Genomic DNA, 72,089 nt, shown 5'->3' with positions numbered 1-72,089 from the left:
TTAATGGAGTACTTTGTATATTAATGGAGAAACTTGTAAAATTTTAATTGATTCAGGGGCTACCTTTTCTGTGATAAATTCCATTTGTCTAAAAAAGCCCCTTCCTCAGAGTAAAAAGACTTCAGTTATAGTAGAAGTTACAAATAAAGAACAAACACTATTTCATTCTTGACTTGTACCATTTTCTCTTGGCACTATGGAAGATTTTCATCTGTTTCCTTCAGAGCCCTGAAACACCTATTAATTTATTAAGAACAGATATTTTACCTAAAGAGAATTGCCATCTACAATTTAATTAAAAGAAGGAAATATTATTAATCTTGCCTGATAATCAAAACTCAGGAATAGGTGACGCTCAAAAGGAAGAGGTTATTTGCCATATGCAAGCCCTTGCAATGCCTCTTCAAAATTCTATTCCAATAGATCCTCTTCTCCCCTGAAGTTATTTCTCAAATCCCTGAAATTTGTGGGCTGTAAATCATATGGATGTTAGTAAAGTTTTATCTGCTGAATTTATTAAAATCCATGTGGACACATCTAAGCCTTTGCTTGAGATCCCACAATACCAGCTTACACAGGAAGCGAAGGAAGGGATAACTCCTATTATTCAAGAATTTCTTTCTAAAGGACTATTTGTCCCCTGCACTAGCCCTTGCAGCACCCCATCCTTCCAGTTAAGAAATGTCATAAAAGGAGTTGGAGATTTGTTCAAGACCTACATACAATAAACCACATTGTCATCCCTAAGTACTCTGTTGTCCCCAATCCACACCTGCTACTTTCTAATGTTCCCTCCAAAGCACTGTGCTTTACCGTTATAGACCTTCATAGAGCATTTTTCAACATTACTGAACCCAAAAGTAGATATATATTTACCTTTTCTTGGGAAAATCAACAACTAACTCGGAATGTTGTGCCCCAGGGTTATAGAAGCTCCCAGTTATTTTTCTCAAATTTTGCATGTAGACTTGCAGTCTTTGCAATTTCCAAATAAATCTACTCTGTTAAGATAGTATTGAATTGTTAAAACATTTATCCCTTGGTGAGCATAAAGTTTCAAAGGAAAAATTGCAATTAGTTCAGTGTTCTGTTATTTAATTAGTGTAGAAGCCATTTCTATTGACCCTAAAAGAGGCTATTGCTGCTTTTCCCTTGCCTAAGACAAAGAACCAATTGAGGGAATTTCTAGGTATTTGTGGTTATTCTCAAGCTTAGATGCTGATTATTCTTTAATACCACAAATGTTATATAAATGTTTAAGAGCCTCTAAACCTGATCCATTCTATCTTATCCTGAAGGATTAAGAGATGACAACTAAAAAGAAGCTTTGATTATAACACCTGCTTTAAGATTTCCTAACTATCTGTTAGACTTCACACTGCTTGTGCATGAAGTTTCTGGTAATGCATTAAGTACTCTTACTCAGAAACACAGGGGGCAAGGTAAACCTGTGGGTTACTATAGCCTACAGCTGGATCCTGTACCCAGAGCCTACGCCCTATGTCTTAGGGCAGTGGCCACTACAGCAAAATTAGCAGAAAACACTGTGGATATAGTCTTGAAAAAACTTTTAAATGTCTATGCACCACGTGCTGTATTTCCATTGCTTCATTCTGCTTTAACCCAACATATACCTGCCAGCAGACTCACTTATGAAGTGCTTCTTCTAGCAGCTGCTAATATTAGGTTACATACAGTAGATACTTTAAAACTGTCTACCTTTCTCCCTATAGCTGATAAAGATGAGTGTCTTTCCCATAATACAACTGTCTGACTTGACTGAGCAGCTTCTGACTCAATGGAGTAATTAAAATGAACAAACAAACAAAAAATCCTGTTTTGGCAAACCCTGATATGACATTATTTGTAGATGGTTCCTATTTGAAACCAACACTTGGTTCTCATTATCAAACTGGCTATGTTGTTGCAACTTCTACCAAAGTCCTTAAAAGCCAGCCACCCTCCAAAATTACTTCAGCTCAAGGAACTGTACTTACTGCTCTTACCCAAGCATGTAAATTAACTAAAGAGAAATCTTTAACGATTTTTACAAATTCAAATTATGAATATAACATTATGCATAATTTTGAAATGTTATGAAAACAAAGAGATTTTTTAACTTACTTTACTAAAATTATTAAAATAAGGCATTAGTAGCAGACCTATTAGATGTCTTACTGTTTACTTCTGAAAATGCAGTAGTTAAAATACAAGCACACCAGCCAAAAGGAGTACCCCAAATTGAGAAAATTAGAGAAAACAATTTAGCAGATACAGCTGCAAAAAACCGCTTCCAAAATCATTGTTGCCCCTGTTTTAGGAAAAGAGGATACAGGGGGGCTTTGGAAACAATCAATAGAGAGCTGTTCATGTGAAACCACTGAGACATTCACAACCACCAAGAACAGCTTTTAAAGCATCAGCAATTGGCTCAGTCTAAAGAAGATGAAACAAAAAAAGCCAGATTGTTACCAAGATTCTGACGCTAAGCTTTGGTTAGGACCCAACACCAAAATCCTTCTTCTTAAATTTCCCATGTCCCTATGATGAGGACTCTAAAACCATAAACCAAACCAGTTGCCGTCGAGTCAATTCTGACTCATAGCAATCCTATAGGAGAGAGTAACCGCCCCATAGAGTTTCCAAGGGGCGCCTGGTGGATTTGTACTGCCGACCTTTTGGTTAGTAGCCGTAGCACTTAACCACTACACCACCAGGGTTTCCAATGAGGACTGTACATGAGAATATTCATCTAAAGAGAGACAAAATGATTGATGTTTTAAGGAAATACCAATGGGGAAAGTTTTCCAAAGTAGCCGAACACGTGACTGCTCACTGTTCTATTTGTCCTCCTTATAACCCAGGGAACATTTTAAGACTTCCACTGAACAATATCCTTTGCCTACTGGGCCAATGTTCCAAAAGCGTTTGGACTTTATCCACCTTCCACTTTTGAGTGGTTATAAATACATCTTAGTGATGATTTGTAGATTTTCACACTGGGTAGAAGCTTTTATTTGCCTACAGTCTACTGCCTCTTTTATGGCAAAAAACCTTCTTGAAAACATAATACCCACTTGGGGAACACCCAAGATTCATTGCAGTGATCAGGAACTCATTTTACTGGACAAATTATTCATGAATTGTGCCTAGTTTTCCCATATACCAGAGATTGCATGCCCTTAACCTCCCACAGTCCTCTGGTCTTGTGGAAAGAACTAATGGTGTAAAGAAAACTCAACTCGTTAATCTTTCTGAATCCTTAGGGTTGCCCTGGACTGAAGTTCTTCCTTGAGTCCTTCTAAATTTAAGAAGCACTCCTTTTGGATCTCATAAGCTTACCCCTTATGAAATAATTACTGAAAGGCCATGATCACTCCCTGCATTGCCTCCACTGATCCTAATTTAGCACAACCTGAATTATTAAGATATGGTCAATCTTTAATACAGTGCTCTAAGAAATATCTCTCATAAGCTATGGAGGCATTTGAGGATCAGAAATCTGACCATCCTCCATTAGTTAATATTAACCCAGGAAATTATGTTTACTGGGAAAGATGTCAGCTAAAAGATTCATTTGAACCTTGTTAGAGGAGACACCCTATCTTGTCCCTTTAACTAATCCTTGTACAACTAAACAAGAAGAAATTAACTCTTAGATTCATTTATCACAGTTAAAGGAAGCCAAAGTAACCACGTGGATTTGGCAGCCCGTCAGAGATTTGAAATTCAGACTGAAACAACTTTTCAGCAATTGAAAACAAACCAGATCAAAGCCCGCCACTGATGCTAAAGCCACAGCAGGAGATCACGTGTGAACTGCTGAAAATCTATGAATTCTCGTTCTTAACTGCTGCTATTTTAGTAGTCTTGATTATCTTCACTCATAGAATTATTATATATTTTTTGGTCTAGGAATCTTTCAACATCTTTATGCCTAAAAGTTTTCTAAACCTTTTATTTTAAACTTTTTGTTTTTTATGACAATCATTGAAATAGTTTAATACTTATAACCTTTTTGAAATAGTTTTTTACCTACTTGCACTCATTTTTGGTGAATTACTAGAAAAGAAAATGTGTGTTATACTCACCAAATTCCTTTCATTTTATTATATTCTTTAAAGAGCTTTTTATTATAGAGTTTATAATAAAGTTTTTTAAGTTTTTGTTTTAACCACCATAGATGCCCAGAAAAAAAAAGCAAATGCTTTTATCAGGTTGGCTCAATCAGAATGTTGGGTTTGTCACTCTTCCCCATGATTCACAAAGGTCAACGCTGATTGGCTCTCTATGCCAGTTTTAGAGTGTAAGCACACACCTAATTTTACTATTGATTATAAGAAACCATTTAAATGAACCATCCACGTTAAACTGTGACTACCTCCAGAATTATCTACTTATCCATCAACTCCCTGTTTCAGTCTTTCTCATGTATTGGTAGATGTTCTACTCTGGTCACAAGATATGAAGTTTTGGTTAATAATGTTTGATATTATCCCTTAATAATTGATGACTATATTGAATTTAATGCAAATACCCATATTTGTGCTTGCCTCTGGAAACCCCTAAATTTTGGAGAATTGTCTATGTATGATGACTCATTAACTACACCTAGCTTAAAAGAGCCAATCAGTCCATTCTATTCCCTGATATCCTAAAGAGAAAAAGCATGTTATGTACCACAAGTGGATTTGTCTCTTATACAGAGGATCAACTTATGCAGCAAAAAAGTCCAATAATTCATCATATACTTGGGCTTTGCCATGTTTAGATAGCTGGAGTATGCTAGACCAATGTACTTTAGGAGTATTAGGAGTTCCCATGAGTGCCCATTCATACACTGACAACTTACTACGGAACAGTGATTCAGAAATTAATTTCCAGATAGAAAAGAGACCTTGTCTGTATAAGCAACCGCATAGCTAATTACTCAGGAAACTCAGGAAATGAATAGCCTTTCTTATGTGCTACTACACCATGGTTTGCAATCGTGCAATTAGAAATGTCCGTTAGTAATCTATCTGCCACTATGGCCTAAATTGCTGATAGTGTTGCTAATGGAATAACTGCAAAACAAGAATCTTTAGAGTCCTTAGCAAAGGTGGTATTGGCAACCCAAGTGCATTAGAATTTATTTTAGCACAGCAAAGAAGGATTTGTTGTGTCTCCGATATTTATAACAACTTTCTCTAGTGTCCTTTCCATATTCCTGATTACCTGACCTCATAAGCCCCTACCCTGACTGGTGAACCATAGTGGTTTTTGGGTTCTCAGTAATTAGTGTCAGTATATAACCAGGGTGGAGTAATACCTCAAAGTCTGATTATTTTCTTTTCTCAAATGCACAGTGTGATGGTTTATGCCTTAACATGGCTAGACTACAGTGTCCAATTGTTTGGCCAAACATGGTTGTTGTTGTTAGGTGCCAGTAAGTCAGTTCTGACTCGTAGCAACCCTGTATACAACAGAAGGAAAAACTGTCAGCCATGCACCATCCTCACAATTGTTGTTATGCTTGAGCCCATTGTTGCAGAAACTGTGTTGATCCATCTTGTTGAGGGTGTTCCTCTTTTTCATTGGCTCTCCAATTTATCAAGTATGATGTCTTTCTCCAGGGACTTATCCTCTGGATAACATATCCTAAGTATGTGAGGCATAGTTTCACCATCTTTGATTCTAAGGAGCATTCTGGTTGTGCTTCTTCCAAGACAGATTTGTTCATTATTTTGGCAGTTCATGGTATATTCAATATTCTTCCTCACAAACACCACAATTAAAAGGCATCAATTCTTCTGTTTTCCTTATTCATTGTTCAGCTTTTGCATGCATATGAGGTGATTGAAAACACCATGGCTTGGGTCAGGCACACCTTAGTCTTCAAGTTGACATCTTTGCTTATCAACACTTTAAAGAGATCTTTCTTAGCAGATATGCCCAATACAATGTATGCTTTGATTTCTTGACTGCTGCTTCCATGGGCATTGATTGTGGATTCAAGTAAAATGAAATTCTTGACAACTTCAATTTTTTCTTCATTTATCATGATGTTGCTTATTGGTCCAGTTGTGAGGATTTTTGTTTTCTTTTTTTTTTTTTAGGTTGAGTAATCCATACTGAAGGCGGTGGTGTTTGAGCTTCATCAGTAAATGCATCAAGTCCTCTTCACTTTCAATAAGCAAAGTTGTGTCATCCACACATCAAAGGTTATTGAGTCTTCCTCTAAACCTGATGTCCCGTTCTTCGTACAGTCCAGCTTCTCAGATGATTTGTTCAGCATACAGATGGAATAAGTATGGTGAAAGGATACAACTCTTACACACACCTGCCCTGACTTTAAACCACTCAGCATCTCCTTGTTCTGTTCGAACGACTGCCTCTTGATCTATGTACAGGTTCCTCTTGAGCACAATTCAGAGCTCTGGAATTCTTATTCTTTGCAATATTATCCATAATTTGATATGATCCACACACTCAAATGCCTTTGCACAGTCAATAAAATACAGGTAAACATCTTTTTGGTATACTCTGCTTTCACCCAGGATCCATCTGACATTGGCAATGGTATCCCTGGTTCCACAACCTCTTTTGAATCCAGCTTGAATTTCTGAAAAATCTCTGTCAATGTACTACAGCAGCCACTTTGACTGATCTTCTACAAAATTTTACTTCCCTGGATATTAATATTGTTCAATAATTACCACATTCGGTTGGATAGCCTTTCTTTGGTATAGGCATAAGTATGGATCTCTTCTAGTCAGTTGGCCAGGTACCTGTCTTCCAAATTTCTTGGCATAGATGAGTGAGCACTTCCAGTACTGCATCTGTTTGTGGAAACATCTCAATGGGTATTCCGTCAATTTCTGGGGCTTTGTTTTTCACCAATCCCTCCAGTGCAGCTTAGACTTCTTCCTTCAGTACCACTGGTTCCTAATATATGCTACCTCCTTAAATGTTTGAAAGTCAACCAATTCTTTTTGGTGTAGTGACTCTGTATATTCTTTCCATCTTCTTCTTTTATTTATTTATTTTAATAATTTTTATTGTGCTTTAAGTGAAAGTCTACAAATCAAGTCAGTCTCTCACACAAAACCCATATACACCTTGCTACACACTCCCAATTACTCTCCCCCTAATGAGACAAAAAAAAAAAAAATTATTATTTTTTTTTTAACGAGACAGCCCGCTCTCTCCTTCCACTCTGTCTTTTCGTGTCCATTTCGCCAGCTTCCAACCCCCTCCACCCTTTCATCTCCCCTCCAGGCAGGAGATGCCAACATAGTCTCAAGTGTCCACCTGATCCAAGAAGCTCACTCCTCACCAGCATCCCTCTCCAAACCATTGTCCAGTCCAATCCATGTCTGAAGAGTTGGCTTCAGAAATGGCTCCTGTCCTGGGCCAACAGAAGGTCTGGGGGCCATGACCACCGGGGTCCTTCTAGTCTCAGTCAGACCATTAAGTCTGGTCTTATGAGAATGTGGGGTCTGCATCCCACTGCTCTCCTGCTCCCTCAAGGGTTCTCTGTTGTGTTCCCTGTCAGGGCAGTCATCAGTTGAAGCTGGGCACCATCTAGTTCTTCTTGTATCGGGATGATGTAGATGCTGGTTCATGTGGCCCTTTCTGTCTCTTGGGCTCGTAATCGCCTTGTGTCCTCGGTGTTCTTCATTCTTCTTTGATCCAGGTGGGTTGAGACCAATTGATGCATCTTAGATGGCTGCTTGCTAGCGTTTAAGACCCCAGACGCCACTCTTCAAAGTGGGATGCAGAATGTATTCTTAATGGATTTTATTATGCCAATTGACTTAGATGTCCCCTGAAACCATGGTCCCCAGAACCGTGCCCCTGGTACGCTGGCCTTCGAAGCATTGAGTTTATTCAGGAAACTTCTTTTCTTTTGGTTTAGTCCAATTGTGCTGACCTCCCCTGTACTGTGTGCTGTCTTTCCCTTCACCTAAAGCAGTTCTTATCTACTAGCTAATTAGTGGATACCCCTCTCCCGCCCTCCCTTCCCCCCCGCCTCGTAACCACAAAAGAATTCTTCTGTTTAAACTATTTCCAAGTTCTTATAATAGTGGTCTTATACAATATTTGTCCTTTTGCAACAGACTACTTTCACTCAGCATAATGCCTTCCAGGTTCCTCCATGTTATGAAATGTTTCACAGATTCCTCACTGTCCTTTATTGATGTGTAGTATTCCATTATGTGAATATACCATAATTTATTTATCCATTCATCTGTTGATGGGCACCTTGGTTGCTTCCATATTTTTGCTATTGTATGGGTGTGCATATATCTGTTCATGTAAAGGCTCTTATTTCTCTAGGATATATTGCAAGGAGTGGGATTGCTGGATCCTATGGTAGTTCTATTTCTAGCTTAAGGAAGCGCCAAGTCGATTTCCAGTGGTTGTACCATTTGCCATTCCCACCAGCAGTGTAGAAGAGTTCCAATCTCTCCACAGCCTCTCCAACATTTATTATTTTGTGTTTTTTGGATTAATGCCAGCCTTGTTGGAGTGAGATGGAATCTCATTGTAGTTTTGATCTGCATTTCTCTAATGGCTAATGATCGTGAACATTTCCTCATATATTTGTTAGCTACCTGAATGTCTTCTTTAGTGAAGTGTCTATTCATATCTTTTGCCCATTTTTTAATTGGGTTATTTGTCTTTTTGCAGTTGAGTTTTTGCAGTATCATGTAGATTTTAGAGATCAGGAGCTGATCAGAAATGTCATAGCTAAAAACTTTTTCCCAGTCTGTAGGTAGTCTTTTCACTCTTTTGGTGAAGCCTTTGGATGAGCATAGGTGCTTGATTTTCAGGAGTTCCTGGTCATCTAGTTTTTCTTCTACATTCTTTATAATGTTTTGTATACTGTTTATGCCATATATTAGGGCTCCTAACATTGTCCTTATTTTTCCTTCCATGATCTTTATTGTTTTAGATTTTATATTTAGGTCTTTGATCCATTTTGAGTTAGTTTTTGTGCATGGAGTGAGGTATGGGTCTTGTTTCATTTTTTTGGAGATGGATATCCAGTTATGCCAGCACCATTTGTTAAAAAGACTGTCTTTTCCCCCATTTAACTGTTTTTGGGCCTTTGTCAAATATCAACTGCTCATATGTGGATGGATTTATGTCTGGATTCTCAATTCTGTTCCATTGGTCCATGTATCTGTTGTTGTACCAGTATCAGGCTGTTTTGACTACTGTGGCGGTATAATAGGTTCTAAAATCAGGTAAAGTAAGGCCTCCCACTTTGTTCTTCTTTTTCAATAATGCCTTATTTATCCGGGGCCTCTTTCCCTTCCATATGAAGTTGATGATTTGTTTCTCCATCTCATTAAAGAATGTCATTGGGATTTGGATTGGAATTGCATTAAATGTATAGATCGCTTTTGGTAGAATAGATATTTTTATAATGTTAACTCTTCCTATCCATGAACAAGGCATGTTCTTCCACTTATTTAATTCTCTTCTGGTTTCTTGCAGAAATATACTGTAGTTTTCTTTGTATAAGTCTTTTACATCTCTGGTAAGATTTATTCCTCAGTATTTTATCTTCTTGGAGGCTACTGTAAATGGCATTGATTTGTTGATTTCCACTTTATCGTTCTTTTTGTTGGTGTAGAGGAATCCAACTGATTTTTGTATGTTTACCTTGTATCCCGATACTCTGCTGAACTCTCCTATTAGTTTCAGTAGTTTTCTTGAGGATTCCTTAGGGTTTTCTGTGTATAAGATCATGTCATCTGCAAATAGAGATACTTTGACTTCCTCCTTGCCAACCTGGATGCCCTTTATTTCTTTATCTAGCCTAATTGCTCTGGCTAGGACTTCAAGCACAGTGTTGAATAAGAGTGGTGATAAAGGGTATCCTTGTCTGTTTCCAAATCTCAGTGGGAATGTTTTCAGGCTCTCTCCATTTAGGGTGATGTTGGCTGTTGGCTTTCTATAAATGCCCTTTATTATGTTGAGGAATTTTCCTTCTATTCCTATTTTGCTGAGAGTTTTTATCATAAATGAGTGTTGAACTTTGTCAAATGCCTTTCTACATCAATTGATAAAATATGTGATTCTTGTCTTTTGTTTTATTTATGTGGTGGATTACATTAATTGTTTTTCAAATGTTAAGCCATCCCTGCATACCTGGTATGAATCCCACTTGGTCATGATGAATTATTTTTTTGAAATGTTGAATTCTGTTGGCTAGAATTTTGTTGAGGATTTTTGCATCTATATTCATGAGGGATATAGGTCTATACTTTTCTTTTCTTGTGTTGTCTTTACCTGGTTTCGGTATCATGGATATATGGTGGCTTCATAGAATGAGTTTGGTAGTATTCCGTCTTTTCTATGTTCTGAAATACCTTTAGTAGTAGTGGTGTTAATTCTTCTCTGAAAGTTTGGTGGAACTCTGCAGTGAAGCTGTCCGGACCAGGGCTTTTTTTGTTGGGAGTTTTTTGGTTTCTTTTTCAATCTCTTCATTTGTTATGGGTCTATTTAATTGTTCTCCCTCTGTTTGTGTTTGTTTAGGTAGGTAGTGTGTTTCTTGGAATTCATCCATTTTTCTAGGTTTTCAAATTTGAGTATAGTTTTATATAGTAATCTGATAAAAAAAATTTTTTTTTTTTCAAGATTCTTTTAATTTCACTTGGGTCCGTTGTAATATCACCCATTTCATTTCTTATTTGGGTTATTTGCTTCCTGTCTTGTTTTTCTTTTGTCACTTTGGCCAGTGGTTTATCAATTCTGTTGATTTTTTTTAAAAATCAGCTTTTGGTCTTGTTAATTCTTTCAATTGTTTTTCTCTTTCATTTAGTTCAGTTCTAATTTTTATTATTTGTTTTCTTCTGGTGCCTGTGGGTTTCTTCTGTTGCTCTCTTTCTATTTGTTCAAGTTGCAGGGATAATTCTTTGATTTTGTCCCTTTCTTCTTTTTGGATGTGTGCATTTATTGATGTAAATTGGCCGCTGAGCACCGCTTTTGCTGTGTCCCAAAGGTTCTGATAGGAAGTGTTTTCATTCTCATTGGATTCTCTGAATTTCTTTATTCCATCCTTAATGTCTTCTATAGTCCAGTCTTTTTTCAGCAGGGTATTGTTCAGTTTCCAAGTGTTTGATTTCTTTTCCCTGCTTTTCCTGTCATTGATTTCCACTTTTATGGCCTTACGGCCAGAGAAGATGCTTTGTAATATTTCAATGTTTTGGATTCTGCTAATGCTTGCTTTATGACCTAATATGTGGTCTATTCAAGAGAATGTTCCATGTACACTAGAAAAGAAACTATACTTGGTTTCTGTTGGGTAGAGTGTTCTGTATATGTCTACGAGGTCAAGTTGGTTGATTGTGACATTTAGATCTTCCATGTCTTTATTGAGCTTCCTTCTGAATGTCCTGTCCTTCACCGAAAGTGGTGTGTTGAAGTCTCCTACTATTATTGTGGAGTTGTCTATCTCACTTTTCAGTGCTGACAGAGTTTGCTTTATGTATCTTGCAGCCCTGTCATTGGGTGCATAAATATTTAATATGGTTATATCTTCTTGGTGTATTGTCCCTTTAATCATTATATAGTGTCCTTCCTTATACTTTATGGTGGATTTAACTTCAAAGTCTATTGTGTCAGAAATTAATATTGCCACTCCCACTCTTTTTTTATTGTTGTTTGCTTGATATATTTTTTTCCATCCTTTGAGTTTTAGTCTGTTTGTGTCTCTAAGTTTAAGGTGCATCCCTTGTAGGCAGCATATAGGCAGATCTTGGTTTTTAATCCATTCTGCCACTCTCTGTCTCTTTATTGGTGCATTTAGTCCATTTACATTTGTGGTAATTATGGATAGATATGAATTTAGTGCTATCATTTTTATTTTTTTGTGCGTGTTCACAGTTTCTTTTTCCCACTTGATTTTATGTGCTTAGTAGATTTTCTTTATATATTGTCCTTTCCTCATATTTGTTGCTGTGGATTTTGTTTTTGCTGAGTCTGTATTTTTCCCTTGTATTTTATTTTGATGAGTAGGATAGTTTGTCTCCTTTGTGGTTACCTTATTATTTACCCTTAGTATTCTACATTTAAAACTAACTTTTATTTCTTTGTATCGCTGTATCTTCCTCTCTGTGTGGAAGGTGTATGAATACGTTTCTTAGTCCCTCTTTATTATTTTACTGTTATCTTTTATATAATAACATCGCTGTAACCCTGTTTTGGGATTTTTTTTCCATGATATTGCTTTGTTTTTTTTGGATTTCCCTGCCTGGGTTGACTTCTGGTTGCTCTGCCCAGTGTTCTAGTCTTGGGTTGATAGCTGATATTATTGATTTTCTAACCAAAGAACTCCCTTTAGTATTTCTTGTAGTTTTGGCTTGGTTTTTATGAATTCTCTCAACTTGTGTTTATCTGGAAATGTCTAAATTTCCCCTTCATATTTAAGAGACTGTTTGGATGGATATATGATTCTTGGCAGGGAATTTTTTCCTTCAGTTTTTAAAATATGTCATCCCATTGCCTTCTTGCCTGCATGGTTTCTGCCGAGTAGTCTAAGCTTATTCTTTTTAACTCTCCTTTGTAGGTGACTTTTCTTTTATCCCTTGCTGCTCTTATAATTCTCTCTTTATCTTTGGTTTTGGCAAGTTTGATTATAATATGTCTTGGTGACTTTCTTTTAACATCTACCTTATTTGGAGTTCAATGAGCATCTTGGATAGATATCTTCTCATCTTTCACCATATCAGGGAAGTTTTTTGCCAACAAATCTTCAACAATTTTCCCTGTATTTTCTGTTATCCCTCCCTGTTCTGGTTCTCCAATTACTTGTGGGTTATTTCTCTCAATAGAGTCCCACATGATTCTTAAGGTTTCTTCATTTTTTTAAATTCTTTTATCTGATTTTTCTTCAAAAGTATTAGTGCCAAGTTATTTATCTTCGAGTTCAGAAATTCTAGCTTCTACTTGCTCAATTCTGCTCCTCTGACTTTCTATTGAGTTATCCAATTCTGTAATTTTCTTGTTAATCTTCTGAATTTCTGATTGCTGTCTGTGTATGGATTTTTCCAGCTTATTAAACTTTTCATTATGTTCATGAATAATCTTTCTGATTTCTTCAGTTGCTTTATCTGTGTGTTCCTTGGCTTGTTCTGCATATTGCCTCATTTCTTTCCTGATGTCTTGAAGGGTTCTGTATATTAAACTTTTGTATTCTGCATCCGGTAATTCCAGGAAAGCACTTTCATCTAAAAGAGCCCTGGATTCTTTGTTTTGAGAGCTGGTTGAGGTGATCATGGTCTGTTTCTTTATGTGAGTTGATATTGACTGTTGTCTCCAAGCCATCTATAAGTTATTGTATTAGTTTATGCTTGCTTACTGTGTCATAGCTGCTTGCTTTGTTTTGTTTTGGTATACCCCTATGGGTTGGTTGAGTGAGCTAGCTTATTTTTGCCTTTGGAGCTCTGGTGTTCTGTCCCCAGCTTGCTAGAGCTGTTATCAGGTATATCAGTCTAGGAGTCCATTTGGTTTTCTTGTATGAATTCAGCTCAGGTTTCCAGGTAGCTGATATCAAGTGTGTGGTACAGGCTCTGTCCTACAGTCTTAGAGGGGCAGGGGTGATTAGCATATATACTGGTATCTGATTGCAGCAGGGGGTCACGCTCTGAACAAGGCAGGGTGCTGAGAACCAACCCCCAAGTGTCTTTGAGGAAAATGCATCTCTGTTCCCTGGAGTGTGCTGGTGGGTGGGTTCTGCAGAGGGACCATGAGCACCCAAAGCTTTTAGTTGTAAGGACTGGGAGGTACCAATTATCTTTGGACCCCTGTCATGGTTGACTGGGTGACCTGAGTGAAGCTACCAGTCCTTGGGTCCCTGATGTGGGGAGGTGAGGACCTTGTTTAATAGGCAAAGCAATGTCAAACGTCAAACACCCATCTTTCCACCGCACAGCTGAAATGGTTGGAGTTTGCCAATGAGGGCCTATTCTCCCGAAATAGGCTCACACAGGTCCATGCAGAAAGGAAAGGTGCTCAAGGTTCACGGACGGTTTACGCCTGGACAGGAGCTGCTTCTGTCCTGAGCTCCCCCAGTTAATGGAGGAAGCAAATTATCTTTTCCACCAGTTGCAAATTTTTTCCTTCCCCAAGGCTGGGAGGATGGCTGTACGTGCTCACCAGGGTCTATCTCAGGCCCAGGGATTCAGCCGCTGAAGCTGGCTTGGGGTGGGGGGGTGCTGTAAAATATACTCGAGTGCTTAGCTTTTTCCGAGAGTGCCGTTCTCCTCAGGTTCCGGAGACATGACTAGGCTGTGTGGCTGGCTGCTTCTCCCTGAGGAAACTGCAGCCAAACGCTAGGTAGCAGCCCGCCTCTGTCACCACCGCTGCTCCAGGAATGGTGCCTGAGGGCTCCCTGCTATTCAGGTCTGGTAACTCCTCTGCACTTCTGAGCAGCCTCTTTCTCCCCCTGCCCCTCAGTTTGTTTTCTGAGCTTGCCTTTGATGCTCAGGGCTCCCAGCTTGTCACAAATATACCCATTTCACTTGTTTTTTCAGGTCTTTGTTGTAAAGAGGGCTCGATGGAAGCATCTGTCTATTCCGCCATCATCTGAATTCCCATTTTTAATTTGCCTCCATCTTTTTTTTTTATTAACTTTTATTGAGCTTCAAGTGAATGTTTACAATTCAAGTCAGTCTGTCACATATAAGTTTACATACATCGTACTCCGTACTCCCACTTGCTCTCCCCCTAATGAGTCAGCCCTTCCAGTCTCTCTTTTCGTGACAATTTTGCCAGCTTCCCACTCTCTCTATCCTCCCATCCCCCCTCCAGACAGGAGATGCCAACACAGTCTCAAGTGTCCAACTGATATTATTAGCTCACTCTTCATCAGCATCTCTCTCCCACCCACTGTCCAGTCCCTTTCATGTCTGATGAATTGTCTTTTGGGATGGTTCCCGTCCTGTGCCAACAGAAGGTTTGGGGACCATGGCCGCCGGGATTCCTCTAGTCTCAGTCAGACCATTAAGTATGGTCTTTTTATGAGAATTTGGGGTCTGCATCCCACTTATCTCCTGCTCCCTCAGGGGTTCTCTGTTGTGCTCCCTGTCAGGGCAGTCATCGATTGTGGCCGGGCACCAACTAGTTCTTCTGGTCTCAGGATGATGTAGGTCTCTGGTTCATGTGGCCCTTTCTGTCTCTTGGGCTCTTAGTTGTCGTGTGACCTTGGAGTTCTTCATTCTCCTTTGATCCAGGCGGGTTGAGACCAATTGATGCATCTTAGATGGCCACTTGTTAGCATTTAAGACCCCAGATGCCACATTTCAAAGTGGGATGCAGAATGTTTTCATAATAGAATTATTTTGCCAATTGACTTAGAAGTCCTCTTAAACCATGGTCCCCAAACCCCCGCCATTGCTCCGCTGTCCTTTGAAGCATTCATTTTATCCCGGAAACTTCTTTGTTTTTGGTCCAGTCCAATTGAGCTGACCTTCCATGTATTGAGTGTTGTCCTTCCCTTCACCTAAAGCAGTTCTTATCTACTAATTAATCAATAAAAAAACCTCTCCCTCCCTCCCTCCCCCCCTCGTAACCACAAAAGTATGTGTTCTTCTCAGTTTTTACTATTTCTCAAGATCTTATAATAGTGGTCTTATACAATATTTGTCCTATTGCCTTGGACTAATTTCGCTCAGCATAATGCCTTCCAGGTTCCTCCATGTTATGAAATGTTTCACAGATTCGTCACTGTTCTTTATCGATGCGTAGTATTCCATTGTGTGAATATACACAATTTATTTACCCATTCATCCGTAGATGGACACCTTGGTTGCTTCCAGCTTTTTGCTACTGTAAACAGAGCTGCAATAAACATGGGTGTGCATATATCTGTTTGTGTGAAGGCTCTTGTTTCTCTAGGGTATATTCCGAGGATTGGGATTTCTGGGTTGTATGGTAGTTCTATTTCTAACTGTTTAAGATAATGCCAGATAGATTTCCAAAGTGGTTGTACCATTTTACATTCCCACCAGCAGTGTATAAGAGTTCCGATCTCTCCGCAGCCTCTCCAACATTTATTATTTTGTGTTTTTTGGATTAATGCCAGCCTCGTTGGAGTGAGATGGAATCTCATCGTCGTTTTAATCTGCATTTCTTTAATGGCTGATGACCGAGAGCATTTTCTCATGTATCTGTTAGCTGCCTGAATATCTTCTTTAGTAAAGTGTGTGTTCATCTCCTTTGCCCACTTCTTGATTGGTTTGTTTGTCTTTTTGTGGTTGAGTTTTGACAGAATCACGTAGATTTTAGAGATCAGGCGCTGGTCGGAGATGTCATAGCTGAAAATTCTTTCCCAGTCTGTAGGTGCTCTTTTTACTCTTTTGGTGAAGTCTTTAGATGAGCACAGGTGTTTGATTTTTAGGAGCTCCCAGTTATCTGGTTTCTCTTCATCATTTTTGGTAATGTTTTGTATTCTGTTTATGCCTTGTATTAGGGCTCCTAGGGTTGTCCCTATTTTTTCTTCCATGATCTTTATCGTTTTAGTCTTTATGTTTAGGTCTTTGATCCACTTGGAGTTAGTTTTTGTGCATGGTGTGAGGTATGGGTCCTTTTTCATTTTTTTGCAAATGGATATCCAGTTATGCCAGTACCATTTGTGAAAAAGACTGTCTTTTCTCCAAGTTACTGGCACTGGGCCTTTGTCAAATATCAGCTGCTCATACGTGGATGGATTTATATCTGGGTTCTCAATTCTGTTCCATTGGTCTATGTGCCTGTTATTGTACCAGTACCAGGCTGTTTTGACTACTGTGGCTGTATAATAGGTTCTGAAATCAGGTAGAGTGAGGCCTCCCACTTTCTTCTTCTTTTTCAGTAATGCTTTGCTTATCTGAGGCTTCTTTCCCTTCCATGTGAAATTGGTGATTTGTTTCTCTCTCACCTTAAAAAATGACATTGGAATTTGGATCGGAAGTGCATTGTATGTATAGATGGCTTTTGGTAGAATAGACATTTTTACTATGTTAAGTCTTCCTATCCATGAGCAAGGTATGTTTTTCCACTTAAGTAAGTCCTTTTGAATGTCTTGTAGTAGAGCTTTGTAGTTTTCTTTGTGTAGGTCTTTTACATCCTTGGTAAGATTTATTCCTAAGTATTTTATCTTCTTGGGGGCTACTGTGAATGGTATTGATTTGGTTATTTCCTCTTCGATGTTCTTTCTGTTGATGTAGGGGAATTCAAGTGATTTTTGTATGTTTATTTTATAACCTGAGACTCTGCCAAACTCTTCTATTAGTTTCAGTAGTTTTCTGGAGGATTCCTTAGGGTTTTCTGTGTATAAGATCATGTCATCTGCAAATAGAGATAATTTTACTTCCTCCTTGCCAATCCGGTTGCCTTTTATTTCTTTGTCTAGCCCAATTGCCCTGGCTAGGACTTCTAGCACGATGTTGAATAAGAGTGGTGATAAAGGGCATCCTTGTCTGGTTCCCGTTCTCAAGGGAAATGCTTTCAGGCTCTCTCCATTTACAGTGATGTTGGCTGTTGGCTTTCCATAGATGCCCTTTATTATGTTGAGGAATTTTCCTTCAATTCCTATTCTGGTGAGAGTTTTTATCATAAATGGGTGTTGGACTTTGTCAAATGCCTTTTCTGCATCAGTTGATAAGATCATGTGGTTTTTATCTTTTGTTTTATTTATGTGATGGATTACATTAATGGTTTTTCTAATATTAAACCAGCCTTGCGTACCTGGTATAAATCCCACTTGGTCGTGGTGAATTATTTTTTTGATATGTTGTTGAATTCTATTGGCTAGAATTTTGTTGAGGATTTTTGCATCTATGTTCATGAGGGATATAGGTCTGTAATTTTCTTTTTTTGTAATGTCTTTACCTGTTTTTGGTATCAGGGAGATGGTGGCTTCATAGAATGAGTTGGGTAGTATTTCGTCATTTCTATGCTTTGAAATACCTTCAGTAGTAGTGGTGTTAACTCTTCTCTGAAGGTTTGGTAGAACTCTGCAGTGAAGCCGTCCGGGCAGGGCTTTTTTTTGTTCGGAGTTTTTTGATCACCGTTTCAATCTCTTTTTTTGTTATGGGTCTATTTAGTTGTTCTACTTCTGAATGTGTTAGTTTAGGTAGGTAGTGTTTTTCCAGGAATTCATCCATTTCTTCTAGGTTTGCAAATTTGTTAGAGTACAATTTTTTGTAATAATCTGATACGATTCTTTTAATTTCATTTGGTTCTGTTGTGATGTGGTCCTTCTCGTTTCTTATTCGGGTTATTTGTTTCCTTTCCTGTATTTCTTTAGTCAGTCTAGCCAATGGTTTATCAATTTTGTTAATTTTTCAAAGAACCAGCTTTTGGCTTTGTTAATTCTTTCGATTGTTTTTCTGTTCTCTAATTCATTTAGTTCAGCTCTAATTTTTATTATTTGTTTTCTTCTGGTGCCTGATGGGTTCTTTTGTTGCTCACTTTGTATTTGTTCAAGTTGTAGGGACAGTTCTCTGATTTGGGCTCTTTCTTCTTTTTGTATGTGTGCATTTATCAATATAAATTGGCCTCTGAGCACTGCTTTTGCTGTGTCCCAGAGGTTTTGATAGGAAGTATTTTCATTCTCGTTGCATTCTATGAATTTCCTTATTCCCTCCTTGATGTCTTCTATAACCCAGTCTTTTTTCAGGAGGGTATTGTTCAGTTTCCAAGTATTTGATTTCTTTTCCCTAGTTTTTCTGTTATTGATTTCTAGTTTTATTGCCTTGTGGTCTGAGAAGATGCTTTGTAATATTTCAATGTTTTGGATTCTGCAAAGGTTTGTTTTATGACCTAATATGTGGTCTATTGTAGAGAATGTTCCATGTGCGCTAGAAAAAAAAGTATACTTTGCAGCAGTTGGGTGGAGAGTTCTGTATAAGTCAATGAGGTCAAGTTGGTTGATTGTTGTAATTAGGTCTTCCGTGTCTCCATTGAGCTTCTTACTGGATGTCCTGTCCTTCCCCGAAAGTGGTGTGTTGAAGTCTCCTACTAGAATTGTGGAGGTGTCTATCTCGCTTTTCAATTCTGTTTAAATTTGATTTATGTATCTTGCAGCCCTGTCAGTGGGTGCATAAATATTTAATATGGTTATGTCTTCCTGATCAATTGTCCCTTTTATCATTATGTAGTGTCCTTCTTTATCCTTTGTGGTGGATGTATGTCTAAAGTCTATTTAGTCAGAAATTAATATTGCTACTCCTCTTCTCTTTTGCTTATTGTTTGCTTGATATATTTTTTTCCATCCTTTGAGTTTTAGTTTGTTTGTGTCTCTAAGTCTAAGGTGTGTCTCTTGTAGGCAGCATATAGACGCATCGTGTTTCTTTATCCAGTCCGAGACTCTCTGTCTCTTTATTGGTGCATTTAGTCCATTTACATTCAGCATAATTATAGATAAATAAGTGTTTAGTGTTGTCATTTTGATGCCTTTTTATGTGTGTTGTTGACAATTTCATTTTTCCATTCACTTTTTTGTGCTGAGACGTTTTTCTTAGTAAATTGTTAGATCCTCATTTTTGTAGTGTTTGACTTTATGTTTGTTGAGTCGTTACGTTTTTCTTGGCTTTTATTTTGAATTATGGAGTTGTTATATCTCTTTGTGGTTACCTTATTATTTACCCCTATTTTTCTAAGTCAAAACCTAACTTGTATTGTTCTATGTTGCCTTGTATCACTGTCCATATGGCAGTTCTATGCCTCTTGTGTTTAGTCCCTCTTTTTGATTATTGTGATCTTTTACATATTGACTTCCGTGATTCCCTGTTATGAGTATTTTTTTTTTAATTAATCTTAATTTATTTTTGTGATTTCCCTATTTGAATTGATATCAGGATGTTCTGTTTTGTGACCTTGTGTTGTGCTGGTATCTGATGTTATTGGTTTTCTGACCAAACAATATCCTTTAGTATTTCTTGTAGCTTTGGTTTGGTTTTTGCAAATTCTCTAAACTTGTGTTTATCTGTAAATATCTTAATTTCGCCTTCATATTTCAGAGAGAGTTTTGCTGGATATATGATCCTTGGCTGGCAGTTCCTCTCCTTCAGTGCTCTGTATATGTCATCCCATTCCCTTCTTGCCTGCATGGTTTCTGCTGAGTAGTCTGAACTTATTGATTCTCCCTTGAAGGAGACCTTTCTTTTCTCCCTGGCTGCTTTTAAAATTTTCTCTTTATCTTTGGTTTTGGCGAGTTTGATGATAATATGTCTTGGTGTTTTTCTTTTTGGATCTATCTTAAATGGGGTTCGATGAGCATCTTGGATAGATATCCTTTCGTCTTTCATGATGTCAGGGAAGTTTTGTGTCAGGAGTTCTTCAACTATTTTCTCTGTGTTTTCTGTCCTCCCTCCCTGTTCTGGGACTCCAATCACACGCAAGTTATCCTTCTTGATAGAGTCCCACATGATTCTTAGAGTTTCTTCGCTTTTTTTAATTCTTTTATCTGATTTTTTTCCAGCTATGTTGGTGTTAATTCCCTGGTCCTCCAGATGTCCCAGTCTGCATTCTAATTGCTCGAGTCTGCTCCTCTGACTTCCTATTGCGTTGTCTAATTCTGTAATTTTATTGTTAATCTTTTGGATTTCTACATGCTGTCTCTCTATGGATTCTTGCAACTTATTAATTTTTCCACTATGTTCTTGAATAATCTTTTTGAGTTCTTCAACAGTTTTATCAGTGTGTTCCTTGGCTTTTTCTGCAGTTTGCCTTATTTCCTTTCTGATGTCTTGAAGCATTCTGTAAATTACTTTTTTATATTCTGTATCTGATAATCCCAGGATTGTGTGTTCATTTGGGAAAGATTTTGATTCTTTTGTTTGGGGAGTTGTAGAAGCTGTCATAGTCTGCTTCTTTATGTGGTTTGATATGGACTGCTGTCTCCGAGCCATCACTGGGAAACTAGTTTTTCCAGAAAATCTGCTAAAAAAAAATGCAGGCAGATCCCTATCAGAATTGCCTTTGGATTATAACCACCACCTTGTTCCCTGTAAGGATGAAAGTCTGAGATTTGGATCATATATGCTTGGCTGTAGCTGGTTCTGTGTTTTTAGTCCAATTAGGGGTGGATTTTTGGTCCCTGGGTTTTTTTTTTTTTTTTTGTTCCTTCTCTCAGGCCGAAAGAGTGGGTTAGGGAAAGACCAAAAGAAAAAAAAAAGGAGAGGGGGGGAAGCAAAGCCGCTGCGGAACCGGAGCCATTCTCCCTCTGGCTCAGGCAATTCCAATGTTAATGAAGCCTCCTGGGGAGGGTGGGAGAGGGATCAGCGAGATAGGAGAGTAGCACCTCAGAATATAGCCAGAGTTGCTTGTCTTGCTTGGAATGACTATTATATCTGAGATTCCCGCGGGGCGTGTCACCTATGTGTGCTGGCTGTGTGGAGATTGCCCCCGGGGGTCTGGCCCTCTGAAGCCACCCGCTGCCAGTCCAAATCCTAGCGTCAAGGTTCTCCTGCTGGGATGCTTTACTCCCAGCTCCAAAATCAGTTGCTGCCTCCCGGGGACTTCTCATCCCGCCAGCCTCATCGCCACGCCACCTCCGTGAACCAGCTGGGCCCCCTCCCGGGGTTAGTTCAGGGGAGTGGAGCAGCTCCCTGTGCTTGTGCCATACCAATGCCCAGTCAAAATCCCGGCAGCATGATTCCCCGGCTGGGACGCTGCTCTCCCAGCTCCAAGACCAGTCACTGCCTCCCGGGGACTTCTCCCACCGGCTGCATCGCCATGCTGCCCGCGTGAACCGGCTGGGCCCCCTCCCGGGGTAAGTTCAGGGGGGTAGGGCTGGGCCCCTTGTTTGCGCCATCAGCTCCCCTGGGCTCTGCCCTAAATCGGGCGCCAAAGGTTACCTGACTGGGACGCTGGCTCCAGGCTCCGAAAACAATTGCTGCTTCCCTGTATTTGTTCGTTTTTCGTCTCTAAATCTGTGTTCGTTGTTCAGGGTTCATAGATTGTTATGTACTTGATCGATTCACTTGTTTTTCCGAGTCTTTGTTGCAAGAGGGATCCGAGGTAGCGTCTACCTAGTCCGCCATCTTGGCTCCACCTCTCCATCTTCTTTTGATGTTTAATATTTTCCCCATAGAATCCTTAACATTATAACATGATGCTTGAATTTTTTTTTAATTCTCCAATTGCGAAATGCTGAGCATGTTCTTCCCTTTTGGTTTTCCACCTTTAGGTCTTTGCACCTATCATTATAATACTTTACTTTGTTTTCTCGAGCCGTGCTTTAAAATCTTCTATTCAGATCTTTTACTTCATTATTTCCTCCTTTTGCTTTAGCCATTTGATGTTCAAGAGCAAGGTTCAGAGTCTCTTCTGACCTCCAATTTTGTCTTTTCTTTCTTGTCTTTTTAATGACCTCTTGCTTTTTCCATGTATGATGCTTTTTATGTCATTTCACAACTCTTCTTGTCTTCAGTCATTAGTGTTCAACGTGTCAAACCTGTTCTTGAGATGGTCTCTAAATTCAGGTAGGTTATGCTCAAACTTGTACTTTGACTCTTGCAGGCGTCTTCCAATTTTCTTCAGTATCAGCTTGAACTTACATATGAGCAATTGATGGTCCATTCTGTGGTTGGCCCCTGGCCTTGTCCTGACTGATATTCAGCCATTCCATTGTCTTTTCACAGATATATTCCATTAGATCCCTGTGTATTCCATCTGGCAAGGTCCACGTGTATAGTTGCCTTTCATGTTGGTGAAAAAAAGGTATTTGCAATGAAGAAGTCACTAGTCTTGCAAAATTCCATTGTGCAATCTCTGGGATTGTTTCGATAATCACCAAAGCCATATTTTCCAACTATGAATCTAACTTCTTTGTCTCCAACTTTCCCATTCCTATCACCAGTAATTATCGATGCATCCTGATTGCATGTTTGATCAATTTCAGACTGCAGAAGTTGATAAATACCTTCAATTTCTCCATCTTTGGTATTAGTAGTTGGTGCTTACATTTGAATAATAGTCCTATTAACTGGTCTTCCTTGTAGGCATATGGATATTATTCTATCACTGACAGTGTAGTACTTAATGATAGATCTTGAAATGTCTCTTTTTGATGATGAATGCAGCACCATTCCTCTTCAATTTGCGATTCTTGGCATGGTAAACCTTATGATTGTCTGATTCAAAATGACCAATAGCAGTTGATTTCAGCACACTAATGCCTAGGATATTGATATTTTTATGCATTCCATTTCATTTTTGATGATTTCCAATTTTCCTAGATTCATACTTTATACATTCCATGTTCTAATTATTAACATGTGTTTGTAGATGACTCTTCTCATTTTGAGTCATGCCACATCAGCAAATGAAGGTCCCAAAACTTGACTCCATCCACATCTTTAAGACCGACTCTACTTTGAGGAGGCAGCTCTTCCCCAGTTTTATTTTGAGTGCCTTCCAACCTGAAGGGCTCATCTTCCAGCAATATGTAAGACAATATTCCGCTGCTATTTATAAGGTTTTCACTGGCTAATTCTTTTCAGAAGTAGATTCCTGGGTCTTTCTTCTTAGTCTGTCTTAGTCTGGAAACTCAGCTGAAACCTGTCTGCCATGGATGATCCTGCTGGTATTTGAATACCAGTGCCATAGTTTCCAGCATCACAGCAACATGCAAGCCCCCACAGTAAGACAAACACACAGACATGTGGGGAGTCAAACACTAGTTTAGATATAATAAAATACTTAAAAAAACTTACATGTGGTTAAATCAGTTGACTTTAAAAAAAATAAATGAGTCCCCATAATCTTGGTTTGTCTCATCCGATCAGTTGAAGGCTTTAAAATCATATATGAAGGCTTTTCAAGGGAGTATTCTACTCCAGAAGATAAATAGACAACTTACCAGAATGTCACTGGCTCCTTCATCAATTAACCTACCAATTTTGAGACACAAGACTACCATATTTTCCAGCCCGACCTACAGATTTTGGAATTGCCAGCCCCACAATTGCATAAGCTTATTCCTCAAACATCAATCAATCAATCTCAATGTATATAAGTATACACACACACACACACACACACACATATATTTATAGCTATCTATTTGTTGATCATCTCTCTATTATACTGGGTCTGTTTCTCTAGAAAATCCTGACTTTGACACACAGTAATTCTGTTAAAAGGCTGTAGATCCTTTTGGAAAAGGCTGGAAGAAATATTAACAGTATAAATTATTGGCAGTATAGTGCAGTCTCTCCTCAAAGGACCCAGCCTTCCATTCATTCAAGGCATTCTGGGTGTATAAGCTGCCTCAAGTCTGGGTATTGACTGAAGGAACATGACTCTCTTTTAGTGATTCAAGATGGACTTCTGCTCACTCAACCCAGAGCTCTTCCGCTTGTAAAAATAAGTGTTTAGCACACTGCCTATCTATTTCTCTTTAAAAGAGACTATAATCATCCATAAAAAAAAAAAAAAAAATCATCCATAGGTCTCTGTAAATCAGACTATTCTGATTACTGCTTTGACTCCTCTGTCCCTTATGGCAACCACAAACTCCTTGTCTCCAGTGATTAAGTGCAGCCACTAGGCCCCTGCCACCCAGGATTCAGTTATCCCCATTGTACTTAAGGGTTCCCAGTTCAGTGGCAACATGTACCACTATAAATGCTGACCTACAGAGAAGAGCTACCACAGGGTTCTTCAAGGATACTTGGGCTCTTCCCTTCTAGTTATTTCTCAAAGTCATGATAAAAGGTGTGTCCTCTGAACTCTGTTGGTGTGGGTGGGCAGGTCTAACCCCTTGAGCTGTGAAATTGAATCTAGAATCTCTGCTTAGTGCACCCATGTCAATAAATTCACTGTGATCCAACTTGATTTTCTTACCACCATTATCCCACATCCTTTATATTTGTTCTCACATATAATCTCTAGATTTCAGTCCATATAAATTGGAATAACTATGTAGCTTTTTTGGAGTGGAGCACACTTGCTCAGAGGTCATATTTTGTACCTCACTTTTTGGGGCCTGATGTGACTTGAGTCTAGTTATAATTCAGAAGCCAAGATGAGTGGCTGGGTGAGTTCCAAGAAGAATCAGCACTGTGTTGCAGGGCAACTACCTGAGTGATGGCCATTACAGGTTGTCTTGGAAAAGCAGGGTTAAGTTCTTAAACCTCAAACAGGGGTGTAAGGGCTGTTTCTACTGGCAAAGAAGTCACATTAGAACTGTGGGGTTCAATGTTCTCAGCTTCATTATGGTCTGCCCATATGTCTCCATTCCAATTTTCAAGGTGCCGTTCCTTTCCAGTCAAAATCCTCAGTGTAACAGAAGGCATCTTGAAATGTTTGGAAATCAGTTTGCTTTAAAATTCAGCCACTCACTGGATGAGACTCTAGCCCTTGTTTTCTGAAAACTTAGCCTTGTAAATATAGAAGGAAAGGTGTTTTTTCAGGGAAGACATAGAAACTTTTAAGTCATTTATGTGGCACTGGTGCTGAAAATTTGAAGCCCACAGATAATCCTTTTATTTCTCCACTTCCCTCGAATCAGTTAAGAGTAACCATCCAATCTCATTATATTCATTAGTTTCACACAAATTTTATCAGGGATCAAATTCATCGTCATTGCCTCGTATAAGTATTGTATTAGGAATATACAGCAGTGATATTTTGCATATCTACCACCACATCTTGAGGAGACCCTGGTGGCACAGTTAAGCACTCAGATACTAACGAGAAGGTTGGCAGCTCCAACCACCCAGAGGAGCCTCAGAAGGAAGGCATGGTAATCTGCTTCTGAAAATCAACCATTGAAAAGCCTATGGAGCACAGTTCTACTCGGACGCACCTGGGGTCACCATGAGTCAGAAACAACTTATCAGCAACAGGAAAAAAAAAATCATTCTTTGCTCTGTTTCAGGATAATAACACAGTAATAATTCAGTTAGGGAAGTGTTAAGCATGGTGACCAATATAAGTATTACAGAATATGGAGAATAAGAGAAATTTATTCCATGAAACACAAAAACTCCCCCAATAGAGTGTATTATCACTGAATTTTGAAGTAATAAAGGATGTGGAGAAGGGAGTTCAGGAAAACTACTGGGAAGGAGATAACGATGCCCCAAACCCATTGCCATTGTTGATTCTGACCCATAGGAACCCTACAGAGCACATTAGAAAAGCCCCATTGTGTTTCCAAGGAGCAGCTTGTGGTTTTGAGCTGCTGATCTTTTGGTTAGCAGCCATATCACTTAACCACTGTGGCACCAGTCCTCCAATGATGCCCCAGTGGAGGGGATTTGCAAGTACAGAACAGGAGCAGTCAGATAGTCTTGTTCCTTCAGGCAGGAATGAAGCAGAGCTGATATGTGGGTGGCACAGAGGCAAGCCCATTGACCACTGGGGTGGTGTCGATGTATTTTGGGTCAACCAGAGGCTTCAAGGTAAATTTCTGTAAAATGGTGGCCAGGAATAAAAAGAGTTCCATAAGGGCCAAGCCTTCTCCCAGACAAATTCGTTTTCCTGAGAATAACAAATGCAGAGGTTAGATACTCCTTGAACACTATGTTTGTAATCTGGTACAAAGAGAATATGTAGTAATTATTTGTTGAATAATAACATACATGGATGGAGGGAAGGAAGCATGGATGGAAGGGTAGATGGATGGAAAGATGAACAAGTGGACTATCCAGCTAATGCCTTATCTTGAGAAAAACCTTCATTCAAGAAATATTTATTCTGAGCCCTATACCAAGTTCTACTTTAAGCATCCAAGATTGCAGCTGCTGTTTTCACATTCCAAATTTCCAATCAATCTCTTCCTATAAACACACCTGCATTGTTTGTCCAAGAATATTAAAAGGAGAAGTTCTAAGAGCAGGGAGCTCGTATATCTGTGTTTCCCTCTGTGCCTTCAGCATGAGTTTAGTTACAGATTTTGTTTACCTCATGTACTTTCAAAAGCACACGTCTAAATATACCTCTCCCACACCTTACATCTTTAAATGACTCCCCGAGGCTGTCTTAAGGGTTAAGGGTCAAATTGGTTGGCAGGACCTTCACATTATGTTCACGGTATGACTTTCATGGCCTTCCCTCCAGTCTTTACACTGGACATCTCTTGGCTGTCACCATACTCACTCTTCATCAGTTTCCAACACAGCATACAGTTTCAAGATTTATCTCATGCTTTTTCTTTGGCTAAGATGCACTTCCCTTATACTTTTTTCAACACTTAGGTCAAATGTCATTTTCTCATTAAAATGTTGTGATCCTTTTAGGCCATAGAATCTTGCCCTTGATTGATTTCCTCAGCCTTTTATTTATCATAGTCATGCTTTCACTGAAGTAAAAATCACCTTGAAACATAATTCTATGATTATTTATTTTTCGTTCCTCCTAAAATGTGAGTTTCTTAAAGACAGTGTCTGGTCCTTTGCCATCTCGGTATTTGCCATGCCAGATACAGTGCAGGCATCAAAAGCCAAATAATTAAAGAAGGTTATTTCATGACCAGAGATACAGCTGACACACAGTAGGTGTTGAAACCGCAATAACCAAGAAGGAACATCATTACTGGAAAAAGACTGGTGGGCTCTAGAATCATTGTAAGGTATGCTGACACATTCCCATGGTTTCCCTGACTGTACGGTTATTCAGCAGGAAGTTCTAACATCTTTGATATAAAGCAAATGTCCTATCCTGTCCCTGTGGCTAATTACATAGGTAAAAACAGCCTGTCCTTCAACTGTACACCAACAAATTAGATAACCTAGATATAATGCACAAATTCCTCAAAATATTTAACCTTCCTACACTGACCTCAACAAACCCATAACAAGCAGATGAGATTGAAGCCATAATCAAAATCTCCCAGAAAAGGAGCTGGGGACCAGATGGCTAGACTGAGTAATATACCAAACATTTTTAAGAATTAACGTTACCAAACCTGGAAGGTGAGTCCTTGTATGGCACACTCAGATTTGCCAGTTATCTGGACATGGGTCTCTGAGAAAGTAACTTTATTGTAACACTCAGAGCACGGAGCCAGAAGGGAGTTCCTAGGATCTGGCTCCCTGAGCTATGGGAAAGCAGGGCTTATATGTAATTTGGGCAGCAAGATGGTGGCCAAGCAAGCATGCTGGGGAGGGAAAATTCTAGAAAGTGGCCAAGAAACAGGATGTGAACTTGGGTCTTGCTAGACCTCTCACTTCAGAATACGGTCCAGGAGATGATTTTATTTCTGATTAATTCCACCTGTTGCTGAGTCCTCTGTTGAAGTCATTCAGTGGTTGCAGCTGACCCTTCCCTGCATGTGGGGCCAAATCTGGCTTGGGCTATATTAAGGACTAAGGGCAATTTACTGGCATTTTTAGGGTCAGGTTACATTAACTCCACTGCTTCTTAAACTCATCTGTAAAATAGATGAGGAGGAAATACTTCCTCACTCATTCTATGAGGCTAGTATTACATTGATACCAAAGCCAGACAAGGACACCACAAGAAAAGAAATCCACACACCAAAATTCCATATGACTATAGATGAAAATATCTTAATAAACAAGGAAACCTAATCCAAAAGCATATTAAAAGGATTGTATACCATGATCAAGTAGATTTTAACTTAGGAATGCAAGGGTGGCTCAACATTACAAAACTGCCCAATGTCTTATACAGCATTAATAGAACAAAAGAAAAGAAATGCATGATCATCTGAATAAATGGAAAGAAGGTATTTGATGAAAATTCATATGGAGAGGAAGTCGAGGCAATATAAAGAAACAACAGATTGGTTTAAACTTAGAAAAATAGGGGTAGATATCTAGTAATCACAAAGGAAACTAACAATCCTACACATCCAAATAAAAAACAAGAAAAACAAAGAGACCAAATACAAAATCAACAACAACGAAAAAGATGAAAAGAAAATACATAAAGTAAAACAACTCAGCACAGAAGATTAAGTGGAACAAAGAAACTTTCAACAACACACACACACACACACACAAAAGCCATCAAAATGAGAGCACTAAACTCATACCTATCCATAACTACACTGAATGTAAATAGCCTAATGTACCAATAAAGAGACAGAGAGTGGCAGAATGCATTAAAAAACACAATCTGTCTATATGCTGCCTACAAGAGACAGACCTTAGGCTTAAACATAAAGACCTTAGGCTTAAAAATAGGGGTAAGTAATAACATAACCACAAAGGAGAAAAACTATCCTACTCATCAAAATAAAATACAAGGGAAAAATAGAGACTCACCAGAAACAAAATCAACAACGACAAATATGAGGAAAGGACAATATATAAAAAAAATCTACTCAGCACATAAAATCAAGTGGGAAAAAGAAGCTGTCAACACACAAAAAAAGACATCAAAATGATAGCACTAAATTCATACCTATCCATAATTACCCTGAATGTCAATGGACTAAATGCACCAATAAAGAGACAGAGAGTGGCAGAATGGATTAAAAAACAAGATCCGTCTATATGCTGCCTACAAGAGACACACCTTAGACTTAGAGACACAAACAAACCAAAACTCAAAAGATGGAAACAAATGTATCAAGCAAACAACAATCAAAAAAAGAGTAGGAGTGGAAATATTAACCTCTGAGAATATAGATTTTAAAGCAAAATCCACCAGAAAGAATAAGTAAGGACACTATATAATGATTAAAGTGTCAGTACAATAGGAGGACATAGCCATAATAAATATTTATACAACCACCAACAGGGCTTCAAAATACATAAAACAAACTCTAACAGCATTGAAAAGAGAAATAAACACCTCCACAATAATAGTAAGAGACTTCAACACACCACTTTCTGTGAAGGACAGAACATCCAGAAAGAAGCTCAGTAAAGGCAACGAAGATCTAAATGCCACAATCAACCAATGTTATCTCATAGACATATATACAACACTCCACCTAACAGCAGCCAAGTATACTTTCTTTTCCAGTGCACATGGAACATTCTCCAGAATAGATCACGTATTAGCCATAAAGTAAGCCTTAACATAATTCAAAGCATGGAAATATTACAAAGCATCTTTTCTGATAATAAAGCCATAAAAGTAGAAATAGATAACAGAAAAAGCAAGGAAAAAAATAAATTACATGAAAATTGAACAACACCTTGCTCAAAAACAACTGAGTTATAGAAGAAATTAAGAACGGAATATGGAAATTCACAGAATCAAATGAGAACAAAAACACGTTCTATCAGAACCTTTGGGGCACAGCAAAAGCCGTGCGCAGAGGTCAATTTACAGCAATAAATGTACAAATCCAAAAAGAGGAAAGGGCCAAAGTCAAAACACTAACCCTATAACTAGAACAAATAGAAAGAAAGCAGCAAAGAAGTCCTTGGGCGCCAGAAGAAAGCAAATAACAAAAATTGGAGCAGAATTAAATGAAATAGAGAATAGAAAAACAACTGAAACAGTTAACAAGACCAAAAGTTGGTTCTTTGAAAGGATCAACAAAATTGATAAACTATTAACCATACTGACAAAAGAAAAACAGGAGAGGAAGCAAATACCCCAAATAAGAAATGAGATGGGCGATATCACAACAGACCCAACTGAAATTGAGAGAATCATAACAGAATACTATGAAATATTGTACTCCAAAAAATTTGAAAACCTAGAGGAAATGGACAAATTTCTAGACATACACTACCTACCTAAACTAACACAAATAGAGGTAGAACAGCTAAATAAACCTATAACAAATGAAGAGGTTGATAAGATAATTAAAAAACTTCCAACAATAAAAAGCCCTGACCCTGACAGCTTCACTGGAGAATTCTACCAAATTTTCAGAGAAGAGTTAATACCACTACTACTAAAGGTATTTCAGAGCATAGAAAAGGACGGAATACTGCCAAACTCGCTCTATGAAGCTGGCATAACCTTAATAACAAAACCAGGTAAAGACACCACAAAAAAAGGAAACTATAGACCAATATCCCTCATGAACATAGACGCAAAAGTCTTCAACAAATTCTAACCAACAGAATTCAAGAACATATTGAAAAAATAATTCATCATAACTAGTGTGATTCATAACAGGTATGAAGGGCTGATTGAACATTAGAAAAACAATCAATGTAGTCCATCATATAAATAAAACAAAAGGCAAGAACCACACGGTCTTATCAATTGATGCAGAAAAGGCATTTGACAAAGTCCAACACCAATTCTTGATAAGAACTGTCAGCAAAATAGGAATAGAAGGGAAATTCCTCAACATAATAAAAGACATTTACACAAAGCCAAGCACCAACATCATCCTAAATGGAGAGAGTCTGAAAGTACTCCTCTTGAGAACAGGAATCAGACAAGGATGCCCTTTATTACTACTCTTATCCAACATTATGCTGGAGGTCCTAGCCAGAGCAATTAGGCTTGAAAAAGAAATAAAGGGCATCGAAATTGGTGAAGAAGAAGAAAAGTATCTCTATTTGCAGATGATATGCTCTTATACAGAGAAAACCCCAAAGAATCCACAAGAAAACTACTGGAACTAATAGAAGACTTCAGCAAAGTATCAGAATACAAGGTAAACATACAAAAATCAGTTGGGTTCCCCTACACAAACAAAGAGAAAGTCAAAGAAGAAATCCCCAAATCAATACTATTTACAATAGCCCCCAAGAAGATAAAATACTTAGGAATGAATCTAACCAGAGATGTAAAAGACTTATACAAAGAAAACTACAAGACACTACTGCAAGAAACCAAAAGTGACCCATGTAAGTGGAAAAACATACCTTGCTCAGGGATAGGAAGACTCAACATTGTGAAAATGTCAATTCTACCCCCAAAAACGCAATCCCTATCCCAATTCCAAGAACATTTTTTAATGGGATGGAGAAACAAATCACCAACTAGTTTTGAAAGGGAAGAGGCCCTAGGTAAATAAAGCATTACTGAAAAAGAAGAGTAAAGTGGGAGGCCTCACACGACCAGATTATAGAACCTATTATACCACCACAGTAGTCAGAACAGCTTGGTGCTGGTACAACAACAGATACATAGACCAATGGAACAGAATTGAGAATCCAGACATAAATTCACTCACCTATGAGCAGTTGATATTTGACAAATGGAACAAAGTCTGTTAAATGGGGAAATGACAGTCTCTTTAACAAAAGGTGCTGGTATAACTGGATATCCATTTGCAAAAAAAAAAAAAAAAAAAAAAAAAACCACACACCATGCACAAAAACTAACTCAAAATGGATCAAATACCTAAATATAAAATCTAAAACAATAAAGACCATGGAAGAAAAAATAGGGATAAAACTAGGAGCCATATGGCACATGGTATAAACAGAATACAAAACATTACTAACAATGCACAAACATCAAAAGAGAAACTAGATAACTGGGAGCTCCTAAAAATCAAACATTTATTCTCATCAAAATACTTCAGCAAAAAAATAAAATGAGAACCTACAGACAGGGAAAAATTTTTTCACTACGCCATGTCCAATCAGGGTCTAATCTCTAAAATCTACAAGATTATGCAAAACTTCAACAACAAAAAGGCAATCCAATTAAAAAATGGGCAAAGGATATTAACAGGCACTTCACCAAAGAAGACATTCATGCAGCTAACAGACACTTGAGGAAATGCTCAGGATCATTAGCCATTAGAGAAATGCAAATCTAAACTACAATGAGATACTATCTCACCCCAACAAGGCTAGCATTAATCCAAAAAACACAAAAAAATAAATGTTAGAGAGGTCATGAGAGACTGGAACTTTTATACACTGCTGGTGGGGATGTAAAATGGTACAACCACTTTGGAAATCAATTTGGCACTTCCTTAAAAAGCGAGAAGTAAAAGTACCATACAATCCAGCAATCCCACTCCTTGGAATATATCCTAGAGAAATAAGAACCATCACGTGAATAGATATGTGTACACCCACGTTTATTGCAGGACTTCTGACAATAGCAAAATGATGGAAACAACCTAGGTGCCCATCAATGAAGGAATGGGTAAACAAATTATGGTACATTCACACAATAAAATACTATACAATGATAAAGAACAATGATGAATCCTCCAAACATCTCATGATGTGGATGAATCTGGAAGGCATTATGCTGAGTGAAATTAGTCACAAAAGGACAAATATTGTATGAAACCACATTATAAGAACTCAAGAAAAGGTTTAAACACAGAAGAAAATATTCTTTGATGGTTATGAGGGTAGGGAGGGAGAGAGAGGGGTATTCACTAACTAGATAGTAGGCAAGAATATCTTAGGTGAAGGGAGGGATGACACACGATACAGAGGAAGTCAGCATAGCTGGACTAAACCAAAAGCTAAGAAGTTTCCTGAATACAACCAAACACTTCAAGGGACAGAGTAGCAGGGTCTGGGGCCTGGGAACCATGGTTTTAGGGGACACTTAGGTCAATTGGCATGACGAAGTTTATTAAGAAAAAGTTGTGTATCTCACTTTGGTGAGTGGCATCTGGGGTCTTAAAAGCTGGTGACTGTCCATCTGAGATACATCGATTGGTCCCAACCCACCTGGAGCAAAGGAGAATGAAGAACACCAAAGACACAAGGAAAATATTAGCCCAAGAAACAAAATGGGCCACATAAACTAGAGACTCCATTAGCCTGAGACAAGAAAAATTAGATGGTGCCCAGCTATCACCAAGACCGCCTGACAAGGAACAAAACAGTGAGTCCCCGAGGGAGCAGGAAAAAAGTGGGGTGCAGAACTCAAATTCTAGCAAAAAGACCAGACTTAATGGCCTGACTGAGACTGGAGGAACCCCAGAAGATATGGCTCCCAGACTCTCTGTTAACCCACAACTAAAACCATTCCCAAAGGCCACTCTTCAGACAAAGATTAGACTGGATTATAAGACATAAAATGATACTTGTGAAGAGTGTACTTCTTAGTTCAAGTGGATACGTGAGACTAAATGGGCAGCTTCTGTCCAAAGGTGAGATGAGAGGGCAGAAAGGGACAAAAGTTGGTTGAATGGACATGGGAAATATGGGGTGAAAAGGAGGAGTGTGCTGTCACATTTTAGGGATAGCAACTAGGGTCACATACCAATGTGTGTATAAATTTTGTAAGAGAAACTAACTCGAGCTGTGAACTTTCACTTAAAGTACAATAATGTATAAATGAATAAACACTCAACAAGCTAGGAATATGATGGCTATTCCTCAAGTAATAAAGGACACTAAGGAAAAGTCCACAGCTAATCTCATACTAAATGGAGAAAGACCGAGAGCTTTCTCTTTAAGATCAGGAAAAAAACAAGGATGCCCACTCTCACAGCTGCTGTTCAACTTTCCATGGACTTCCTAGCCAGAGCAATTAGGCAAAATAAAGAAATAAGAGGTATCCAAATCGAGAAATTAGAAATAAAATTATCCCATTTTGCTGATGTCATGATCTTATATATAAAAAACCCCAAAGAATCCACACAAAAGCTACTAAAAAAAAAAAAAAACAGCACAGTGACAGGATACAAGATAAACCCACAAAATCCATCAGGTTTCTACATATCAGCAGTGAGCATTCAGAAAAGAAAATTAATGAAACAATTCCATTTGCAATATCATCTAAAATAATAAAATACCTTGGAATAAAATTAATCAAAGATGTAAAAGACTTGTACACTGAAAACTATAAATCATTAAAACCAAAAAAACCAAACCCATTGCCGTCAAGTTAGTTCTGACTCGTAGCAACCCTATCTATAGGCCAGAGTAGAACTGCTCCATAGGATTTCCAAGGACTGCCTGGTGCATTTGAACTGCCAACTTTTTGGTTAGCCGCCATAGCTCTTAAACACTACACCACCAGGGTTTCCATAAATTATTACTGAAAGAAATTAAAGTTGACTTAAATAAATGTAGAGGCATTCTGTTTTCATAGATTGGAAGGTTTACTATTGTTAAGATGTCAATATCACCCAAAGCAATATATAAATTCAATGCAATACCCAACAAATTCCAACATCCTTCTCTGAAGAAATGGAAAAGCCAATTCTCAAATTTTCGTGTAATTATACAGGGCCCCTGATAGCCAAAGCAGTCTTAAAAAACAACAAAGTAGGAGGATTCATATTTCCTGATCTCAAAGAGCACTATAAAGCTACAGTAATCAAAAGAGTTGGTTACTGACATAATGATAGATATACGCACCAATGGAATAGAATTGAAGTTTTCAGAAGTAAACCCACACATCTATGATCAACTGATTTTTTATGAGGATGCTCAGTTCATTCAATGGGCAAAAGAATAGTCTTTTTAATAAATAGTGCAGGGACAACTGAATCACACCAAATAAAAAAAATCAACTCAAATAAATCAATAACCTAAATGTAAGAACTAAAACCATAAAACTTTTACAAGAAAACATACCAGTAATGCTCCAAGATTTAGTATTTAACAATGAGTTCTTAGATATGACAATAAAAACATGAGCAACGAAAGACAACATAGATAAAAAAGATTTCATCAAAGTTTAAAAAATTTGTTCATTAAACGGCTTTATCAACACAGTGAAAAGACAACCAACAGATCAGGAAAACATTTTTGGGGATTCTATATCTGATAATGTTTAATATTCAGAATATATAAAGAACTCCTAAAACAAAAAGACAAACTATCTAATCAACAACAGCAAAAAAAAAAAAAAAAAAAAAACTGGGCAAAGAACTTGAATAGATGTTTCACCGAAAAAGTGGTACAAATGCCCAGCACGCTCATAAAGAGTGCTCAAGTCATTTGTCACTAGGAAAATACAAATCGAAACCACAATGAGATATCACTTCATCACCACTAAGGTGACTATGACTAAAAAAAGAAAAAGAAAAGAATAGGTGCTGACAAGAATGTAAAGAAAATATGACTGTGAAATGGTATAGTCACTGCAGAAAACAGTTTGAGTTTCCTAAAAACATTACCACTTGTTCTCTAAAGTAAGAAGGCTAGAGAAGGAGTCATTGGCTTCTGCTTCCAGATAATTCACTGAAAGAATTCACTGAGCTACAATCAATTCCACTCCTGGTATATACCTAAAAGAACTGAAAGCCGGAACATAAGCAGATAAATGTACACCAATGTTCATTGCACCACCCATTACAATAGCTAAAAGGTAGAAACAAACTAAATGTCCATCAACAAATGAATAGATAAACAGAATGTGGTCCACACATACAATGGAATATTACTCCACCATAAAGAGAAATGAAGACCTGATACATGCTCCAACATGGATGAAACTTGAAAACATGCCCACTGAAATAAACCAGTCACAAAGGGATGGGTATTGCATGATCTCACTTAACTGCAATATCTAGAACAGGCAAATGTAAAAAGACCAAACTTTATTAGTGGCTACAAGGGATGGTAGAGAAGGAGAAAGAGGGGGTCATTGCTTAGGGAATCATTGCTTAGGGGTACTGAGCTTCTGTTAAGGGTGATAGAAAAATTTGGAAATGGATGTTGGGCGATAGTTGTATGACATGATGAATGTAATAATGTCACTGAATTGTACGTCTAAAAAATGTTGAAATGGAAAGTGTTTTGTTATATATATGTACTACCACCTGTTTTTGAAAAACACCTTGCCTCTTCTTCTTTCTTTGCTCCCTGCCCCTGTGAGACAGCTCACCTGTCATTGTTATTATTAGAATGTTGTTTATTCCATTTTATGCCTTACTGAGAGGCATGGGAGAGCAGCAAGTTGGCAGCTTCCCCACTTTGTCCCCTGAGCATTTTGTTCCCTCTCACACAGCTCCAGTCATATTGGATTATAACGATCTGCTTACTCATTTGCTTTCCTAACTGGTGAGTGAATGAGGCCCTTGAGTGTCCATTCTGTGTTTATGGATATTTGTTTCCCCAGAACTCACCCTAGGGTGGGGGATGGGGCTGGTGAGGGGCACAGATAGAAAACAATGAAGTTGTGGCATTAGATACCTTTCTTAAGAAAGACACTAGCTAAATGAGTTTCGCCCTGTAGGAGGTGCTACTGGGTAGCTCAGTGATGTATCTGGAGACAGAACTCAATTCATTCCCTAACTTTCTCACTTTGGAAGAACTGTGTTACAGTCACCAAAAACTCAAAACTCTGGCCCTATAATGATATTTCATGAATGGGAAAGTGCATGCCATTGTGAGTGGTGCTTGTGATTTTGTACAAGCAGCAATTCTACTAGCTCCAGAATAGGCACCATACAAGTCTCAACTGATCTCGTACCCTGTTGCCTTAATTACAGATGGATATAAACTGCTATTACCTGCTGAGAAAGGCATGAAGTAATCACTCTTCTTAAAGTTGCCACTCTCATCCAGAAACTGATCAGGGTCAGACTTCTCTGGGTTGGGGAATTCTCTGTTGTCATGCAGCACAGAAGACAATGATATTGATGTAGTCATGCCCTAGAATGAATAAGCATCATTGAACTTAGTTATAAAGAAATCATGAAGTTGATAGAACTGTTGGACCTCACTCAGGCTAATGTCTTTGATCTATTGATGATGCATATCCAAAGACAGGCAGTTACATTTCCACCCAGACTAATAAAGGAATAAACATTTAGGGGTAATGATATTACAAAAGGGGCCCCCAATAATAATGGAAGTAATGAGTATCTGGGTGACAGACCTGAATATATTTCAGGTATCGTATATGAAATTTGTCAATGACTCACTGACCCCTGTATGTTCTTATCCTCAGAATATTATTGATTAGTTTATAAGGAAATTGTCATCTTTTTCACCTATAATGAATTTTATTCTCCATTTGGAAAAAAAAGAAACCCAGAAATAAAGAGTTAATTATAAATTATTCCATTTATGTCACAAGGCAAACCTGCAGGGACAGACGGACAAAACTGGAGGCGGTGGAATGGACTGGTTACAGTAAGAGCATGAGGGAAGTTTTGGGGGGGATAGCGATTGAAATGTTTTATATCTTGACTGTGGTGGTGGTTACATAACTGTTAAAGGTCATTGAACAGTATATTTAAAGGGTGAGTTTTATTTTACATAGTTTATATTTTGATTAAAAAATAGAATATATCAAGACACAAAAAGCACATATAATCAAAAGTAAGACTCCATTGCATCTAACCAAAGGACCCCATTTAGACTTTCTAGGAACAACAATTGCCATCAATTGGTTATATATGCTTCCAGAAATATGCCCTTCCCAAAATATTCTAGGCATATCAGGCAGATAAACCTATATACATTTCTGTCATTTCTGAATTTCCTCTTTTCTTTACCCAAATGACATGCACTCTACTGCATCTTGATTTTTGTATTTATTAAATAATTTGGATATGGTCCCATATGACCACATACGTTGTTTTGTTGTTAGGTGCCATCCAGATGAATCTGACTCATAACTAACCTAAGTACAACAGAACAAAACACTGCCCATTCCTTCAACATCCTCACAATCGTTGCTACGTTTGAGCTCATTGTTGCAGCCACTGTGTCAATCCATCTCATGCAGGGTCTTCCTCTACTTTACCAAGAATGATGTCTTTGTCCAGGGACTGATCCCTCCTGACAACATGTCCAAAGTATATGGGACGAAGTCTCGCCATCCTCTCTTCCGAGGAGCACTCTGGCAAACTTCTTCCAAGCCAGGTTTATTCCTTTTTCTGGAAGTCCATGGTATATTTCAATATTCTTAGCCAACACCATAATTCAAAGGCATTGATTCTTCTTTGGTTTTCCTTATTCGTTGGCCAACTTTTGCATACATATGTGGCAACCGAAAATATAATGGCTTAGGTTAGGAGTGGGTTAGTCCTCAAAGTGACATCTTTGCTTTTCAACACTTTAAAGAGGTCTTTTGCAGCAGATTTGCCCAGTGCAATATGACGTTTGATTTCTTGACTATTGTTTCTGTGGGCATTGATTGCCGATCCAGGTAAAATGAAATCCTTCACAACTTCGATATTTTCTTCATTTATCATGATATTGCTTATTGGTCAAGTTGTATTTTTGTTTTATGGTGAAGTGTGATCCAAACTGAAGGCTGTAGTCTTTGATCTTCATCAGTTTAAGTGTATCAAGTTTTCTTCACTTTCAGCAAGAAAGACTGTGTCATCTGCATATCTCAGGTTGTTAATGAGTCTTCCTCCTTTCTTAATCTGCATTCTTCTTCATAAAGTCTAGTTTCTCCGATTATTATGAACACATATACATCTGCCTTATTCATACTGCACAATATGAATGAACCATTTCACTTCTAATGAACACATAGTTTGCTATATTCCTTTATTCCAAGTAATGATGTAAAGAAAATTATTTAGATGCTCCTCCATTTGCATCCTGAGTAGACATCAAGAATTTGAATTCTTGCATTATAACACATTACATTCTATATTTTAATAAAACCCAACCCATTGCCGTCGACTCCATTCTGATTCATAGCAATAGATACTCTTAAATTGTCTTCCAAATAGAAGTACTATTTCATAATTCAACCACCAATGCATGCAAGTGCCCATCTACACATATCCTCACAAACAAAATGTTTTTTCAGCCTTTGTCTTCATCAGTTTGTTGGGTGAAAATGGTCTCTGATAGGTTAGAAGCTGAACTATATGAAGAAGAACAGGTTATCAGGATTGGAGGAAGATTCATTAACAGCCTACTTTATGTAAATGACACAACCTTGCTTGCTGAAAGTGAAGAGGGCTTGAATCACTTACTGATGAACGTCAAAGACCACAGCCTTCAGTATGCATTACACCTCAACATAAAGAAAACAAAACTCCTCACAACTGGACCAGTAAGCAACATCATGATAAACAGAGAAAAGATTGAAGTTGTCAAGGATTTCATTTTACTTGTATCCACAATCTATACCCATTGAAGCAGAAGTCAAGAAATCAAAAGGCCCATTGGGCAAATCTGCTGCAAAAGATCTCTTTAAAGTGTTGAAAAGCAAAGATGTCACCTTGAAGAATAAGGTGTGTCTGATCCAAGCCATGGTGTTTTCGATTGCCTCACATGCATGCAAAAGCTGGGTGATGAATAAGGAAGACCAAAGAAGTATTGATGCTTTTGAATTGTGGTGCTTGTGAAGAATACTAAATATACCAGGGGCTGCCAGAAGAACAAACAAATCTGTCTTGGAAGAAGCACAACCAGAATGCTCCTTAGAAGCAAAGATGGTGAGACTACATGTAACATACTTGGGACATTGTCTTAGTCATCTAGTGTTGCTATAACAGAAATACCACAAGTAGATGGCTTCAACAAAGAGAAATTTATTCTCTCACAGTCTAGTAGGCTACAAGTCCAAAATCAGGGCATCAGCTCCAGGGGAAAGCTTTCTCTTTTCTGTCAGCTCTAGACAAAGGTCTTTGTCATCAATCTTCCCCTGGTCTAGGAGCTTTTCAGCACAGGGACCCCAGGTCCAAAGGATGCATACTCCTGGCTCTGCTTTCTTGGTGGTGTGAGGTCCCCACTCTCTGCTCACATCTCTTTCCTTTTATCTCTTGTAAGATACAAGGTGATGCAGGCCACACCCCAGGGAAACTCCCTTTACATTAGATCAGGGATGTCACCTGAGTAAGGGTGTTACATCCTACCCTAATCCTCCTTAACATAACTCAATCTTGCCTCATTAACCACAGGCAGAGGTTATGGTTTACAACACGTAGGAAAATTACATCAATTATGAATTGGAGGACAACCATACAATACTGAGAATCACGGCATAGTCAAGTTGACAAATATTTTTGGGATACACAATTCAATTCATAACAGACATTTTGTCAGGAGGGATCAGTCCCTGGAGAAGGACATCATGCTTGGTAGAGGATCAATGGCAAAGTGGAAGACCCTCCATGAGATGGACTAACACAGTGGCTGCAACAATGGGCTCAAGCAGAACAACAATTGTGAGGATAGTGCGTGAATGGGCAGTGTTTCTTTTTGGTTACACTTAGGGTCACTACGAGTTGAAACCAACTCGACGGCACCTAACAATAACATAGGTTAGCTTGCGTTTTGCATATATTGCCTGGGTTAATTCTTGCCATATCCTACTTCAGTAAGTAAGGTAGGCATCATCAACAGGTTAAGAATGAAAAAACCAAGGCTCAAAGGGTTAAAAAATTTACCCAATTTATACCTAAGAGTAGCAGAGCCAGAGTTCCTACTGAGTTCCTCCTGACTCTTGCATCATGTCGCCTTGCATTTCTGAATGCTTACTTGAGTCTTCCATTCTCAGGACACATTTGGCAAGAAGACTTTACTTGACTCGTAGAAAAGCCAAAGTGGGAAATCTCCCCTCTCTGGTCAAGTGATGCTCTCATCCACCGTCTTCCCTAAACATACAACTGTGATTCTCATCATGCATTTTCCTGGCTGGAAACAGGGATCTGAAAATCTGAAAAAAACGTAGTCTGGGTACATGAAAAACAGATGTCCATGTTGCAACTCAGAGGAAGTAAGTCATCCTTCCCCAAAGTTGTTTGTAACAACCATCTCACAACTATATGCAGGGGGACATTTTTAGCCTCTCCCTGCTTTTCTGCTTCAGCCCGTAAAATATGAACGTTTGCCTTCTTGGAGTCATAAGTTCACAGACACTTATCTGACACCCCTGGAGAGGTATGTGTTTCCAAGGTCACAATTGTTTGGCTTTTTAGAAAGGGACTGTTATGTATTTACTGTAGAGTTTATGTAATCTCAATAGAGTGTGGGATAGCACCATATATATGTACACACACACACATGTACACAGACACATGCACGCACACACACTGATATTTTCTAAGAAAATATATGAATATTTAAACACAGTGAGGTAAATAAAGAATACAAATAGGTTCCCTTCAGCTAAAGTCTAGTTTGGCCACCAAATCAGATAGTACCAAATATATTTTTTTAAATTTTTCATAGCTTTCAGTATTGCAGAATAAGGAAGAGCGATTTCTAACCACTAGGCATACATTGTTAATAATATTTAAATTTAAACCAATTAAAAATAAAGAAAATTAAAAAATTCAGTTCTTTAGTTGCTATCACTTCTCAGGTACTCAGGCTCTGGCTACTATATGGTACAGCATACAGATATAAGACATTTCCATCACTGCAGAAAGTTCTATGGGTATGGCTGTCTTAAACCAGTTGTCAACAAATCACAGCCCATGGGAGGCCTAAATCCTGCCTGCTATATGTTTTGTTTTCTTTTTTCGATTGTTTGTTTTTAATAATTATTCAGGTGAAATTTATACAATATAAAGTAGCCATTTTAAAGTGAACGATTCAGTGGCATTTAGTACATTCACAATGTTGTGCAACCACTACCTCTATCTAGTTCCAAAACATTACCTTCACTCCTAAGTAAGCCCCCTACCATTAACTTCATCCCCATTAACCTTCCCCCAACCTCAGCCAACCACCAATCTGTGTTCTGTTTGTATGGGTTTATCTATTATAGATATTTCATGTAAGTGAAATAATATAATGTGACCTTTTATGTCTGGCTTCTTAGCAGATGTTTCCATGGTTTGTTGCTGATTTAAAGAAACACAACTGATTTTTGCACATTGATCTTGTATTCTGCAAATTTGCTGTATTTGTTTATTAGCTTTCGAATTTATTTTTGCAGATTCTTTGGAATCTTCTGTGTATATAGGATCATGTCATCTGAGACTAGAGAAACTTTTTGAAACCTTACCGAACTCACAAGTCTACCCCCCCAATAGAATTTTTAGTTCTCTTAATTTATTATAATAGCAGTATGGACTGGCTTCAAGTGGGATGGAGTAGCTTGAGCATAACAGTAGACATCAGGTGTTAGAAGGCCTTGGAAAGCTGCGAACAAAAGACGTGCAAGCCACTGCACTGAAAACAAAATCTTACTGAGAAAATTTTAAAAAGCCCAAATAGATTGTCAGCTTGACTTGAAAGATTCAACATGTCAATTTTTTCCAAGTTGATCTGTAAATTTAATGTCACCCCAATTAAAATGCCGGTAGAATGTTTTGGGAAATTGACAAACTGATACTAAAAAATTTATTTGGCAATGTAAACCGCTAGGAGAAACCTAAACAATCTTAAACAAGCAGAACAAATTTGTAAGACTTATCCTGAGAGATATCAAGGCCCCTAATAAAGCTTTGTAGCCCCAAACAGGACACAACACGACACAAAATTTATCAACCCACACTTGTGATTTTTGCACTTTTCTCATCCTGTGTTGGTAGAGGATTAGAATCATACTCTGACCACGGGGACTTCATGACACCAGGTGCAGCGTACGAGAAACAAATCTTACCTTGGGGATGAGGTAGTTTCTAAATTTAATGTCACGGGTCACTGCATGGGGCATGCCCATGGAAACAAGGTCAATATATCTCTGGATCTCATGCACCACAGCATCGGTGTAGGGCATGCTGCTCCTGTCCTGCATGCAGGGGCTCCGATGTCAGCCAACCACATGGTCAATCTCCTCCTGGACTTTAGCAGATAAGACATAAGAACGGATGAAAAGGAGAAAATTGGCACTTTTTCCATAGCAATGAAGCATTACATGAAGCATTATGAAGTTGTCCCGATATCATTATAAACATACATTATAAGCCCAGAAGTACACCTAGACAGGGAAAGAGAATTGCAGCAATGCAGACATACATCCACAACCAGTCTGTCAGTTTGTTGTGCTGTGGTGGTTTTTGTGTTGCTATGATGCTGGAATCTATGCCACCAGTATTTCAGATATGAGCAGGGTTACCCACGGTCTCACTTTCTTTGGAGATGTTATGAGGAGGGACCCTACCTGGAGAAATACATCATGCTTCATAAAGTAGAGGGTCAGTGAAAAAGAGGGAGACCCTCAACAAGATGGATTGACACTGAGTCTGCAACAATGGACTTAAAGAGAGCTACAATTGTGAGAATGGCACAGGATTGAGTAGTGTTTTATTTTGTTGTACACAGTATCACTACGAGTTGGAACCAACTTGATGACAACACCTAACAACAACAACCAGGTACGGAAGATGAGAATTTACAAAATTCATCTCAACCCCATACAAAATGCACACACACACGTGCACACATATGTACATGAACTCATACATAGTTTTCCCATCCCATTCTACATTAAATTGATATCACTATTTTTGTTTATATCAATACTCATTTTTATATCATTATGACTACATAAATATTATTTCCTGCTATGATAACCACGCTTATATCTCATTTTTATACACTCTTCGATTTAAAAGCATCTATTTTATTTTATTTACTAATTTCTTAGATGCAAATTCAGAATGATTTCCAGATGCTCAGGAAAACTTAGGTATTTGAAACTCCTAGTAATAATCTCCTAATTATTGGGAAACCTCGGAGAATTGATCACTTACTCTTTGTTCTTATTGTCTTACTTCACACTTGCTTTATCCGCCAAGTCCATTGCAAACTGGTTGTTTTCTAGGCCTGGTGCCCTGTAGCCTTCCTGAAATTTTCCTGCTGCAAATCCCCTGCCACGGAATCCTGACACCACACCAGAGCTTTATCATGTTTATTACTGCCCACACAGTCCTTCCGTTCTCTCAGTAGCCCTCCCTGTTATGGATTGAATTGTGTCCCTCAAAAATGGGTGTCAACTCGGCTAGGCCATGATTCCCAGTACTGTGTGGTTGTCCACCATATTGTGATCTGATGAGATTATCCCATGTGTTGTAAATCCTTACCTCTATGATGTTAATGGGGCAGAACTACAGGCAGTTATGTTAATGAGGCAACAGGACTCAATCTACAGGATTAGGTTGTATCTTGAGCCAATATTTTTTGAGGTATAAAAGACAGAAATGAACAGAGAGGATAGGGACCTTATAACCATCAAGCAAGAAGAGCCAGAAGCAGAGCATATCTTTTGAACTTGAGGTACCTGCTCTGAGAAGGTCTTAGACCCAGGGGAAGATTGATGACAAGGATCTTACTCCAGAGCCAAAAGAGAAAAATAAACTCCCTCCTGGAGCTGAAGCCCTGATTCGGGCTTCTAGCCTCCCAAATGTAAGAGGATAAATTTGTTTGTTAAAGCCGTCCACCTGTAGTATTTCTGTTATAACAGTACCAGATAACTAAGATACTCCCCTATTGTACAAATTTGTCTCATTTTATCACTTTATAAAATTTAGACAAATTCCACATGGTGGCACAGAAATTTAAATAATGAATCTTCTCTGAGAGAAGCATGATGGAAAATGCTAGCTGTGTCTTGCCAACTTCCTTTCTGAATTTCACCCTGCCCACCATCTGTGGTCATACCTGTGACTTCTGGCTGCTTTAGCAGAAGCAGGAGTCCGTATCTCAGAGTGGTGCTAGTTGTCTCTGTCCCAGCTCCAAACAGATCAGATACCGCGGCTAACAAATTTTCAGTGGTAAATTCAGACTGTTGATTGTGCTTTTCCTAGGAATGATTTGACATAATGTTGACAAATTGGTTTGCCAGGATATTTAACTATGATGCATCCAAAACAACTCAGGTTGTTTTAAAGTTAAGCAAGCTTAGAAACTGGAAGTATAATTGTATAAAATTAACTAGTGTATGGCATGGCAGAGATTGTAGATGAATTGATGTAATCTTCATTTTCTGACCCAGTATCATGTACTTTAAAAATGATTTCATTTCACAGCCTCTCTAGCGGTAATGTGGGCGATACAACATAGTTCTTGCCAATGAGATACAAGCAAAACCCCCTGATACAAATTTTTCTCTTTCCTACTTCTTACTCAAAATCCAGATGTGCAGTTGCAGGTAGGGCAGATGTCATCTTGGGACATGAGGATTGAAGCATGAAGATAAAGGCCTGTATACAAAGTTTGGTGAAGGCAAATGGGAGACCCTTGACTCTCTGATGCTTCAGGGTTATTGTACTTGCTTGGACTGCCCAGCATTAGACTCCTTGTGAGATAAACCCACTATACGATTAAGACATTGTTAACTGGGCTTCCCTTTAATTGAAGACAGAAGGCAATCTTAATTAACTGACATATTAAATTGGTGCCATATTATGAAAGATATAAGCCTGAATCAAGAGTTTGCAAGTCTCTTCTTCTGTTACTTATATGGACTCAGCATTGCTTGAAAACTCATCATGAGGTTTAAATTATACAAAAGCTTATACGACAGCATAGCCTAGAATGAAATGTAAGGAAAGAAAATGGATTCATAAAGACAAGACAGACAGTGCTACTGGCCAAATGCAATGTCATTGGTAACTTGGTCTAGTGAACAACTGCAGAAAAGGACAGGAATATACAAATTAAAGAGATACAACAAACACAAAGACAGAGAGTTAAGGAACTGAGTTCCATAAGGGGTGATGGAGAGAGTGGGGATAATGCAAATGCTTTAACTAACGGATTGACTGAATGGAGCTCTCATGAATTGGAAGTTGGAAGAGGAAAAGCACTTGACGAGAACAATTAAGGTTGATTTAGGACTAGAAAATAATGATGGATTACTGAACAGACAATAAAAAAAGGCAATTTAAAATATTGACTGGAGGAGGTCATTAACACACCTAAAGAAAAACTCTTCCTAACCAGTAAAATAGGCCAGCATTATTTTAATGAGGCCCTTATAATCTCCTGATGACCTGTGGCATGTCTAACATTATGTAATTAACTCCATTAAGATTGGCTTACCCCTATACATGGGTGTACATGCTAGACAAATCTAGTCATCTCCATTGGTAACATTAATTTCGTTGTTTTCTAAGCTCATCAACTCAAAATTATTCTAGAGCCAGGAAGGAGCAATTTATAAGCCAACAGTAATATTGACATCTGTTCAAGTGAATGTGGAGATTAAGTGGGTATGTGTGCACAGCCTATCAAAATTAAGACAGATTACCCAAAACTTTGTTGAAAGAAATTAAAGAACATCTGTGTAAGCGGAAAGAGATTCTATGTTTGTAGATCTTAACACTTAATATTGTTAACATGGCATTACTCCCATAATACATCTACAGATTCAATGAGATCCCTCTTGTCGTGGACTGAATTGTGCCCCCAAAAACTATGTGTCAGACTGGTTATGCTATGATTCCCAGTATGCGTGGTTGTCCTCTATTTAGTGATTGTAATTTTCCTATGTGTTGTAAATTCAAATCTCTGCCAGTGGTTAATGAGGCAATATTAGATTATGTTAAAGAGGATTAGGGTGGGATGTAACATCTTAGATCATATCCCTGATCCAACGTAAAAGGAATTTCTCTGCGGTGTGGCCTGCACTATCTTTTATCTTAGGAGAGATAAAAGGAGAGGGAAACAAGTGGAGGCGGGGACTTCATACCACCAAGAAAGCAGCACCAGGAGCAGAACATGTCCTTTGGACCTGGGGTTCCTGCGAGGAGAAGCTCCTAGACCAGGGGAAGACTGATGGAAAGGACCGTCTTCCAGAGCCACAGAGAGAGAAAGCCTTCCCCTGGAGCTGACACCCTGAATTTGGACTTGTAGCCTACTAGACTGTGGGAGGATAAATTTCTCTTTCTTAAGGCCAACCACTTGTGGTATTTCTGTTATAGCAGCACTAGGTAACTAAGATACCTATCAAAATCCAAACTGTCTTCTTTTGCAGAAATTGATAAGCTTATCCTAAAATTCATAGGGCTAGGACTGTTGTGGGAAAATGCAGAATGACTGCTAAAGTGCATGTGGTTTCTTTCAGGTTGATGAAAATATTCTGAAATTGAAATTGATGGTGGTTATGGCTGCCTGGTGCCGTAGTGGTTAAGTGCTATGGCTGCCAACCAAAGGGTCAGCAGTTCAAATCCGCCAGGTGCTCCTTGGAAACTCTATGGGGCAGTTATAGTCTGTCCTATAGGGTCGCTATGAGTCGGAATTGCCTCAACGGCACTGGTTTTTTAATGGCTGCACAACTCTGAATAAACTAAAAACATTTGAATTATACATTTTATGTCAGTAAATTGTGTGGTATGTGAATTATATGTCGATTTAGGTTTTACAAAAAAATTAATCTTGGCTCTTAATGCAATGTGAGGCTCAGTAAAACAATGCTGTTTTTAAATAGCAGATTGAGGTCATTGTTTTTATTTGCTGTTGAGCCGGCTTCAACTCATGGCTGCCTTTTAATTGAAGTACCAAATAGCTTAGAGCTCTCCTTAACCTGGGATAAGTGAAGGTGCTTCAAAGCATTAAGGAACCCCCGGTAAATGCGAGCAAAATACTGGAACTCGTGTAGGTGCATTGGTAAAAATCATGCAGCTGCAATTCATGTGCATGCTTCTGAAAAGCGTCTACACCTTGAATCAGATTCTCAGAATAACCAGGCCACAGGAAAAGATAAGAATCATTGCCCCAGCAGCAGCAAAGGCTGACAGAGGAAGTCATTTCCTTCTTCCCTCCCCCAGGCTCTTCAAACCTCTCCATCTCATTCACCACGTTCCATCTGGAACACATGATTTAAGCTGTCTGGGTCAAATCCATGGATAATTCTTTGAATATCACCTCCTTCAGCGTTTCTGCCTTCCCATTTTGGACCACTAAGTGATTTCTTTTTTCTTCTTAGTGCTGAAAAACATGGCTGAATACAGTAATGGTGGCCACAGAGGAACAAATCTCCATCAGAGTTTACAATTTTCAGAGTGCTCTGAATTCTACCTCTCTCCATATGAATGAGAATCTTGTGCCTAAGCACATATGTTTATGGCATCTGTATTACTCCTCTTATACAGATTTTCAACTTGACCTTATCATTATTCAAATTCAGCATCCAAATTATTCTCTTTGCTAAACTTGTCAAATACGATGTCTTCTCTCATGACTGAAATTTCACATATAGCCCCTTGTAATTTGGCTTCCATCCTCTCCTCTCTACTAAAACCACACTTACAGGGCTCCACCAACACAAAGTCTTAACCAAATTCACAGGCCTTTCCAAGTACAGCGTTCTTCACTTCCCTATTTTATTTGATCCATTTCTTCTAAAATGTTGCTTCTTCCTTGACTTCCTGGGCACTGCCTCACTGATTCTCTTCCTAGATCTCTGAGAATGTGACAAAATGGACAACTTTCATTTTATTTCAGACACGTCTGCATTTCCAAGGTCCACACTCTCATTGAGACTACAAAACAAACAACAACTAGTGCTGTCTAAATAAATGAAAAATCTCCCAAATGGTCCTTGAGCTCCATTCTCATCATATAGATTGTTCTACAGGTACCAGGACAATTTCCCTAACAATTATCTGCGTTTCATCTTGTTATGACTCATAATCTACCTACCTGATTAGATCAAATCTTTCATGCCAGCATTGATGTCTATAGGTTACCTGAAGGACACCACCATCCAATTCCTTATCTGTTCAAATTCATATTTGGAAACACTCGGTGAAGGCTTTGCTCTTCCATCTCCTTTATCTCTTTGCTATCACACACCTCTCATCCTCTGAATACACCATTCAACCTGTTTGTAATGCCCTTTCCTGTCCCTCACTGAAAATAAATTAAGATCTACACCACACCTCAGGGCATGCAGAAAGTTTACCTAGGTCAAGCCTTTCCTTCTCACTGTGGGCAATGATTATTGGCATCTTCATTTGGTGGCGTGATATGTCCTATATTTTAGCTTTTTTTTTTTTAATTAACTTTTATTCAGCTTCAAGTGTTTAGCTTGTTTTTAATTGATTCTATTTCACCTGAGGCTTGCATTCTGTTTCTCTTCAGGTAGATTATTAGCACCTAAAGAACAGGGTCCATGCACTCTAATTATTTAACAATTCATTTTTAATTTATTCTATGGTACTTAGTGCAGATCGATGCACACCAAGGTACTAAAAGTGCTTGTCAAGAATTTCTTGCTTGACCATTTAACTATCCTTAGTAAGTACAGAACAATTCAATGAACCACAAAATGCACAAGCAAACAAATAACTGAACTGCTTTTAACATCTTACCTGTTCCATTTTGATCAGGAAATAATCGATCAAGTCCCGAGGACTGTTAATGTCCAAGGTTTCTTGGTATTCTTCCACTTTCTCCAAAAAGTAACTTTTTACATAAGCAAGATTATTAATTATTTTGTTACGACTCCCTTGAAGATAATCAATGAGCATGGGGAGCGCATTGCAGACCTATAGGAGGAAAAAAATCATTTATTAAATATAAATCTTTTACTGAATATGTACATATGATACACCAAACCCTGGCTAAAACTGGAGCTATGAAGATGGGTAGAAAATGTCTCCACCTGGAGCTGGGGCTTCTTACTGTACATATAATTCTCCATGCTTATAGAGAGATTCCAGGGAGAAAACTGACCAGATGATCAATGGTAATCATCATTTCTGATACTCATATATTATTCCTATAGTATAAAAGAATCTTTATATCAATCCTCTCATTTTTTATATCAATACCTTCTAAATTTTTGAATTATGAATGGCATGTGTTACTCTGATTTACATTTTATAAATAAGAACAGAGGAGGTTAAAGAAGTCTGAAAAACCTGATTGATATAGAGCACAAAGCTACTCATGGCTGCTTCTACTTCTATCCAGCTGAAATAGAATCAAGGTTATAGAACTGGGAGGTGATTGAACATACCAGGAAACCCAACTCAATGTTTTGTGGATAAATACCTGTGCACCAGAGCAGCTAAGCACAGGATAAAATTGTGATGATAGTTTATGGTTTGAACCCTGGAAACCCCAATCATTTTATCATCCCAAATGAAGCATAACCAATCTTACTTAATAACATTTGTAGTCTAAACATTCTCCCTCCATTATATATTAAGTTAGAATATTTCTGCCAACTCATTTGATGAATAAGTTATTATGTATTGAATGGAGGATAAGCCTTATTGGTAATGGGAGCCCTTCGGCAAAGGCCTTGTATCTCCAATGAGTGCTACGGGTATGTTTTGGGGGCAGTCATCATATTACTTTATGGAAACTGGGATTTGGGGTTAGGGGAAAAACCACCATGCAAGTAGTTGATGGGATTGAAGAGAGTTCTATTTTCTGAGCAATTGTATTCTTTTGTGTAAAATAAAGGGATTGGTTATATTTCCCAGTTGCTCACTCCATGTTGCTAAGCTCTGGCCAGGATTTTTGTGTTTAAGTATTCATTTCACAGCTTGGTCCATCATATAATTTTGCACTTCTCAGAGAAAGGATCTTAGCCTCACCTGCATCCGTCGGGAGCTCAGAATACTGAGGTTTTCCTTTAATTTTTTCATCAAATTAAGAAAATTCTGATCTGTATAATCAAAATGATTCTGGAAAATAATGGAGCAGATCACATTGCAGGGAAGACAACCCAGGATGAAAGCGGAATCACAGGGCGAAGCTAAAGAATTGGAAACATGAAAAAAAATAGCATGAAAAAATACATATAAAGCTCTTTGGCACTGAAATAACTTTCGAAAGTTTGAATCAACATCTACCTAGAAATCCCCTTGTGAGCCAGATATTCAGTATGACTACAATCTCTTCAAAGTGAATTGAACCTTCCTTACTTTATAGTTTAATAATGATGTTCCCAATACTCCCTTCACTTTCCTTGCATTTATTTACGACATTCTAAATCAAGGTGCCTATAATTTTGTAGGGTAATAGAAAAAAAAATTAAGACACCATTTTCTAAAAACCCCTAATAATTCTCTTTAAAGTTCTAGACAGCAAAGACGTCACTTTAATGACTGAGGTGGACTTGATCCAAGCCATGTCTTTTCAATTGCCTCATATGTATGCAAAAGCTGAATGAAAAAAGAAGACAGAAGAATTTATGCATTGAAATTGGGGTGTTGGCAAACAATACTGAATATACTGTGGATTTCCAGAAGTATGAACAAATCAGTCTTAGAAGAAACACAAGCAGAATGCTCCCGTGAGCGAGAAGGGCAAGACTTTGTCTTGCTTAATTTATATATGTCATCAGGAAAGACCAATAGCTAAATAAAAACATTATGTTTGATAAAATAGAAAAAACTCATTGCCGTCAAGTCGATTCCGACTCACAATTATCCCATAGTAGGTAAAGTAGAGGGTCATCAAAAATGAGGAAAACCCTCAATGAGATGTACTAACACACTGGGCAAGCATTCATTCTGTTATACATAAAGTAGACAACATGAACAACAACAATCATCTAAGTTATGCTGGTAGAACCACATCTGTCTGCAAAGTCTGCCAACAATTGAGCATTGATTAGGGGAGGGAGAAAATGGTTAGGGACGCCAACACTTCTTATATATTCTGAATAGATAAAGGAACCATGTGTAGAAACAGCAAAGGGAAAGATTAAAGAGAGTGTTTACAGGTTAATTCGGGTATTTAAAGGAACAAATGTAAAAAATAAAACACCTTCTTTGCAGTGTGAGTAGGAAGGTTAATACAAATGAACAGAAGTTCTAAGAAGATAGAATACCTAATAAAAATAAAATGAGAAATTTTCATTTCATATTTAAATGATATGTAGTGTAGAAAAATGAAAAAAGTAAATTAATAATTGGAATCTTTTTATCTCTTCCTTTCTGTTGGGGAAAAGAGGATTCTTTACTGCTCTAGAAAGTAGTATCCATCACCTCCAATCAGGAGCCCTGGTGGCACAGTGGTTAAGTGCTCAGTTCCTAATGGAAAGGTCAGTGGTTTGAATCTACCAGCTGTTCCTTGAGAGAAAGATGTGGCAGTCTGTTGACATAAAGATATATAGTCTTGCATTATTCACAATAGCAAAAAGATGGAAACAACCTAAGTACTCATCAACAGATGAATAGATAAACAAATTATGATACATACACTCAATGGAGTACTACGCAACATAAAGAACAATGATGAATCAGCAAAACATCTCACGATGTGCATGAATCTGGAGGGCATTATACTGAGTTAAGTAAGTCAATCACAGAAAAACAAATATTGTATGAGACTATAAAAACTCAGGAAAAGTTTTATACACAGAAAAAAATCTTTGATGGTTATGAGGGAGGAGAGCAATGGGGAGGGGAAATCACAAAGTAGATAGTAGGCAAGTGTTAACTTTGGTGAAGAGAAACACAACATGCAATACAGAGCAAGTCAGCACAAGCTTACCATGGTAAAGTCATAGACACTTTGTAGAAACATCCAAACACCTTGAGGGACCAATTTACAGGCCTGAGGGTTGGGGATCATAGTCTCAGGGGATGTGAAGGTCAACTGGTATAACAGAGTTCATAAAGGTAAATGTTGTACATCCTACTTTGGTGAGTAGCGTCTGGGGTCTTAAAAGTTTCTGAGTGGCCATCTGAGACACATATGTTGGTCCTTTTTCCTCAAAAGAAAAGGAGAATGAAAAAATCCAAAGACGCAAGGAATATGTTATTCCAAAGGACTAATGGATTGCATGAACCACAACCTCCCCCAGCCTAAGCCAAAAAGAACTAGATGGTGCCAAGCTACCACCACAAATTACCCTGACAGGGAACACAATAGAGGGTCCTGGACAGAGCAGGAGAAAAATAACAAAATTCGAATTCCAAAAAAGACCAGGCTTACTGGTCTGAAAGAGACTGGAAGAACCCATAAGACTAAAACCACAGACACCCTGCTAACTCAGAACTAAGCCATTCCTCAAGTCCACCTTTTAGCCAAAAATTAGACAGGCCTATGTAAAACAAACAGTAACACAATTGAGGAAGCTGCTTCTTAGTTCAATTACGTATGCTAGACCAAATGGGCAACACCTGCCCAAAATCAAGAAGAGAGGGCAGAAAGGATCATGAAAACTAGACGAGTGGACACAGGAAACCCTGGATGGAAAGGGGGAGAGTGTTGACACATTACAGGGATTGTAACCAATGCCACAAAACAATTTGTGTATAAATTTTTGAATGAGAAGCTAATTTGTGCTGTAAATTTTAACCTAAAGCACAATAAAACTTAAAAAAAGAAGAATTGTTCAAGAACACATTAAACATATATATGTTGTTGTTAGGTGCCATCGAGTGGCTTCCAACGCAGAGCGACCCTATCACAACAGAACGAAACATTGCCTGGTCCTGCACCAGCCTCACAATTGTTGCTATGCTTGAGCCCACTGCTGCAGCCACTGTGTCAATCATTCTTGTTGAGGGTCTTCCTCTTTTTGCTGATGTCCTTCTCCAGAGACTGATCCCTCCCGATAACATGTCCAAAGTATGTGAGACATAGTCTCGCATTCCTTACTTCTAAGGAGCCTTCTGGCTGACTTCTTCAAAGACACATTTGTTCATTCTTCTGGCAGTCCATAGTATATTCAATATTCTTCGCCAACACCACAATTCAAAGGCGTCAATTCTTCGGTTTTTCTTATACATTATTCAGCTTTCGTGTGCATATGAGGCAATTGAAAACACCATGGCTTGGGTCAGACACACCTTAGTCCTCAAGGTGACATCTTTGATTTTCAACACTTTAAAGAGGTCTTTTGCAGCTGATTCGCCCAATGCAATGCATCTTTTGATTTCTTGACTGCTGCTTCCATGGGTGTTGACTGTGGATTCAAGTAAAATGAAATCCTTGACAACCTCAATCTTTTCTCCGATTATCATAATGTTGCTTACTGGTCCAGTTGTGAGTGAGGATTTTGTTTTATGTTGAGGTGTAATCCATACTGAAGGCTGTGCTCATTGATGTTCATCAATAAGTGCTTCAAAGTCCTCTTCACTTTCAGCAAGCAAGGTTGTGCCATCTACATAACACAGGTTGTTAACGAGTCTTTTTCCAACCCCGATGACCTGTTCTTCTTCATATAGTCCAATTTCTTGGATTATTTGTTCAGCATACAGAATGAATAGGTATGGTGAAAGGATACAACCCTGATGCACACCTTTCCTGACTTTACGCCATGAAGTATCCCCTTGTTCTGTTCAAAGGACTGCCTCTTGATCCATGTACACATTACTCATGAGCACAACTAAGTGTTCTGGAATTCCCATTCTTCGCAACGTTACATATATATATATATATATATATATATATATATATATATATATATATGAGAGAGAGAACTTTGGAAACCCTATGTGTCTCTATGAATCCAAATAGACTCTACTCAATGACTTTTTTGGGTTCATCTCCAATTAGCTCCGTAACTGAACTTTTTGCCAGGCTCGTCCTCTTGCGGACTTTTGTGATATTGCTCTAAATAACCATCTACAGAATAATTATGTTATAGTAAATTTAAAAATTTGACCACCATTTTGGTTAATTCCATCACTTACGGATGAAGAATTTAAAGCATAGAAAATGTTTTATTAGTTTTTGGTTGAGGATTTGTAAAACAAAACTATTCTAATCAAATGAACTATAAATTTTACATGTAAAATGACCACAAATTCATATCTATAGATGTAATAAGGGTGAACTGAATCAAAAGTATTGTGAAGGAATAATACAGCATCAAATAACAAGAAGCCTGTGTGATAGTTTCTCCTGTACCATCTGAAACCCAAAGCCCTGCAGGGACCTAAGCTTTCAGAAAAGTTGTATTTTAGCTTGATGTTGGAGATATTTGGGAATTTTTTGGTATATATTTGTGTGTGTGTGGTTTAAAGCTAAAACATAATTTTCAATCTTTCCTTCCCCTTCATTTGAAAGAAAGCATTAAAATCCAGGGTAATTTGGAATCAAAGCTGAAAACCACCCTTATTGTGACATGTAATTTTATAGGTCAGAAGAGCTGGCCAGCAGGAGGTAAATAATTAACATAAATGTTCTTACACAAAATTCAAATATGGGGCAGAAAAAGACAAGCAAAGACAAACAGAACCAACTCATCATTAGAGAAAATAGAGCAAAGAGTCATTAATAACAATTGAAATCTACTTAAATAAACAATTTTATAAATTGGTATTTGTGTATTTTACAGAATTGTGCCATACCATACCATACCATATAAAAAAAAAAAAATTTTTTTTCATACCATACCACACCACACCACACCACACCACACACCACACCACACCACACCACACCACACCACACCACACCACACCACACCACACCACACCACACACCACACCACACCACACCACACCACACACCACACCACACCACACCACACCACACCACACCACACCACACCACACCACACCACACCACACCACACCACACCACACCACACCATACCATACATTTTCTTAAAACACAAATATCAATACAGTTGGTAGGGAGGAACATTAAGCAATTCATGCTGAAGGTTTTAAAATAGTCCTATTTTTACAGGGAATCACGATTGATGAGAGTTGCACTAAGAGATGCGTAGGCAATGAAAAGATCCCTGGTGGTGCAGTAGTAAAGAGCTGGGCTGCTAACCAAAAGGCAGACAGTTTAAGTCCACCAGCTGATCCTGGGAAACCCAATGGGCTAGTTCTCTTCTGTCCTGTGGGGTTGCTACGAATCAGAAACTACTCGATGGCAACTGCTTTTTTTTTTTTTTAAGGTGGTGAAAACTGTAGACAAGCACCACACCTGGTCAGAACTGCATGCGTGACCTTGAAAGAACCCCTCACACATGTCAGTGAGGGTGACCATAATATAGAGTTCAACGAAGTTAAAGCAAAAAACTCTGGCTTCATGATCTGTAGGAGTGTGATGAGGTCACACTCACAGTGTCCATTTGACAAGTATTCCCCTGTGAAATGATCTAGAATAGATAACCCACAATTCTAGTAGGGCAAAACACTGCTTTTTAACCCTTAAAAAAAATGAGACTCAAAACCTTCTATCTTGATAACTTTCTCACATAAAGACAACAAACGAACAATACGATTAAAAGCCTTTTATACGCACAGTGTGTGCACAATCATGCACACAGACAGCATGTACAAATGCCTCCTTGTTCTCTGTTTCAAACCCTCCTTCCTCCACTTGTGGGCTGATAGTCCCCACCCACAAGGAAAGATTTGGCCTCCCCTGAAATGTTTCCAAAGATCCCATTAAAGAAGCTGCTATCTGTTCAGGTCAGTGTTACAGAGTAAAGAGTCACCCACCCTTGGTTTTTCTCAACTGCTCCACTAGCCAGCGGGCTTCCTCCTGAACTTGGTTCTCAAGGCTTCTGTTACCCATTCCAAAATTTCGCGGTGTCATGAGAGAGAAGCGCCGGATCTCCTTCCATGTCTTTCCATTGCTGAAAATGACTCCTACCAGGGGGGAGAACAGAAATTAAGTTGGAGGTCCTTGGCAAGGATTTCCAGCCTAGGCAGCCACGCGGATGGGCCAAGTTCTGCCCGAGCACCTCTTTAATCTCTGTTTTCCCGTCCTCCCCACTCACCATTAACCCTGACCAACAAGCCAACAGGAACACCTACCAAATTTTTTATTAGTTCTTTCAAATATTGGAAAATAATCTCTTCCAGAAAACTCTTCTCCCAGATCAATCAGGGCTTCCTTAATTGCTTCATACCCATGCAACACCACTGTGGGCTTCATGCCAAAATACAGAGTGAACACTGGGCCATAGGCTTTTGGAGAGCTAGGAAATGGAAAGTAGATGCAAACATTAGCAAAAGAAGTCACTACTTGATCTATATGGGGTGTATCATTCAGACTGGTATTGTCACCATATTCTTGATGTTTTTATTATACCACATCCAATTTCAAATATTTTTAATTTTATATAAACATGGTGGTGATTTTATAGCTGCCTTTTGAGGGGTCTCTGATATGCCAGGCAATGGAACAGACTCTTGTTCCACACATTGTTACAGCTAACCTCTCATGAACACAATGAGCAGGCAGTGAGCAGGCTTACATACCCTTATTTTACAGAAAAGGAAACTGAGATTCAGAAAAGTTCAATATTGTTTCTAGTGTCTCTCAGCTAATAATTAAAACCTGGTGCAGTCAAGTAGATTCTGACTCATAGCGACACTATAGGACAGAGCAGGACTTTCCCATAAGGTTCCCAAGGCTGTAATTTTTACAAAGCAGACTGCCACATCTTTCTCCCAAGGAGGGGCTGGTGAATTTCAACTACTGACCTTTTGCTTAGCACAGGAATGCTTAACAACTTCACCACCAGGGCTACTTCAGCTGGCAACTTGCTCTTGTTAGGTGCCATTGAGTCAGTTCTGGCTCATAGCAACCCTACGTACAACAGAATGAAACACTGCCTGGTCCCCTGCCATCCTCACAATCCTTGTTGTGCTTGAGCCCATTCATTGTTGCAGCCACTGTGTCAATCCAGCTTCTTAAGAGTTTTTCTCTTTTTTGCTGGCCCTCTACCAAGCATGATATCCTTCTCCAGGAACTGATCCTTCCTGATAACAGGTCCTAAGTATATGAGACATAGTCTTTCCATCCTTGCTTCTAAGGAGCATTCTAGGTGCACTTCTACCAAGACAGATTCGTTCGTTACTTTGCCATTTTGTGGTATATTCAATATTCTTTGTCAACACCACAATTCAAAGGCATTAATTCTTCTTCTATCTTCCTTTTTCATTGTCCTGCTTTTGCATGCATATGAGGCAACTGAAAACACCAGGCTTGGATCAGGCACACCTTAGTCTTCAAGGTGATATTCTTGCTTTTTAACACTTTAAAGAGGTCTTTTGCAGATTTGCCCAGTGCAATGCATTTTTTGATTTCTTGACTGATGCTTCCGTGGAGGTTGATTGTGGATCCAAGTAGAATGAAATCCATGACAGCTTCAATCTTTTATCCATTTATCATGATGTTCCTTAATTGTCCACTTGTGAGGATTTTCATTTTCTTTATGTTGAGGTGTAATGCATACTAAAGGCTGTGGTCTTTGATGTTCATCAGTAAGTACTTCAAGTCCTCTTCACTTTCAGCAAGCAAGATTGTGTCATCTGCATAACACAGGTTGTTAATGAGTCTTTCTCCAACACTGATGCCCCATTCTTCTTCATATAGTCCAGCTTCTCGAATTATTTGCTCAGCATACAGATTGACTAAGTATAGTGAAAAGATACCACCGTCATGCACACCTTTCATGACTTTAAATTTACACAGTATTCCCTTGTTCTGTTCGAATGACTGCCCGTTGACGTATGTACAGGTTCCTCGTGAACACAATTAAGTGTTCTGGAATTTCCATTCTTCACAATGTTATCCATAATTTGTTATGATCCACATAGTTGAATGCCTAGGCATAGTGAAAAAAACATGGGTAAACATCTTTCTGGCATTCTTACTTTCAGCCAATTAAAACCAACCAAAAACCAAGCCCATTGCCGTCGAGTCGATTCCGACTCATAGCGACCCTATAGGACAGAGTAGAACTGCCCCCATAGATTTTCCAAGGAGCGCCTGGTGGATTTGAATTGCCGGCTTTTTTTAGGTTAGCAGCCATGGCACTTAACCACTACGCCACCAGGGTTTCCATTCAGCCAATTAGAAGACCCAAATTTTAAACATTGCTTGGTCGATTTCTGATACATGGAAAACATTTTCTCCCTAATATCTACCTTTGGCCCAATATCCAGCTGACTGATTTGTACACCTCTTTCCATGGGGATTCTATTCAGTAGCACTGTGGTGAACACTAGAAATCTATATTTTTTGAAAATCCAGCCATATGATTCCAAGCCCAGCCCAGTTTGAAACCTGTGGGTATTGGTCACAGAGAAAGAGAATGGGCACCACAGAGACAGTGCCAGTACAGGCCACACCTCCTGGAAGAACAATTTCCTCCATCCTGCGGCATTCCCAGGCCACAGACAGCAGCTCTGTGAAGAGTTCAAAAGAATGCTGTCACCACCAGGGCTCCCCTGATTACTGCTTTCTTTTATTCACCCAGGCTGGTCTTCAGCCCATCCTTGTTCCCTTGACATCAGGCATAACCGCCTTCTTAGGAGAAGTTTAATTTTCACGGCTAATCTGAACAAAACGCACAGCTTATACTGTAGATGACTCCTGAATAGACTTTCTAATCACAAACCACTTCCAACACCATTCACTTTCAGCCAAAAAATCACAGCAAGGGACTGTGAAACAATGAAGCACAGTGTCTTAGTCAGCTGGTGCTGCTATAACAGAAATACCACAAGTGGATGGCTTTAACAAAGAGAATTTTATTTTCTCATAGTCCAGTAGGCCTGAAGTCTGAATTCAGGGTGCCAGCTCCAGGGGAAGGCTTTCTCTCTGTCAGCTCTGGGGAAAAGTCCTCGTCGACAGTCTTCCCTTGGTCTGGGAGTATCTCAGTGCAGAAACCTCAGGTCCAAAGGATGTGGTTTGCTCCCAGTGCTGCTTTCTTGGTGGTATGAGGTTCCCATGTCTCTCTGCTTGCTTCTCTCTTTTATATTTCAGAAGAGATTGGCTTAAGACACTACATAATCTTGTAAACCTCATCAGTATAATTGCCGCTAATCCATTTTATTACATCATAGTGATAGAATTTACAACACACAGAGAAACCACATCAGAAGATAAAATCGTAGACAATCAGACAATTATACAAGGGAATCATGACCTAGCAAAGTCGAAAGATATTTTGGGAGGACACAATTCAGTCTATGCCAGGCAGCCTTGCTGCATCCTTTTGCCATGTCAACACTTCATTGTTTTGAGTCTGTGCTACAACAACTGAACCAGATTTTTCTCTTTTCCCATAATGCATTACTTCATTCCTTTATTTCTGGGGATGACAGGCGAAGAAAAAAAAAAAAGGCAACAGAAACAAGAAAATCCACAGGGACTATTTTTCTTTAAGATGATCTATTTTAATGCTTTGCTTCTAGGAATACATTATATTTAAAATTAGGGATTAATTTACTTACCCCTGTAAGCTCCTGGGGGAGCATAAAATATACTTACATTGTGTAGGGAATTGTTGATGTCCTTCACATCTAACTGTAGAATATTCCCAATAAATGGGAGAGGAATGGGGCCAGGCGGGAGCTTCCCTTTCCCATAGCCCTGTTTCCGGAGTGAAAAGAGAAGCGAACTGGAGACACAGAGCACCAGGACCACAACCGGATCCATTGGAGCCTTCTCTTCTCACTCAGTCAACTACAGGCTTCCCACCCAAAGATTTCAAATACTCCCTGCTGCTTAACTTGTGATTCTTATTATTAAAGTGACCAATCAGATAGATTTGCTGTAATTCTTTCTGAGTGGACTCTGGCTCACTGATGCAGATAAAAAATAAAGTGTCATTTAATCTTGCTCTCTTTCTTTCCAAGGACAAGGCCCCACCCTGGAGGTTCTGATTCAACAGGTATAGGGTTGGTCTAGGTACTGGTTTAAAAAAAAAGTTTAGTAAAATACCACTTGTTGTTCCAGTGTGCATCTAAGATCGAGAAATATTGAAGTAAATGATTTGATAAAAAATATTGCATGGCATTCTAGATTCTCAGACTGCTGACAGGTTAGAAATGTAGGAGGGAGTCAGTGTATTCTAAGCCTTGTGTATAAAAATGTCGTGCAATGCTTTTTGAAATATCAGAAGACTTTGATCTTGAAAATTAAAGACTTTTGAACTTTTTTAAATAATTTTTATTGTACTTTAAGTGAAAGTTTACAAATCAAGTCAGTCTTTCACACAAAAACCCATATACACCTTGCTACACATTTCCAATTACTCTCCCCCTAATGAGACAGCCCGATCTTTCCCTCCACTCTCTCTTTTCTTGTCCATTTCACCAGCTTCTAACCCCCTTCACACTCCCAACTCCAGTCCAGGCAGGAGATGTCAACATAGTCTCAAGTGTCCACCTGATCCAAGAACCTCACTTCTCACCAGCATCCCTCTCCAACCCATTGTCCAGTCCAATCCACGTCTGAAGAGTTGGCTTCAGAAATGGTTCCTGTCCTGGGCCAGCAGAAGGTCTGGGGACCATGACCGCTGGGATTCTTCTAGTCTCAGTCAGACCATTAAATCTGGTCTTTTTATGAGAATTTGGGTTCTGCATCCTACTGCTCTCCTGCTCCCTCAGGGCTTCTCTGTTGTGTTCCCTGTCAGGGCAGTCATCGGTTGTAGCTGGGCACCATCTAGTTCTTCTGGCCGCTGGATGATGTAGTCTCTGGTTCATGTGGCCCTTTCTGTCTCTTGGGCTTGTAATCACCTTGTGTCCTTGGTGTTCTTCATTCTCCTTTGCTCCAGGTGGGTTGAGACCAATTGATGCATCTTAGATGGCCGCTTGTTAGCATTTAAGACCTCAGACGCCACATTTCAAAGTGGGATTGCTCATTTTTTAATTGGGTTATTTGTCTTTTTGCAGTTGAGTTTTTGCAGTAACATGTAGATTTTAGAGATCAGGCCCTGATCAGAAATGTCGTAGCTAAAAACTTTTTCCCAGTCTGTAGGTAGTCTTTTTATTCTTTTGGTGAAGTCTTTGGATGAGCATAGGTGTTTGATTTTTAGGAGCTCCCAGTTATCTAGTTTTTCTTCTACATTCTTTATAATGTTTTATATACTGTTTATGCCATATATTAGGGCTCCTAACATTGTCCTTATTTTTCCTTCCATGATCTTTATTGTTTTAGATTTTATATTTAGGTCTTTGATCCATTTTGAGTTAGTTTTAATGTATGGAGTGAGGTATGGGCCTTGTTTCATTTTTTTGCAGATGGATATCCAGTTATGCCAGCACCATTTGTTAAAAAGACTGTCTTTTCCCCATTTAACTGTTTTGGGGCCTTTGTCAAATATCAACTATTCGTATGTGGATGGATTTATGTCTGGATTCTCAATTCTGTTCCATTGGTCTATGTATCTGTTGTTGTACCAGTATCAGGCTGTTTTCACTACTGTGGTGGTATAATAGGTTCTAAAATCAGGTAAAGTAAGGCCCCCCACTTTGTTCTTCTTTTTCAGTAATGCCATGTTTATCCAGGGCCTCTTTCTCTTTGATATGAAGTTGGTGATTTGTTTCTTCATCTCATATTGGAATTGCATTAAATGTATAGATCGCTTTTGGTAGACTAGACATTTTTTATAATGTTAAGTGTTCGTATCCACGAGCAATGCATGTTCTTCCACTTATGTAAGTCTCTTTTGGTTTCTTGCAGTAGTGTACTGCAGTTTTCTTTGTATAAGTCTTTTACATCTCTGGTGAGATTTATTCCTAAGTATTTCATCTTTTGGGGGTTACTGTAAATGGCATTGATTTGGTGATTTCCTCTTCGATGTTCTTTTTGTTGGTGTAGAGGAATCCAACTGATTTTTGTATGTTTATCTTGTATCCCGATAATCTGCTGAACTCTTCTGTTAGTTTCAGTAGTTTTCTGGAGGATTCCTTAGGGTTTTCTGTGTATAAGATCATATCATGTACAAATAGAGATACTTTTACTTCTTCCTTGCCAATCTGGATGCACTTTATTTCTTTATCTAGCCTAATTGCCCTGGCTAGGACTTCCAGCACAATGTTGAATAAGAGTGGTGATAAAGGGCATCCTTGTCTGGTTCCTGATCTCAATGGGAATGTTTTCAGGCTCTCCCCATTTAGGGTGATGTTGGCTTTTGGCTTTGTATAAATGCCCTTTATTATGTTGAGGAACTTTCCTTCTACTCCTATTTTGCTGAGAGTTTTTATCATGAATGACTGTTGAACTTTGTCAAATGCCTTTCTACATCAATTGATAAAATATGTGATTCTTGTCTTTTGTTTTATTTATGTGGTGGATTACATTAATTGTTTTTCTAATGCTGAACCATCCGTGCATACCTGGTATGAAACCCACTTGGTCATGGTGAATTGTTTTTTTGATATGTTGTTGAATTCTGTTGGCTAGAATTTTGTTGAGGATTTTGCATCTACATTCATGAGGGATATAGGTCTATAATTTTCTTTTCTTGTGCTGCCTTTACCTGGTTTTGGTATCAGGGATATGGTGGCTTGATAGAATGAGTTTGGTAGTATTCCATCCTTTTCTATGCTCTGAAATACCTTTAGTAGTAGTGGTGTTAACTCTTCTCTGAAAGTTTGGTAGAACTCTGCAGTGAAGCTTTCTGGATCAGGGCTTTTTTTTTTTGTTGGGAGTTTTTTGATTACCTTTTCAATCTCTTGTTTTGGGACTATTTCATTGTTCTACCTCTGTTTGTGTTAGTTTAGACAGGTAGTGTGTTTCTCGGAATTCTTCCATTTCTTCTAGGTTTTCAAACTTGTTTGAATATAGTTCTTCTCAGTAATCTGATAAGATTCTTTTAATTTCAGTTGGGTCTGTTGTAAGATCGCCCATCTCATTTCTTATTCGGGTTATTAGGTTCCTCTCCTGTTTTTCTTTTGTTGGTTTGGCCAGTGGTTTATCAATTCTGTTGATTTTTTCATAAAACTAGCTTTTGGTCTTGTTAATTCTTTCATTTGTTTTTCTGTTTTCTATTTCATTTAGTTCAGCTCTAATTTTTTATTATTTTCTTCTGGTGCCTGTGGGTTTCTTTTGTTGTTTTCTTTCTATTTGTTCAAGCTGCAGGGATAATTCTTTCATTTTGGTCCTTTCTTCTTTTTGGATGTGTGTATTTATTGATATAAGTTGGCCTCTGAGCACCACTTTTGCTGTGTCCCAAAGGTTCTGATAGGAAGTGTTTTCACTCTCATTGGATTCTCTGAATTTCTTTATTCCATCCTTAATCTCTTCTATAATCCAGTCTTGTTCAGTTTCCAAGTGTTTGATTTCTTTTCCCTGCTTTTCCTGTTATTGATTTCCACTTTTATGGTCTTATGGTCAGAGTAGATGCTTTGTAATATTTCAACGTTTTGGATTCTGCTAAGGCTTGCTTTATGACCTAATATGTGGTCTATTCTAGAGAATGTTCCATGTTCACTAGAAAAGAAAGTATACTTGGTTGCTGTTGGGTGGAGTGTTCTGCATACATCTATGAGGTCAAGTTGGTTGAATATGGCATTTAGATCTTCTGTGTCTTTATTGAGTTTCTTTCTGGATGTCCTGTTCTTCACTGAAAGTGGTGTGTTGAAGTCTCCTACTATTATTGTGGAGCTGTCCGTCTCACTTTTCAATGCTGATAGAGTTTGTTTTATGTATCTTGCAGCCCTGTCATTGGGTGCATAAGTATTTAATATGGTTACATCTTCTTGGTGTATTGTCCCTTTAATCATTATATAGTGTCCTTCCTTATCCTTTATGATGGATTCAACTTTAAGGTCTTTTTTGTCAGAAATTAATATTGCCACTCCTGCTCTTTTTTGATTGTTGTTTACTTGCTATATTTTTTTCCATCCTTTGAGTTTTAGTTTGTTTGTGTCTCTGAGTCTAAGGTGTGTCTCTTGTAGACAGCATATAGACGGATCTTGTTTTTTAATCCATTCTGCCACTCTCTGTCTCTGTTGGTGCATTTAGTCCATTGACATTCAGGGTAATTATGGATAGGTATGAATTTAGTGCTATCATTTTGATGTCTTTTTTGTGTGTTGACAGTTTCTTTTTCGCACTTAATTTTATGTGCTGAGTAGATTTTCTTTATATATTGTCCTTTCCTCATATTTGTTGTTGTTGATTTTGTTTCTGGTGAGTCTCTATTTTTCCCTTGTATTTTATTTTGATAAGTAGGATAGTTTGTCTTCTTTGTGGTTACCTTATTATTTACCCCTATTTTTCTAAATTTAAAACTAACTTTTTTTCTTTTTATCGCCTTATCTTCCTCTCCATATGGAAGGTGTACAATTACATTTCTTGGTCTCTCCTCTTTATTATCTTAATGTTGTCTTCTTTTATATAATAACATCACCGTTACCCTGTGTTGGGCTTTTTTTTTTTAGTTAATCTTGCTTTGTTTTTTTGGATTTCCCTGCCTGGGTTGACTTCTGTTTGCTCTGCCCAGTGTTCTAGACTTGGGTTGATACCTTATATTGTTGATTTTCTAACCATAGAACTCCCTTTAGTATTTCTTGTAGTTTTCACTTGGTTTTTACGAATTCCCTCAACTTGTGTTTATCTGGGAATGTCTTAATTTCCCCTTCATATTTAAGAGACAGTTTTGATGGATATATGATTCTTGGCAGGCAATTATTTTCCTTCAATTTTTAAAAATATGTCATCTCATTGCCTTCTTGCCTGCATGGTTTCTGCCGAGTAGTCTAAGCTTATCCTTATTGGCTGTCCTTCATAGATGACTTTTCGTTTATCCGTTGCTGCTCTTATAATTCTCTCTTTATCTTTGGTTTTGGCAAGTTTGATTATAATATGTCTTGGTGACTTTCTTTTAACATCTACCTTATTTGGAGTTCAATGAGCATCTTGGATAGATATCTTCTCATCTTTCACCATATCAGGGAAGTTTTCTGCCAGCAAATCTTCAACAATTTTCTCTGTATTTTCTGTTATCCCTCCCTGTTCTGATATTCCAATCACTCGTAGGTTATTTCTTTTGGTAGAGTCCCACATGATTCTTAAGGTTTCTTCATTTTTTAAAATTCTTTTATCTGGTTTTTCTTCAAATATATTAGTGCCAAGTGATTTATCTTCAAGTTCAGAAATTCTAGCTTCTACTTGCTCAATTCTGCTCCTCTGGCTTTCTACTGAGTTGTCCATTTCTGTAACTTTCTTGTTAATCTTCTGAATTTCTGATTGCTGTCTGTCTATGGATTTTTCCAGCTTATTAAACTTTTCATTATGTTCCTGAACAATCTTTCTGATTTCTTCAGTTGCTTTATCTATATGTTCCTTGGCTTGTTCTGTGTATTACCTCATTTCCTTTCTGATGTCTTGAAGGGTTCTGTATATTAAACTTTTGTATTCTGCATCTGGTAATTCCAGGAATGCACTTTCATCTAAAAGAGCCCTGGATTCCTTGTTTTGAGAGCCAGTTGAGGTGATCATGGTCTGTTTCTTTATGTGAGTTGATATTTACTGTTGTCTCCAAGCTATCTATAAGTTATTGTTTTAGTTTATGCTTACTTACTGTGTCATAGCTATGGGTTGCTTGAGTGAGGTAGCTTGATTATTTTCACCTTTGGAGCTCTGGTGTCCTGTCCCCAGCTGGCTAGAGCTGTTATCAGGTATATCAGTCTAGGAGTCCATTCAGTTTTCTTGTATGAATTCAGCTCAGGTTTCCAGGTAGCTGATACCAAGTGTGTGGTACAGGCTCTGTCCTATAGTCTTAGAGGGGCAGGGGTGATTGGCGTAAATACCCGTATCTGATTGCAGCAGGGGGTCACGCTCTGAACAAGGTAGGGGGCTGAGAACTGACCCCTAAGTGTCTTTGAAGAAAACGCTCTGTTCCCTAGAGTGTGCTGGTGGGTGGGCTCTGCATAAGGACCATGGGCACCCAAAGTTTTTGTTGTAAGGACTGGGAGTTACCAGTTATCCCTGGACCCCTGTCGTGGGCAGCTGTGTGACCCAAGTGGAGCTACCAGTCCTTAGGTCCCTGTTGTGGATAGGCGAGGACCTTGTTTAATAGGCAAAGCAATGTCAAACATCAAACACCCACCTCTCCACCACACCACTGAAATGGTTCGAGTTTGCCATCAAGGGCCTATTCTCCCAAATAGGCCCACAGAGGTCCATGCAGAAGGGAAAGGCATTCAAGATCCATGGAAGGTTTATGCTTGGACAGGAGCTGCTTCTGTCCTGAGCTCCCCCAGTTAATGAAGCTAGCAAATTATTTTTTCCCCCCAGTTGCAAATTTTTTCCTTCCCCAAGGCTGGGAGGGCAGCTCCAGGTGGTCACCACAGTCTATCTCAGGCCTAGGGATTCAGCTGCTGAAGCTGACACAGGACAGGCATTTCTCAGATGGCAATTTACACTAATGAACACACACCTCAAAAAAGAAGAACAAGCCTAAATGAAAACATTAGCCATACATCTTGAAAAACTAGAAAGAGAACAGCAAAAGGAGTCCAAAGACACCAGAAGAAAGGAAATAATGAAGATTAATATAAAGAAGCAACAAAACCAAAAGTTAGTTCTTTGAAAAGATCAAAAAAATCGACAAACCATTAGCCAAACTGATGAAGGAAAAACAGAAGATGCAAATAACCCAAATAGGAATTGAAAATCGAAGCCATTACAACAGACCCAATGGAAATAAAAATGATCATAACAGAATACTATGAAAAATTGTACTCTAACAAATTTGAGAACCTAGAGGAAATGGATGAACTTCTAGAAAAACACAACCTACCTAAACTAATGCAAATGAAAATAGAAAATTGAACAGATTCGTGAAAAGAGAAGAGATTGAAGATGTAAAAAAGAAAAGAAAAAAAACTCCCAACATCAACAGCTCTGGCTGGACAGCTTCACTGGAGAATTCTACCAAAAATCCAGAGAAGGTCTCACACCAGTACTACTCAAACTATTTCAAAGCATAGAAAAGGGAGGAATACTCATGAATTCATTACTAGAAACCAGCATAACCCTGATATAACAGCCAGGCAAAGACACCACAAGAAAAGAAAACTACAGACCAATCTCACTCATGAATATAGTTGCAAAAATTTTCAACAAAATTCTAGCCAACAGAATTCAGCATCATTTAAAAAAAAAAAAGATGCTGTGGCCAAGCAGCGTTCATACCAGGTACATAAGGACAGTTCAACATTAGAAAATCAATCAACATATCCACCACATAAATAAAATGAAAGGAAAGAATCACATCATCACCTCAATCAAAGCAGAAGAGGAATTTGACAAAGTCCAATAACACCCATTCCTGAAAAAACACTCAGCAAAGTAGGAATAGAAGTGTCATTCTTCAACATAGTGAAGGGCATCTACACAAAACCAACTTCCAACATCATTCTCAATGGAGAGAGGCTGAAAGGATTCACCCTGAGAACAGAAACAAGACAAGAATGCCCTTTATCACCACTCCTATTTAACATTGTCCTGGATGTCCCAGCTAGAGCAATAAGGAAATAAAAAGAAATAAAGGACATTGAAATTAGTAAGTAAGAAGTAAAACTGTCACTATTCACAGATGATATGATCCTATACATAAAGAACCCCGAAGATTCTGCAAGAAAACTACTGGAACTAGTAGAATGATTCAGTAGAGTAGCAGGATACAAGATAAACATACAAAAATCAGTTGGATTCCTATACACCAACAAAGAGAACTTCAAAAAGGAAACCAGGAAAGCAATACCATTGATAACAGCCCCTGAAAAATAAAATACATAGGAATAAATCTAATCAGGGATGTAAAAGACTTATACAAAGAAAACTACAAAACACTAGGGCAAGAAGCCAAAGGTAAACCCATTGCCATCAAGTTGATTCTGACTCATAGCGACCCTATAAGACAGAATAGAACTGCTCCATAGAGTTTCCAAGGAATGCCTGGTGGATTCGAACTGACAGCATTTTGGTTAGTAGCTCTAGCACTTAACCACCAAACCACCAGTGCTTCTGGAACCAAAAGAGACCTACATAAATGGGAAAACATACCATGCTCACGGATAGTAAGACTCAACACTGTGAAAACGTCAATTCTACCAAAAATAATCTACAGATATAACGCAATCTTGATCCAAATACCAACAGCATTCTTTAACGAGATAGAAAAATGAACCACTAACTTTATGTGGATAAACAAAACATCATTGAAAAAGAAGAACAAAGTGGGAAGCTTCACACTATCTATTCTCAGAACCTACTATGCAGCCATGGTAGTCAAAACAGCCTGGAATTGATAACAATGACAGAGATATAGACTAATGAAACAGACTTGAGAACCCAGACATGAATTCATGCACCTATTAGGTAATCTTTGACAAAGGCCAAAAGTCCATTAAATGGGGTAAAAGACAGACTCTTTAACAAATGGTGCTGGCAAAATTGGATGTCAACTGTTAAAAAAAAAAAAAAAAGGAGAGAGAGAAACAGGACCTATATCTCACACCATATGTAAAAACTAATTCAAAATGGATCAAAAACCTAAATATAAAATCAAAAACTATAAAAATCATAGAAAAAAAACAGGATAAACTCTAGAGGCCCTAATACACAGCATAAACAGGATACAAACCATAACTAACAATGCACAAACAACAGAATATAAACTAGATAACTGGGAGCTTCTGAAAACTAAACACTTATGATCATCAAATGACTCTACCAAAAGAGTAAACAGAGAACCTGTAAACTGGGAGAAAAATTTGACTATGGCACATCTGACAAAGGCCTACTCTCTAAAATTTGTAAGACACTGCAACACCTCAACAACAAAAAGACAAATAATTTAATTAAAAAATGGGCAAAGGATATGAACAGACACTTTACCAAAGAAGACACTCAGGTGGCTAACAGACACATAAGGAAATGCTTGTGATCATTACCTATTAGAGAAATGCAAATCAAAACCACAATGAGATACCACCTAACCCTGACATTACTGGCATGAAAACAAAACAAAACAAAACAAAACAAAACAACAAAACAAAACAAAACAAAACAAAATAACAAATGGAGAGGCTGTGGAAGAGATTGGAACTCTTTTACACTGCTAGTGGAAATGTAAAATGGTATGATCACTATGGAAAATGATATGGTGCTTCCTTAAAAAACTGAAAACAGAAACACCATATGATATAGCAATCCCACTCCCAGGAATATTTTCTGGAGAAATAAGAGCCGTCATACTAACAGACATACGCACACCTATGTTCATTGTAGCATTATTCACAATAGTGAAAAGATGGAAACAATGTAAGTGCCCATCAACTGACAAATGATACATACACAATGGAGTACTGGAATTCCCACTCCTCACTAAAAAAAAAAAAATTTTTTTTTTTTTTTATCCTTAATTTGTTGTGATCTGCACTGTCAAATGCCTTTGCAAACTCAATAAAACACAGGTTAACATCTTTCTGATATTCTCTGCTTTCAGCCAGGATCAGTCTGACATCAACAATGATATCCCTTGTTTATATTGTTTAATCTGAAAAATATTTCACAATATGGATGAATATTGGGGGTATTAAACAAACAAACAAGCAAAAAACCCATTGCCATCGAGTAGATTCTGACTCATAGCGACCCTATAGGACAGAGTAAAACTGCCCCATAGAGTTTCCAAGGAGCGCCTGGTGGATTCGAACTGTCGACCTCTTGGTTAGCAGCCATAGCACTTAACTACTAAGCCACCAGGGTTTCCACTGTAGCGTCGCTATGAGTCGGAATCGACTCGACAGCACTGGGTTTATTGAGGGTATTATGTTGGGTGAAATAAGTCAATCACAAAAGGACAAATACTGTACAAGACTACTATAATAAAAAACAGAGAAGATGTTTAAACAGAGAAAGCAACAATCTTTTGTGTGTGAGTGTGTGCTTTAGATGGGGGTTTACAGAGCAAATTAGTTTCCCATTAAACAATTAATACACATATTGTTTTGTGACATTGGTTGCCAACTCTCCAACGTGTCAACACTCTCTCCTTCTCGACTGTGAGTTTCCCATTACCAGCTTCCCTGTTCCCTCCTGCCTTCTCATCCTTGCCCTGGGCTGGTGTGCCCATTTAGTCTTGTTTTGTTTTACGGGCCTATCCAATCTTTGACCAAAGGAAGAACTTCAAGAGTGGCTTCAGTACTAGGTTAAAAGGGTGTCTGGGTGCCATACTCTTGGGGTTTCTCCAGTCCCTCTCAGACCAGTAAACCTTTTCTATTTTTTCTTGTGAGTTAGAATTTTGTTCTTCATTTTTCTTTAGCTCTGTCTGGGACCCTCTATTGTGATTCCTGTCAGGGCAGTCAGTGGTGGTAGCCGGGCACCATCTAGTGATGCTGGACACAGTCTGGTGGAGGCTGTGGTACTTGCGATTCATTAGTCCTTTGGACTAATATTTCCCTTGTGTCTTTGGTTTTCTTCATTCTCCCTTGCTCTAGAAAGGGTAGGACCAGTGGAGTATCTCAGATGGCCACTCACAAGCTTTTAAGACCCGAGATGCTACTCACCAAAGTAGGGTATCGAACATTTTCTTTGTAAACAATGTTACGCCAGTTGAGCTAGATGTCCCCTGAGACCATGGTCTCCAGCCCTCAGCCCAGTAATTCAGTCCCTCAGGGAGTTTGGATATGTCTATGAAGCTTCTATTACCTTGACTTGGTCAAACTGTGCTGACTTCCTCAATACTGTATACTGTCTTTCCCTTTACCAAAGTTACCACTTACCTATTATCTAATTAGTCATTTTCCTTGCCCATCTCTCCCCTCTCTT

At 38.4% G+C, this 72,089-nt stretch overlaps 1 pseudogene; it reads right to left on the bottom strand.

The window, feature by feature from the left end:
- Positions 1-26,290: 26,290 nt before the first annotated feature.
- On the bottom strand, positions 26,291-61,097 carry LOC100673760 (cytochrome P450 2C19-like; annotated as a pseudogene).
- Positions 61,098-72,089: the final 10,992 nt, after the last annotated feature.

The sequence above is a fragment of the Loxodonta africana genome, chromosome 16, assembly GCF_030014295.1.
Source record: "Loxodonta africana isolate mLoxAfr1 chromosome 16, mLoxAfr1.hap2, whole genome shotgun sequence".
NCBI classification, from domain to species: domain Eukaryota; kingdom Metazoa; phylum Chordata; class Mammalia; order Proboscidea; family Elephantidae; genus Loxodonta; species Loxodonta africana.
This window is presented reverse-complemented; position numbering and strand designations above follow the sequence as displayed.